This window comes from Electrophorus electricus, chromosome 26 (genome assembly GCF_041902795.1).
Source record: "Electrophorus electricus isolate QZ-2024a chromosome 26, ASM4190279v1, whole genome shotgun sequence".
NCBI classification, from domain to species: Eukaryota; Metazoa; Chordata; class Actinopteri; order Gymnotiformes; family Gymnotidae; genus Electrophorus; species Electrophorus electricus.
The window spans coordinates 10630451-10692500 of NC_137522.1; the positions used below are offsets into that span (position 1 = coordinate 10630451).

Below are 62050 nucleotides of genomic sequence, written 5' to 3' on the forward strand. Positions count from 1 at the left end.
TGTGTGCACACAGTATGTGTAATATAATCTTTAAAAAATGATTCAGAATCTCATTGGTTTTCCTGAATGTGTTTGTTACAGATAAACCTACTTTCAGTTTTACCAAAAATGTCAGCAGCGTATTCTATTGGACAAATAGAAATCAAACATGCGCTGGAGATGTTACATTCAGCTGCGACTCCAGTGGTGAGCATTAGAACTGTTGTGCATAAAATGCATAGGAGGTGCTGCTTGTTTTGTTTGTTTCACAAATTGTTAAAATCATCTAACATAATAATATGTCAATTATATATTTTTTTTTCAGCAAGCACAAATAAAGGAAAAACTGTTATACTGGAACCTTACCATAATTACGCTTGTACTGCCACATATACTTTCTTTGCCCCTGAGACATTTCCAGTTTACTTTGAATGTGGTAAGTTGATAATTAGTATCAGACTCTAAAAAACAGTTTGACATTTTTGCTAGCACGCAGAATCCTAGACATGATGACACTTTTCCTCCTTATGTTTAAATTGATCTCAGGTGCTTTAAGCAAATTGTGATTTGTGATTTTAGATATTAACTGTCATTAGCACTGGTTCAAACCAGAAACTACCCCCAGCCCTGCTTCCAGTAACTTTACTGTATTACACTAGCATCTTGTAGAGAGGTACCTCCGAGTTGGAGGTCAGAGTATTAAATATCAGTTTGTGTTGCACAGAGCTAAAGACCCAATTAAACCTCACCTTCTACTTATTTATTGAATTAACAGTGATTTGATTCGCTTATTCTTATTACCATTCCTTGTCATAGTCAAAATGTAAGTAAACAGCTATTTATAAACCTTTCTTTTACATGTCTTACTTTATTTTGGGCACATAAACCATCATATTGTCCATTTTCAATTAACAGCGTATATATGCATAACACATGGATCCCCACACAATGTAAATATCGGCCTCTGCATTCGAAGTACTGATACAGTTGTTTTTAAAAATATATATATTTCATCCCGTTTTTGGAAAATATTCTGTGTTTATAATGTTCTAAATAATTACAAATCCATGTTTCATCCATTGGTCACATGACCTATCTTCCTCTTTCAGTTTGTGGTTTATTCCTCAAAGAGAATGTTATCAGAGAAGGTTCAGGACAAAACCAATTACAAAATTCAGTTTTTAAAAGCTTGTTATGTTACTTTTAGCCACAGTAACTGCAGCCATGCGGTTATTAATTATGCATTTAATGACATATTCAATGATGTTTTTACCCACATCTATATATAAACTCCATTGCAGCATGTACTGCTTACATTTAAAGAACTTAGCTGGCACTTTTATCCAAAGCAACTTACAATTATGACTGAGTACAACTTGAGGGTTAAGGGCCTTGCTCAGGGGCCCAACAGTGGCAGGGCTTGAACCATAAACCTTCTAATTACAAGTCAAATACCTTAACCACTGAGCACATTTGACTTATTTAGGGCTTATTTCAAATTGTGCCAAAATGTCTTTTTGGTGTTTAGTTTTAAAAGTTGAATAAGTCAGTTCAAAAATGCACATTTGTTGCATGATTCTGAGTCTAACTTTTGTATTTTAAGTCTTTATATTACTGTAGAGGACATTTGTCACACTATTTTAAAATCCCATCTTGCACCACAGAAAGGAACTGGGGCTATCAGTGGCCGTAATCAAAACACACATCAGCTCTTTCTTTTAATTACATATTCACTCTACATGTAGCAGTTTAATTTAATTCATGTTTAAAATGTGCTAGCTAATGTTTGGTAAGTTATTCAACACCTTTACCGTCATATGAGCATGTCATAACCTTTTAGTGTTTCAGTAGTATGTAATTTCTCCACATGCTTCATATTGGTGTACTTCAGGGATTATATAGAGTATATCATAGGATAGTATGCAATTTCAGATTTTAGATATCTTAGCTATCTGTGCATAAGCAAGAGCACTCATCAATCTATCTATCTATCTATCTATCTATCTATCTATCTATCTATCTATCTATCTATCTATCTATCTATCTATCTATCTATCTATCTATCTATCTATCTATCTATCTATCTATCTATCTATCTATCTATCTATCTATCTATCGCGCCACTATCATTACAGTATTCCTGTTACTTAACCAGCAGGCACTGATGAGTTCTAAAAAGATTGGAGGACACAACAATACCAAAATTTACCAGCACCAAAGAAGTTGACTCTGTGACCCATTTTTGGTTTATATCAAAAATCATCTTTTTTCTTTTAACCATGGACTGTTGTTCTGATAGCCAAAGTTAGACTGCACACACTTGAAAGTGGCCTAGTGGTTATACTGACTGCTCAAGCACTTCAACACTCTGACTAACAATCCAGACTGTCCCTTTAAAGAGGTTGAGTACACTATCAGATTCATTTGAAACAAATAAAAAGCCATTTCTGTCTGTCAGTACTGGAGCAAAAATATTTTTAGCCTTTTTTTCAGTACAGTACTGATGCTCTGTCGAAAGAATTAATAAAGCAATACTGCTCCAAAGAGATGTAATTCACCTGTCAAATCATTATATCTAAAAATTAGCTCATTTTGAATTAGTTTTGTGCAAATTGTCCTCAAAAATGCCATCAATAGTGAGAAAATGGAAATGTTCACATCACTTTACCTTATTATTTAATTTGGACATGGAGTGAAAATAAAACACTTAAATGTTCATCTGCTAAATTTATTTTCTTATAGAGTGGAAAAATAGTAGTGAACCTAAGCTCGAGGCAAGTACTAATAGCATTATGGCATCATGGAGTTTAACAAGCCCAAACTGTGATGAGCAAAAGGTTACCTATAATGTCACATGTGAGAGTAAACAAGGTAAGACATAATTCTTTTCTATAACATTCTTTCATATAAGAATCTTTTAAAACATTTCTCTTTTTACATCAGAATTTATTTTCAGTCATTTCTAGTTTCTATTATATATATATGGAATGGAAACTAAAACTTGAGAGAGTATTCTTTGCATTGTGTATTCTGCCCATATTCATTATTAAGAGTTTTGTCATCTTTTTGTGAGTTAAGATGCGAGTGCTCTTTGTTCTTTCAGGAAAAACACATTCATGCAATTGGAACCAAAATCCGAATTCCTGTAATGTGCCTGCATTGGAATTTGATAGCCATTATACATGTACAATTCGTGTTGACTATAACAACAGCAAAAATGTCCACAATATAACAATGGCTGTTGAAACACTGTCTGGAAGTAAGTATGACATGTAAAGAATTTGCAATGATTAAATGCTTTAGACCTTTAGAACAATATTTTTGGAAATTTGATACTATTATAATCCAGATCCTTCATGAAACACTCTCCATGCCACTATCCAGCAATGCTGACAGATGAATTTGAATGATTCTGCCTTAGTCTTGGCCTGATCATCTGGGCCAAGCTGTACACCTCACTGTATGTTTGTGCATCTGGTGAGAAGAGATGTAGACTAGATGAAGACCAGCAAGTAGCGATTTGCAGTAGTCTATCTTTGAGATCACAACAGACTACACAAGCACCTGGGTAGCTTCCTGCAAAAGAAAGGGTCGAATCCTTCGTATGTTACAAAGGAGGAATCTGCAAGACCGGGTTAGATTAGAAACATGAGCTGAGAACGACAACTGGTTGTCCAAAGTCATGCCCAGCTTCAGATGGTGATACCAGGGAATTCTCAAAGGAAACAGTGAGGTCATGGTAAGGGTTGTGAGTACCTGGGATGAACAGAAGTTTGGTTTTACTGGGATTGAGCTTCAAGCGGTGAGCTGTCATCCATGACACGATGTCAGTCAAGCATACCGAGATACATCTGGAGACCTGCGTGTCAGAGGGTGGAAAAGAAAGAAATAATTGAGTGTCATCGGCATAGGAGAAACCATGAGAAGATATTACATCACCAAGAGAATGAGTATACAAAGAGAAGAGAAGGTGGCTTAATACTGAGCCTTGTGGAACACCAGTGGAGAGTCTACATGGTTTGGATGTGGATCCTCTCTCCAGATAGGACTGAAACCATCTCCAAGCAGAGCCAGTCACACCAAACCTGGAAAAAACAGAGAAGAATGCTGTGGTTCACTGTGTCAAAGGCTGCTGAAAGGTCTAGAAGAATAAAAACAGATGACTGTTTGGCAGCTTTAGCAGAATGAAGTTTCTCAGTCACTGCTATGAGGGCCGTTTCTCTAGAATGTGCTGGTTTGTAGCCAGACTGATTGGGATCATGCAGCTGGTTCTGGGTGAGAAAGAGACAACTGATTATAAACTGCTCGTTCAAGGACTTTTGAGAGGAAAGAGAGAAGTGATACCGGTCTGTAGTTGGTAACGCTGGAGCTGTCAAGTGTGGCCTTCTTGAGGATTGGTACCACTCTGGCGGTTTTGAATGCATTAGGCACATATCCAGAAGATAAGGAGTTGTTGATGATGACAGAGATGAAAGGAAGCAGATCTCTTGCAATTGTCTGGAACAGAGCAGAAGGAATTGGATCCAGCGGACATGTAGTCGAATTGCTGGAAGTCAGGAATTGAACAATTTTATCTAAGGAGAGAGGAGAAAAAGAAGTCAGAGAGTTGGATGTTGGGGAATGCACATTGGTTGGAGGGGTGGGAACAGAGGACAAGGACTGGCAGATTGCTGTAACCTTCTCCTCAAAGAAGGTGATAAAATCCTCAGGAGTAAGAGATGAGGAAGGAGGGGGAGGGGGAGGACTAAGGAGAGAAGAAACAATAGTGAAGAGCTTGCGTGGATCAGATGATGATCTAAATTTCTCTCTGTAGTTGGATGATGTTAGTTCCAGTGAGAAGATGTTAGTTCCAGTTGCAGATGTTACTTCCAGTGAGAACTTGGAAAGGAGAGACTTGTATGAGCTGAGGTCTGAATCTATGCGAGATTTCCTCCACCGCCTCTCTGCAGTCCTTAGTTCTCTCCTGTTGTAGTGAAGTGTTTCTGTTAGCCAGGGGGCAGGTAGGGAGGACTTAGTAGGTCTAGAGGAGAGAGGGCACAGAAGATTCATTGATGAGGAGAGTGTAGAAATGAAAGTATTTGTAACTGTATCCAAAGAGAGAGAGGATAGAGAGTCAAGGTGAGGAAGGGTGGACAAAATGGTAGAAGTAAGGGAAGAGGGAGCTATGGAGTGCAGATTGTGACAGAGGGAGGAGGAACATGTTGGAGAGGACTGGATGGAAAGAAAAGGAAGGGAGAGAGAGGATAGAAAGTGATGGTCAGAGAGGTGGAGGGGGGTGACTGCGATATCCGATGTGGTGGTACGGGTGAAGATCAGGTCCAGAACATTGCCCGCTTTGTGAGTCGGAGGAGAGTGGTTGAGGGTGAGGTCACATGCTATCAACAGCGGAAGGATGCAGGAGGAATGCAGCTTGTCTGATGGAAGGCTGAACTCACCAAGGAGAATGAGTGGATTTCCTCTAATAGGGAATTGACTTAGAAGGATGTCAAGCTAATCAATGAAGTGATCTAGGGAACCTGGAGGGCGGTAGATGACAATGATAGTGGGGAAAGACACTGTAATGGCATGAAATTCAAAAGAGGAGATGGAAAGTGTAGAGAAGGAAAGTGGAGTGAAACGCCACTCTCGAGACATTAGTAAACCTGTGCCACCACCCCTGCCGAGACGTCTCGGAGAATGTGTGGATGAAAAGGCAGAGGACAGGGCAGCCGGAGTCGCCGCGTTCTCAGGGGTGATCCATGTTTCTGTCAGAGCCAGGAAGTGTAGGAAGTGGAGGGATGCTAATGCTGAGATGAAGTCAGCTTTCTGGACAGCAGATTGGCAGTTCCAGAGCCCTCCTGCCACCACGATATGTGATGGTGTGAAGCGTTGCGAGTCAGTGAGGTTGGTGAGATTGCGACGTCTATGATTGTGTCGAGGAGACCTGTGGGATATGTGGACAGGAATTGTGAAGCACATTTCAGATGCTTGATTTGTGGATGTATGAGATGAAGGATTGAGATAATATGAGAAGATACTTAGCTGAGTTTGTGAAGTCCTGTAGGTGAGATGTAGATGAACTGATTGAGAACACCAAACCTTCTCCAAATGTTGATTACTGCTACAGACACATGTGTCTGTAACGGAATCATCCTAATTTAACTCAGTTCAATAAGTGCTGAGCCCGCCCATCAATTCACACCTAAGGTCAGGGCGAAACTACACCTTTAGTGTGTAAATACTGCTAACAAGCAACTAACAACTAGGTTTAGACAACAAGCCTTGAATTTCACAGAATCTAAGACAAAAGTAAGTGAACTCAGAGCCTACCTTAACCAACCAGATGATAATCCAACGAGACAAACCAAAGCATACTGTACAAAATATTTCATAGCACTATTGCAATACAGGAAGAAGACACTAGATGGCGATTTAGGACAAAGAACAGAGAGGACACACTTTTCCCGAGCGTACCCGCTAGTCTACACAGAAATTGGCGGATATCTTTTAACTTTTTACAAGCCTGGCTGCTGGTTATGAGGAAACCTTAACCATCATACTGATCTGTACACGGTAAACTGGGATGATATGATGCTGTCACGTCACCCCTTTTTTGTCACTTGTAGGCTGTGAGTGGCGGAGTGCTGATGTTCCAGGGAGCTCTCGGGCCATTGCTTCCTTCTGGCTCTTTCCTTTTAGCTGCGCTGCCATAGCGAGATCTGCCAGAGTCCATCCTTGCGCATTACAGTTCGACCTAATCTTTACATCTTTGTACATACCAAATAATCAATTCTGTCTTTCTACCGAGGTACCTGTCTCAGCTGCCACGGCTCTTCTCACCACCCCTCCACCACAGCCAACTACTGCGTTGCCTCGGAAAGACGTTCTCATGGCAGATGAGTTTTGAACACACGTACTGTCATCTAACCCAGACTAGGATTTATAGAAAAGCAGAATAGACATTATTTTATTTTATTTTATTTTTTTTTGCTTTTTTTTGTTGTTGTTGCTTTTCCTTGTTTATATAGCTCAGTGGTTAAGATACTTGACTTGTAATTGGAAGTTTGCTGGTTTAAGTCCCACCACTGCCAAGTTGCCACTGTTGGGCCCCTGAGCAGCACCCTTAGCGCTCGAGTTGTACTCAGTCATAATTAATTGTAAGTCGCTTTGGATAAAAGCGTCAGGTAAATGCAAAAATATTGTTGCTATTTTGGTGTCTGTTGTTGGCCAGAGGCTGGGCCCCTCTTTGAGTCTTGGTTTCTTCCTCATGCCCTGAGGAGTTTTTCCTTGCCACTGTCGCCCTTGGCTCGCTCACTGGGGGCTTGGATTCAGATATGTGTAAAGCTGCTTTGTGACAATGGCTGTTATAAAAAACTATATAAATAAATTTTACTTTGACTGCATGATGGACAACAGCAGTCCAGCTGAAATAAAAACGGAAGGAAAATGTTTTCTGGTTTTTAGTGTTTATTTCCTTTTTAAAGACATTTTCTCTCAATTGTTTTATTTCTCGGAGAATGATACAGTTACATATAGTAACTGTAACGTGCCTATCTGTCCCATCAACTTGTGTTCCCAAATGTCGTTAGTTCACAGACGTCAAAATCCGCATACTGAAAGAAATCATTTGTTTACCCTTCAAAAATGCTTTAAGATTTCTGACGACACCATCTTTTGTATTGTTTAATGCCTCCTAATCCTGAAGGGAAAATTGACTCCTTTACCAGAAATAAAAAAATAATAATAAAATCAATCAAGCCTCAACTGTTTATGATACCATGTCAAAAAATAATGAACTTACACCAGTAACGCAGTTGGTAACCTTGATATCCTCGTTTACATTTTTCATGCACAATATTAAAAACACTCATTTTGACATGTGAGCTATGTGCCTCTAGGCTTTACAAGAAGCAAAACGTTTAGCTCATGAGTCTAGTGGCAGCTCCTATGACTGCTTTTCCATTGAAAGTAATGATGTGAATATCACAAATACATTATGCACTCACTGACAGCAGAAGCTTCAAACATAAACCAGAAGCATCTAATACTTTCTAGTACATTCAGCTCAATCCATACAAAGCTTTACGACTCTCGCGGTTTCAGAATCGGTACTTTAAGTATACACTGTACATCAAATGACAAAAATAAGGGCGATTCCCCTTTAATAAATGATTACTTTGTAGCTTCCAAAGGGCATTTGCATTCAGCTGCCACATGCAACCCCACCCAAGCATGCAATTATCATATCATCTTTCTCTGCAACCTTTGTGTCAAATAATGGCAGAGACTGCACGAATTGGCAGTAGGTGTGGCCCACGTTTACAGCTATAGCCACACATAAATAAGGACTAATATACAGCTACGTAAGGGAAGGCTCTAAATGTGTCTTTCCCTATATAATATATATGTGGTGTGTCTTGTCCACAGCGGGTCTATGTAATTATAGTTACTGCTTTGGGATGGGGGTAGTTACTGCGCACCTCCAGCTCCGTTGTAACTTTAGCAACTGAGAATTTGGGATTTTTCCTCCTTTTATTTTCTTTTGGCGTTCACGTTAAATTACTGACGTCATGACATCACAACTATGGGCCGGCGTCTTTGAAAGACCCTGGAAATAGCGCTTAAAAGCAGCAGATCTGAGTTTGCATCTGGTAAAAAGCTCTGCGCTAACAAACATTATACCGGCAGATATTTGAAGTGAGCGTGTTCACTCCCCGTGCACATGGGTGGGTGCTTTTAGCACAAACACACAGAACACGTGCGTAGCGGAACGTCCATGGAACAAACTGAAAATGTCCTTTCCAGTACAGTATTACAAGGAGAGACCACACAAAAGGAGTAGTATATTCCTAGGTATGCGAACCGTGCGCTGTACTCTCATTCCACATTATATGTGATGATCTCTAGCACATTCCTCCATACCACAGGGATTTTCCATGGACCTCAGATTAACTCTTTCCAAATGACTCTTCATAGCACTTTAAAAGCAGCTAATGGTTAGTCCAACCCTGGTTGTTTTCATGTTTAACTTCTTCTGACACAATCGTCACCTGCACATACATGAACCAGGGCAGCTCCTTTTCCTATGTGCCAATTTATAGTTTTCCAAATGAAGCTAATTATTAGGCACTTGAGTTAATGAAGCAACCAGCTGCTATCAGGTGCACAGGGAAAACCCTAAACTGAACAATGTGCAGGCACACCAGTACTAGAGTCACCCAAACCCCCCTCCCACGCCACCCCTGCCCCCTGCCCACACTGCACCCACATCCCACCGCAGCCATTTACTGCCTGCTCCAGAGAGAATTCCCATGCCTATATCCATAACATACCACACAGTTCTGAAAGCCTTTGTCTCGATAGAGACGTCCTCATTTGGTGTCTGGTTGGTGGGACAAGAGGGAGCAGGAGAGGCTCAGGTGAAGCCCGACAGAGATTTACACACCACGCTCGGTAATGCGAGGCATCTGATTGCAGGGACGACAGCCTGGCTTGGATTTACACGCACCCTCCCCCATCGTATTTCAAAGTCACACATTCCTGCGGGCCCTGCACCGAGAGGCTGGGGCGAGCGGTGCCAGGCGCCTCTTTTCAAAGCCCAGGATTTTAATGCCTGCGCAGAGGGAACTGGCCCAAGGAGGCCCTGACTGACGCCCCGTCATCAGTGGCAGAGAAAGCGGGGTCCAGTCCTGCTCTCCTTTTACATCTCCTCTACAAAATGAGTAACGTTTCACGTGACTCCCTGTGATGGCCCAGACGGAGTATTATCATGCAAAAAGAGGGTCCCCCTCCTCAGCCCCCACCTCCACCCCCCATACAAAGAGGGTACATATCTTATACAAAAGATGTCTTCAGCTGGGACAAAACCCACACAGTGCAGGGCCCGGCTTCATGCCCTGATACAGTCATGTTTTGTCTGTGCTGCTTCTCACAGCTGGCCAATCTGCATCACTCTCTCTCTTTCTTTCTCTCTCTCACTCACTCTTTCTTTTCCTCATTCTCTTTCACAACCACACACACACACACACACACACACACACACACACACACATCTAGCACTTTGGCTGTTTCTAAGCTCTACTTTCTTTGGAGGTGTGGTGCATGCATGGCCTACAATCTACAGTCCCGCTAAGTTTGATCACCTTGCAGAGCTTTAGATTCGTGCTGGGTAAACAAACCCCTTTGCAGCTCCTGTCTAGACTCCACATCATCCACTACTACTAATAGCATTCACTTCAACAGGCTATCATCTCCGGCGCAGAATTTTAGGATGACCTTCTGATACCGCTGCACACCCACATTCTCGCTGCGAGCTTCATAGCATCAAACATACTTTCAAATCAGGCCAAATTCTATTGACTTTCTACAAAGGATTATTTTAATATGGCAACAAATAATGAAACATGCCAAATTGATTAAAAACAAATAAAATGATTATTTGCTTATTCAAAGCCACAATAGTTCTTGTATACAATGGGTTTGTGCTTCAGCTGTAGTGAATGCTATGTGGTACTAGACTAATTCATGATTGTATGTATGGTGAATGGGTGTGCCTGGCAGACCGACTGTCCTAAATAACTGTGACGCTCTATTGCATGCCTCATTGTTGCATGATAACACAGCGCCGGGACAACTGCTGCCTCCGCCCCCTAAAACACCAATCAGATTCCACCTAGCCAGAATATAATTCCCCATGTAGGGTCCATTTATGAGGCATTATGGGAGCACTTTAAAATCTCATTAGACGGTACAGCTGCACTTCGATACTGCATGCTGATTTTAACGTTTTTTATTAATTCTGCTGGGTAGCGCACAACTCCCTTCACCACAAGACAAGCCTCATTTTGGGTGTTTTAATAGAGCTAAACAGAGTTCAAAGTGTAGATAACTCCAGATTGCACAATACACTATATGAAGAACAGCCTACCATGAATACATGTGGTGTTCTGAAATACATCAGAAGAATGCTCCTCCCCCCTTAAACTGAGCCAAAGCTAAATATGTAGGGTGAAAATGTTGACAAAAATGATTTTATTACCTACATTTAAATGTTTCATGTCCCCAAAATGCCCCACACTTTTATTTTACCAACTTATTTTAATAGGCTATGCTGAAAGTTCTGTGATTCAGTTTGCACCTTCTCATGACAGGTTCATGTCACACCTTGATCAGGTGCAGAGTCATTTAATAAACGTCCTTAAAGATGTGCAACTTGAAACAAACAATAAAAACTAGACAAAAAACATTTTGGACTAAGTATTTTACCTGTTACTACAAAAAATGGAATTATGGATTCTTTTTAATTTTTTTTTTTTAACATAGATTCTGTTATATATTTGTGCTTTCTCCTGGGGCTTAGTGTTTAGGGCTCTCTTTGCAGCTACTCAGTGGACTGTCTCTCTATACTGAGTGTGATTACTAATTAAGTGAGAGGAATGAAAACTGCTGGTAAGCTGTTCACTGAAGAGGGAGGCACACAGAGGAACACTTTGTTCACACCTGATATTTTTGGAGGTCTCTTGTTCCAGCTTGAGGAGGGAAAAAGAGAAGAAGTTTAAAAAAAAAACTGTCCATGTTTATGTGGAAACCTCGTTGTGGAAATTCGCCTGCCGTCTGAAGCCAGTGCGAGTGAAGAATGTGGCGGTGGGTATTTTTAAACCCCAGAGAAACCTCAGAGCCGGTACTTAGAGTGGGGTCATGCGAGGCAAGATGGAGACACGCCAGCCATAAGGTCCCTCCCACGCAATGGGGCCTGGCGGAGTGCTTCGTCTCTCCACCCCTGACTCCAACCCCAACCTCTGACACCTGAGGAGACTTCCCTGTCCCCTCCTTGCCAGGGTCTTGACCCTTTACTGCTGACCTTTCACAGCAGTCCCACCCTCTGCCTCGACCATCACACAAACACGTCTCATCTGTTAAACACCAATGAATGCGTCAGTGTAGGTTCCTTGATGTTCGAAAAATGTAACGAGGGTTGTGGAATATGACAGTTTTTCATTCTTTCATTCCTGCTTCCTATCTTTTATGGTTGCTTTCTAACACGTGCAACTAGTGTCATGGCAGAGAGCCTCTCCATGTGAAGAGATGCTCAGTGATAGGCGCTGAGGTGACAGCCGCGTGCAGGATATCGGAGTAGACACTTCCTTCTTCTCACTGTGCCACCGATAATCACTCTTGCTAATTTATGGTCATGAAAGAGATGAAGAGATCTTGCTACTAGGAAGCAAGCGTGATGAGAGAAGCAGCAGTCCATCATAGTTTCAGTGCCATGAGCTTTCTGAGCTTTAGAACATCGCCCTGCTGAACAGAAAGACACAAATAAATTATAACACTGAGAGAATTACTAAAACTACCCATAGCAAAGAAAGACAAATACTTCTGGTCTAGAATGTCCCTAGAACAGAATATGTTGGGAGGATCACTTTAAAGACAAAGTGTGAAATTTAATGTGATAGTAATGTGTATTTTAAATGGTTTACATTTAGAAAAACTTGCAAATTAAAACTCTTTACTATGTGTACGAAGTGACCTGATTAAAATGCAAATACTGCGTCTATATGGGTGTCACATTCCAGTGCATTTTAACAAGCATGTTGCTTACATACTTTAATGAGCACTGACCTGTAAAGATGTGAACCATATTGGCAGGTGACATCCTTAAACATGTCATGTTGGACATGCTAACTGAAGATGGAAAAACCCAAACATGCTAACAGAAAACGAAGTGAAATGCCTAAGTTCATACTGCCATACATGCATGGTCCACTGGCTTCCCGCTCATGCTTAAACTCCATTATGAGTTTGATGATTCCATATGCAGGATGGGATTAAAATTGGCCGTGTCACAGACGTGTGCTTATTGTATAAATGTTTTCCCCTGAAAGATGTGAGTGAGAAAGGACTAATGGTTTAAATTTGCACACTCCATTGATGGGGTCCTCTAAGGATTTAGCTCCATTTACCTGCTCGCGTGTGGAATATTTTGAATAAAAAGGCGGTAATGTGTGTGTTGGGAAATATCCAAGAAATTATGTCAAATAACTCAAGTGCTCTGTGCCTGCAATTCAGTCAAATGAAGTGCTTTTTGAACATAATGAAAGCAGCAGTTACATTAACTCAGTCACACAGTTTAAAGTCTAGGAAAAGCCAGTTGAATCAATGAGAGACATGTGGTAGTTTTTGCAGAGTAGAACTGTCCATTCACTGACCATTAATTGTAGTGTAGTCTCACCATGGCATATCAAGGTTAACGACAAATAATAAGGTGTGAATGTCTTTGGGGCACACCCAAAGCCGGATTAGTGAAAGTAGAGAGATGATCCACATAGCTGCCTGAATCTTACTTGACTGGAAACTTCCTGCATGTCATATTAAATGACTTACAATCAAAAGGAAAAGGAGATTAATGGATGACACAGAAAGTGAGGTCCAAATAAAATGCTTTTTATCTCGAGAGGTTTTCCTCAGGATAGAACACACTTTGTCTCGACCACAGTCTGCCTCGACGTTCCATGAAATCACATCCAAACTGAAGAACCTTACTGAGTAAAGGGAACACTATTTCAGTGTTGTTGCATTATAGGCCACAGTTCACTGAATGGACTGTTGCCTTATACTGCACATTTTGACCCAGCTCGCAAAATTACAATTTTACATTTACATTTCCTTTACATTTCATTTACATTTACGGCATTTAGCAGACGCTCTTATCCAGAGTGACTCATTTACTCGTAGAACACATCCCAGTACAGTACAGTAGGTTAGTCCAACATACCAATGAACTAGAACACTGTAGAAATACAGGGATCAACGCTGATACCTAGAAGTATAAAATACAAAATATGTAAGGTCTATCTTAAACAATGATAGGTTCCATAAACAATAAGTGCTAGAGTTTGTTAAACAACATAATAAAAAATACCCTGCAATAAGTACTTATTTAGTCAGTCAATATGGGAGCAGTGTCAGTTGTCCTTTAAATATTCTGTAAATAGATGGGTCTTCAGTCTGCGTTTGAAGACTGCAAGGGACTCTGCTGTCTGGACAGCAAGTGGGAGTTCATTCCACCATCTTTGAGCCAGGACAGAAAATAGGACAGAAAATTTTAAGAGAATAAATGAGGAACAATTGCTTACCAATATGTAATGACAGATAATTACAACTTATAGTAGACATAGATGAATGCCAGCATAATAATGTAGCTCATCACTCAACACTTCTAATGCTTTAGGCGTACAGGCATAAGTGTATCAGGGTGCCATTGGTAAACTGCAAAGAAAGTTCCTATTCTTCTCGAGAAATAATGAGATAATGATTCAGACACTCATCTGTTTCGTGCACTGGAGGGAAAAAAAATTGCCACAAGGATCTTGGTCCATGAGCACATTAAGAAATGTAGCTTTCCATACTATGCGTAACCCACTGCCAATATCGCCGTGTTGTCTGCCACGACTGTTAGAAAACTTGGACGACATTAATTGGATGAAAATCTATCCCTGATCTTTTTAAAGAGTGCGCCATTTAATCGGTGGACAAACAGATGCAAATCCACCTGAGCTTTATTGAGCTATAGCAAACAGAGTGAATAAACAATCATGTTTTCGCACGTCGCGCCGTGATACAGCGCCTTGGGAGCGAGCATGAACCCACTGGCTGGTGCTTAGAATGTTCGTGAGACAAGTATTAACAAGTACCCACAGGTTTCTAAATGGATGCTGGTTGGGAAACGTATTTTTGCTTCTCTCCCCTAGGAGCAAACACAAGACACAGCAGGCCTGTTACCAAAAGCGAATAACCAGCAGACCCGAACGAAAAAGCGAAGACGATGTACGAGGTGGCGTGAGTTTAGCCGCGCCCCGGTTCTTGGACACTGACGTCTCACGCTCAGGGCGCTGCTGCTTCTGGAAAAGTGGTATAAAAATGTTTTTACAAGTAATAAATATCTATAGAAAAGAACATTCATACATTAGTTATTTGGATGCTGTGGTCATTTTGCCTGACACATTAAATTCTCATGGGTGAGGGACCACTAGTTCTATTGTAGGGTAGGTTTATTGTAATTTTTGCATCCTACAAGTTAACAATAAATTATTTATTATAATTACACAATAAATATATACATATAATCTAATTATCTATAAATATAATATAATAAATCAAATTACTGAATTATGCTGTATGTACAGGCATCCATGGGTCTCTAATTGTACATTTTTTCAATGCATAATCCAAACATTGTGCTGTGCATGCATATGCACATCATTGAAAAAGCATCAAATAACAAAAGGGATTTATTCACTGGGAGTTTTTTCTTTCTCACCGTAAATCCCTGAAGCGTGTTCTCTAACCACCCGGATATGTTTCCTGTACGAAGAGTCATTTTCCCGCATTGGTGGAAAACTGTCTCCACTTCTTATGGCAACCTAAAGAGCCTGTTTCTCAACATTTAACCTCTTCAAAGGCACTTTCTAGATATGAGGGCAGAGAAACCTGTGGGCCACACTGCTCGCCTGACAACTACAGAGCAGAAAACCCTCAGACGAGCAAGCTGATTACTTAATGTCTCCATGAACTAGCATAAGGTGACCCACTGAGTGGCTGCAGGATTTTTGGCCAAACCCTGCCCAAGATAGATGATGTTGCTTTCAAGCTCATGAGATCAAACTGAATGAACTATAAGATGGTTTGGAGTTTTTAAGAAGGTCACAGTTTGATGGCCAGCCCATTATAAGTGCATTTTCTGGGTTGCTGCAAGTGGTTGGTTCCTGTACTGATGAAAAAAAGTTCATTTTGAATATTAAAATATGTTTCCTAGGGTTTTCTTTTTTAAATAATAAATGGTTTGACAATAGGAAATACACTGTGTATGCTTCAGGGTCCTCTAGAGACCCATTCAGTTATTTACAATTCAGGGAATTAATCACACTTAGCACAGGCAGGAGTCTCCTGAAGACAATCTCCTTAAAAAAGCACTGGATGGGGTGTAGGGGGTGGTTGTGTGTACTGAGGGTGGGGGTGGTGGAGTGTACAGGGGGTGGAGGTGGTGGGTGTACTGAGGGTGGGGGTGGTGGAGTGTACAGGGGTGGAGGTGGTGGGTGTACTGAGGGTGGGGGTGGTGGAGTGTACAGGGGGTGGAGATGGGGTGTACAGAAGGTGGGGGTGGTGGAGTATACAGGGGGTGGGGTGGTGGGTGTACTGAGGGTGGGGGGGGGTGTCTGCACAATTCAAGACTTATTTAAATCCCCCTCGTAGATTAGAAACCGGTTTGACAAGCCTTTCACCACTTGTGATATCTGAGGGCTTTTTATGCCATACAGAAGTAGGTAATCCATTAGGACTTTACAAATGATTTGAAGCAGGCCTACAGACACACTGCTGGGTGTTTCCAAGAAAATATTTCCATATTGTAGATAATTTGTGAACTGAAATGCAAATGAGGGCAGCATTTGAGCCATTGTGTGGCCCATTGCCAAATTTTACCATTGTTGGGGCTGAATTACCCAAGGCATCTCTGCCTGAGGCTCATCAACATTTCAAGTGCAGATATTGTTATTTATGGCTGGGTAAATATCACGGAAACATTATGGAAATAAGTGGTGATGTGTATTGTTGTGTTTTGGATATTGCAGAAAGAAAATATACATGTATGGCAGGTAAGATCAGTGTTTTTATTGTACCATGTATGTGTCTGTTGCTGTTTGTTGAGAAATAAAACAAAACAACAATGCTGACCCATATAGTGGAGTACTGCAGCGGCATCTGTTATGTTTACTCGACATTAAATAAACTAGATTAATTTTTGTCATTTTTGTAATTAAATCAAAAGTGTTGGGCAAATATATAAAAAAGGCTCATAGGCCGTCTTTTCATACAATCACTGATGTTGAAATGTCAGCGTGTATTAGTCACTTTAACTGCCTTAAATTCATTAGACATTTCCTGAGGAAAATGAATGAAATCATTATCAGGCACAATTCTCTATTTTTTTTATTCTTACCAATTAATCTGGGACTGGACCATCGGCACATTGGAATTTGATGTTTTTTCTAATTATTCTGACCATCATGGTGAGGGCCCAGATTAGCTAACACAAACGCTGCGAGGACATTTTGACAGTTCAGTAATGTCTAGCTGGGTCTGAGTGGGGCTGCCCAGCCTTCAGTACCCGATGCCTGGAAGTTTCCAGCCATTCACACTACATCCACATGCCCCAAATACGCAAATCTTTCTTGTCCACTGCAAGTTGCTTGTGTAAAGTGAATTAGTTTATGTTCATGTTTAAATGTTACTTTCATCAAATTGCTCTTTTGGGTAACTGGTGGATATCAGAGTTTCAAGAATACTGAGAAATTCACGTTTTTAAAATATAGTGATGTCATTACTCCGTGTTACTCTACTAGTGTATAAAAAACGTACAGTTGTTCAGAAGATTCAAAAGCAACAATTAAAGGTGCAAGCATTCATAAAACATTTTTATGTGGTCAGTGTGTGTGTTTACTATGCGGGACGGCAGAACATCACACTGACCTAGCAAGCATGCTGTAAGCACGTGGGTCTTGAGCTCATCTCCACTCAGTGTCCTTCCCTCTGCGTACCATCTCCTTCTACCCATCCCCCCTTCTTTATGCGCCTCTCTGTGATTTGCCTTCCTCAGTCGGCCCATAAGTCTCTCTCTCTCTCTCTCTCTCTCTCTCTCTGTCCCTTCATGCTGCCATTCCCCTACTGGTTAAGGGCTAACTTCCTCTAACACCAATTACATGTCTGGGGATCTGGGGCTGCCCCACCGCACTAGAATGGCCCTAAATGTCTGCCTTATGTAATGGGCAACTGTCTCCAGTCATTAGGGGCAGCCTTTAAAAAATACACGCTTCTGCCGACAGCAGCACACTCTTGACTTCACTTGCCTTTCACATCGGATTTGCTTAGAGACTCTGTTTGGTTAGATTTAACCCAGAGCAAAATGCTCACTCCAGCAGCCAGGACCTCGCGCAGAGTTTTAACCGCCACACAGCTCTAAGGGTGAAAGGAAATCCAGCACTCCAGACCGTGCTTTAGAAAAACAGAGAATGGTATTTCATATTTCATTTGGTCTAGTATGTGTGGGCATCGATGAAAGCAAGTATAATAAAGTAGCTTTCAGCAAGGGTCAGAGAATCGGTTTCAAGTGAGGGTGTAGAATAAAATGTTCAGTGTTTGTGATATTAAATAATAAACAATTAATATTTTTATAATTTGTTGCTATTAACTTTAATGATCATTTTTGTGTTGTGTTTGTGTATTTACTGTAGCAGGATGAAAAAGGCTAAATAACTGTAGGCTTTAATTATCTTTCCAACCTTGCTGGTTCTAGATTGTTATATGATCACACACATATTACGACATTGAATTAAAAGCAATAAGACATTTTCATGCTCACGCACAAGACAAAATCCTGTGGGCTCTGTAGTGTATGAGTGATGAACATACACACTGACAGGCATGTCACATCCTGTAAGAATGGGGACAGCTCCAACACAGCTACCCTCCAGACACCCTCAGACATGCCAACATACCCACACAAACACACATCTGTGTGCATTTACAGCAGAGTCCAACACAATGCAGATATAAACATTCTGCTTCATCATTAATACACAAAACATTTCTTCAGCATTTTATTTCTTCAGCCAAAATTATTATTAATATCTCATATGTGATGTTTTTGGTATCTAAATTGTCATATCACAAAGTCAAATTTTACATATCCAGGAAAACACAGCGTTTTTTTGCCTAACAAAACAAACAGTATTATGACAAACTAAGAAAAGACCTGTAAATTGCTGTGTATTTAATGTAAAATATTTAGCAAGAAATTCTAGTGATATTTAGTCATCTGTATTTAAGGATTAGACGTAAACCCATTTAATTATATTGATTTAGAATATATAAACTTTCTTGACGTGAGTTTTCCTATGATTTTCAAAACTCTCTCAAAAATAATACATTAAAATAATTTATTTTTATATCTATAAACAAACTCTTAATTCAAAGGTGTTCTTTATAAAAATAAAATATAAATGTATACCCCTTGATACAGAGGTGCTCTTCATATAAATACAATGATCTTACCGAGTACTAAGCTCTGTGAAAAGAGGTGAAAAGCATTGCTCAGTCAGAATCAGAGGTCAGACTCCAGGGGCCTCCCATTCCCAGGGTCACATAATATCATCAGGCCCAGACAAAGAGGAGGTGTTGGCCAGGTGTTGACCTTAGAGCCCTCTGTGTCATCTCCATTCATCACAGTGGACGATGTTGCTGTGAGAATGTGGGGAAGCTGAAGGCTGCAGGCCCTGAGACTCTGAGGGGGCCATTAGTGGCCCCTCAAAGATTAGTCACATGTACTTACCAGTTCTGCAGCATGGGGAGCAAAGATTGTACATGTATGTTTGTGTCTTTCCTCAGATACAAAGCTGAGGCAACACCAACAATAACAACCCAGGAACAATAATAATGATACCTATGTTTCCTGTTTATATCATATGCAGATTTTACCCAAACACACATACATACACAGGCAGGATGTCTACATAGTCAAGGAGAAATGACATGAAATAATGAGTTAATTTCCTGTAAAAAACAAAACAAAAACAAACCAATGACATGAAACTAAGTCAAATGGAATGTTACCTTAGTGCTCAGGGTTAGTGTACACACACAGACACACAGACACACACACACACACACACACACACACACACACACATGCATGTACACTATTACTATTTTTAATAACATGCTTTAACAAATTACTTGACTTTTACTTTAGTTTAGCATTCAGCTCTTGTTAATTTTAAATTAAAAGAACTATTTAAAGTTAAAAGGAAACGGCAACATTGCACTTTGTTTACACTTGACATATGTGGTGTTTACTGAGGATTGGTGTCTTTAATTATGCTTGGGCAAGAAAGCAAATATTTGCTCTTATGCTCAGTGCTGTGGAGCTACCAGAACTTGCTCAAGCCGCCGTGCAGCTGTGATGTTTGTGCACCTAGCACGCTAATGCCAGAGATTCCAGCCACAGCGAGCATGATTCTTATGCTAAAGAGGCCTGCGTGCACGAGAGTGGTGTCTAATTACGGCCGCGGGGTCTCAATGGCAGAATAATTAGAGGACAACTCCCTGGTGCAAAAAGCTTGTTGGTCTGTCGCTTGTAGGGAGTTTTTACGGCGACAGGGTCATACCACGATTACCCCGATGAGCAACAATAGAGCAATCGACAATGGAGGACCTATTATTTAGTTTGTATGCGTGAGTAGGCCGCCGAGCCCTCGCTCTCCCCGGCTCTCTCAGAGTGGAAGTGAGGCATACCTCGTACAGGCTCCGGGCCTGTTGGGGATAAAGGGCTTGGCTTCTTAATCACTGGCCTTAAACTACAGGAAGTTGCCTATTCTTGGAACCCCTCAGGCAGTGGAGCAAACCTTTAATCAGTGCAGGGATGAGCTCAGTCTGGTGCCAAGAGATGGAACGAAAGGCACTTGATTATCAGCGAAAAGACAAAACTTAAACGAAGACCCCGTCTGAGTGTATTGTGCCTGTAATCTAGAGTGTTAACTGCTGTTAAGGCATAAGGGTTTGCTAGTTTCATTATTGGGTTGACTGCAAAGAACATTCATTTTCATATATAAATACAACATACATCAACATCACGCATAGAACAGACATACATGTTGTAGATGTACAGTGTATAGTGGCAACACAGACAACACTAGTTTCTAGTCTTGTTTTCCTTGATGTGCTTTAACTCATCCAGCACGGTGAGCTCACCTTCTCCTATCCGTGCATGTACCTCACTTCGACTGTCAGTCACTTAGTCTTACTAATTATGACTGTGTGTGACTCAGACACAAGCACTGCTCAACCCACGGAAATAGATAAAAACAACTGTCATTTATTCTAAAGAACGCTGTACTGCTGTCATACAGAAAAAAAAAGAGGAATGAGCAGGAAACAACTGTGCACTGGGTGGATGGAAAGGTTTCATTCTCTTGTAAACTGTGAAAAAAAAAGGGGTAGCATTGCCATTCCCTGCAACACACATTTCTAAAACTTTATTTTTCTTTAACTGGATAAATATTCCTTGTATAAGCACCTTTTCTTCCCATTTGCTGAGATAAACAATTTAATTCTTTCTTTGAAATATTATGAGCCACCATGGCGCTCAGCTTCAACCCTTTCTAGCTTTTCTAGAAAGGCTATAAATACATTCCATATGTGTTCTGGGGCTAACATACAAAGACCTATAATTCCACATAAGCTTATGTGGCATATGAGCTGAACCAGAGTCAGCTTTTTGATTGTATTCTTCATGGTTATGAATTCGAAGCTCATGTAACAAAGGCAAAGTTCGTTTTATGCAAAATTGCATTATTATTTTTCCTTGTTTATCCTTTTGACGTTACCATACAAGGCCCACAGTCAACATCTTGTTCTGTCAAAAGAAGAAAAATGCTTAAGCATGAGGATGTAGTCCTTTAGATTAAAGCGCAGTCATTAAATGCTAGCCCATTGTAAGACTGGCAGATAAAATGATAGAAATCCGACAAAAAGCAGTAGCATGGTTTCTTAAACTAACACATTCCAAACAGTCCTACCGTTGTCTGTTGCCACAAAACTCTTACCAATATATTGGACATCTACACAGAGAGAATTCTGTTACATTTTCGGCGTTAGAGCCACTGCAGGATCATCCGATTTTCATTATTGTAAGGATGGCATTGACTGCTCTGTGGGTCTATTGCACTGCATAGAACTGCATAGAGCTGTTTATGTGAGCCTCGGGATGACAGAGGCTTTGTACTCACATTATATTCAGTGTGCCGTCTAGCCAGATGTGTCTTAACAGATAAAGATGGAGTTTGATGGGATTATGATTAGGCATGCAACTTGTCTTAAAGTGATATTTCAAAATTTCAGAATATGTTACCCTACATCAGGTACACGTGCTTAGCTGACAACTGAACACTCTGTGAGTCCTTAGCAGTAAATTAACAAAACAAACAAAAAACTCAGATGAGGTGATATTTTAGGTATTTACTGGATTGCATTCCTCACAACAGATGTTTTTTTTTTTACAATAACAATACTACAAATTAATATTAAATTATAATAGGCCAAACTATACCCCATGATGAAAACAAGTTGAGGTCAAAATTAACTGTGCTATAAGAAACGGGAAAAAGCAGCCACCTGCAGTTCCTTTAACAAATGATAGCCTAGAACCTGCAAACCAACAGCTAGTTGTTAGTAGGCCTGCATAAATTGAGTGAAGTGAGTAGCATGTGGTAACACTAGTAATTAAGCCAGACACAACCGTTATGGCTCTTTTTGCATAATTACAGCATTTTGAAAGTGAATTATGATGTAGTGCAGAAATATCAACTAAGGGGTGGAAGGTGCCAGTGAGTCATTTAGTATCAGATGACTGTGGATAAGACGCTTTACTATGAAAATCTGCACTCATTTGTTAACACAATGAAATTGCCGTTGATGCGTGCTAATGTATACTCTTTCCGGGAACGTTTGACTTTTGCCATTATGTTGACTCATCGCTGCAATCCATCATAATAATTGGCAGTACCAATTATTTCCTGATTTATACATTCAAATCTTGTCTAGTCAGATGAAATTAATTGGTAAAGCACTATTAAAAATAATTAAATCACAAGCTTGTCATACTCAGGGCAAGGCAGTCTTGAATGAGCAGAATTTGTTCAGTTATCCTTTCATCCATTTGTACTTCGCAAGCTGTGCTGGGCTACAGGCCTAGCAGCATTATCTGAAGACAACATCGCTATTGCTCTTATGAACTGCTGGTAAACATTAATGAAAACACAGCTTGGAGTTATAGGAACAGATGTAACATAATCTATTTTGCACGTATCATACTGTCACGTCTCCCATCACGAGTCTTTCCTTCTTAAATAGCCATTTATCTTGCGTAATTCTTAACTCTGCATGTTAAAGTCTGATCTTTCTTAACCTCCATCGTTATTTCTATAGTAGTTCCAATTGGTAATCTGTTTAGGCACCATTTCCTCAAGACTAAACATCGCGCTTACACAAATATAACAAACAGACAGAACGTGTCGAGCGGCGAACGCTGCCAGAGACGTGGACAGCCGCGCGGACAAGTCGCGTGGAGGCGCGGGCGCGCTCGAGTGAGCATGTAGGCCAAAACGCACCGACGCGCCACGCGGCCCCGGGGAACGCGCCGGAGCGTAAGGCACGCGCGCGATCACGTGACGCTCCCCGTCTGAGCGACAGACATGGCAGCACACTGGGCGAGAACCAGCAACAAAAGGACTGATCTTTCTTTTTCTAACAATGTCCATCTTCATGCTAATCCAGATGAAGTGTAAAAGATGAGTGGGTAAAATACTTTTCGCTTATCAATCGGTGGTGAATTTATTTCATTAAACAATTTTAAATAAATATCATTAGGTAATTTAGGTCAATGGAAGTTCATCCATAATTTGGATAAAACATGTAACTGATATTCTTTGTAGGCTGTATGTAAATCAATGTGATACCTCTTTTAGTAACAGATGAAAGATGAAATCATTGTTCCAACAATGATCTTGAAAGTGATGGTGACAGTTAATGAGCACAGTGTGATTAGTCTAAATCACAAAGGCCAATTACACCCCCCCACCCCCCACAGCTTCCACACCCCCACCCATGGTACAATGCGCAGAATAGTGGTAGCTTTGAATACAAGGAAGCACAAAACAAATTACAGAGTGTGATGTTCTCGAATTGTCAGTGCCAAATGACATCCCGAGGACTCCAAAGCGGTGGAGGAGTCACGAAGCGGCCCAGCCTCCAGTTTAAGAGCTCTCTGTTTTCAGAGAACAAGGTTCTCAAGGTTCTACTTTTAATGATCTTTATGCAAATGGAATTTAAATAAACAGCCTATGTTCTGAGTCTGCCAATGATTAAAATACACTTATTTCAACACCTTAGTTATTCCAGAACTTTCTCACATGCAAATGTTGAGGGTGGGGGAGGTGAAGGTAATGATGTTCACTGAAACATATTCTGTAATCTCATATGTCGCTTGTTCTTACTATTATCTATGATTCAGTGTACTCTCAGTTTCCCTTCTATGGTGTAAGTTAACTTGAGAACCACTGTACACATCTTTATATTGTGTCGCCATTTATATAAGATTGAAGGATAAAAGATAATTCAGTGAGTAGAAGCCAGACATAGAGTACAATTCTGTAAATAGACGTAATAAACATTATCGCAATCATTTATTTATTCTTTTTTAATTTTTGTTATTGGTGAAAAATTCATGCATTATACCCTTTACGGCTGATTAAGTTCTTGCCAGTAACAGCTGACAAAGAAAATGTAAAAAAAAATAAAAAAAATCACCATTTCACATCTTCCTCTGTGCCTCTTCTCGCCTTCTGTTGTGAACTAAGCTGTGACTCTTTCCTCCATTTAACGACTGTTTCCCATCACTGGCCACACGGTGTTACCTCTTCAACCACGTCTTTAACGGTTTTTAACCACTTCCACCTCCTCTGCGCCAACGCACTCCCCCCACCCCCCACCGCGCGCGCACTCTGTCTGCGCTGGATGCTGCCTGCTAGCACCCTGCAGCTGCCAGACTCGATAGCATCGCACCGCGCTCAGCACACTCACTGCCAGGGCCTTTGCTGTGCTGTGAGGGTGACGGCTTCAAGCTTCACATGTGAGCCCAGAGATAAGGACAAATGCAGCAGGAGAAGACCGCTGATGGGTGTTTACTCAGGGGCTGGAACCTTTCCAATACTACTTTTTTAAAATGGTAACTATATAAATAAGCTAAAGATGCAAATATTTTTTTGATTTTTAAAATATTGCATAGAATTCAGTGTAACGATCGTGTTCCCTAAATAGATTCGCTGCAATATTAGTCACAACAGTTTTGAGGTACAGAAGCATAGAAAAGCATTCCAATATTATCTTTGAGGACATAGTCATGCTGAAGTGGATTAGCTGCTTAAATGCCGAAAAAATTATAACCGCTAAAATATTAAAAATAGAAATAAAAGTAAAAATGTATATAACATGAGGCAATATACTTGCATTTTGAATTCAAAGCAATCATTTTCCAAAAATAAAGGAAGACCCCTAGCTCTAAGCAGATACATGCAAATTCCAAAAAAAATGTGCAGTTGTGAGATAAGATATTTGAGGAACCTTTGGTTTTATATTTTGTTACTTCACAGCTGAACTATGTACATAATTAGAAGAAAAGATTGGCCATTAAGAAATGCTATAAACCATGTAAATCTTTATGGCATGCAAGTATTTTATAACTTGCATGTTAAACTGCAGATACCTGGACCAAAGAGAAGTGCCCATTTTGACCCACAGTAAGAAGAGCGAAGAAGGCAGTGCCTTCATCATTCATTCATAGATGTTTGGCAATCAACCTAGTTTTCTCCTCCCAGGATGTATGACTGTTCAGGAAGGAACAAGTACAGAGTTTCCACCAAAAATTGTCAACAACCTCCTCAGGAAGTTACGGGCTAGATCCAGGTAAGATAGCAGTGGAAAGTAACAATGAATTATTCAATAATTGCTTTTATGAAGCTGTTGTGAGCATGCAATGTCTTCGCTCTGCTTTGGGTGAAGCAGAGAAATATGATTCCTTTCCAATTTATTTATTTACTGGATCTTTTGTTTTTGAGCCTCTCATAGGTAATTACATCATTATATAATTACATCATTATCAAATTCATACCAAGTCAAATCAGCCTGGCGTTTATGATATGGAACAAGATATTAGGATGTGATACGTTACATGTTAAGTGAGAATGGAATGGTGCATATCTTTTTTTTTTTAAATTAAACACGTTAGCCTGTGTTGTAGTATCAGTTTTCTTCAACCATGAATCATCTCACTCACAGGACTGAATTGTGAACATCTGGTTTGAAATCTTCATGGTGAATTACATGTTTGTATCCAATGAAATTAAGACAGAAAAACTGAACATGCTAGTCATGACATGCTAGTCTAAAATAGTCTTGTCTTGTGACCCCACCTGCTAACTAAAGAATTTTAAACAAAGTGTAACTTAGAAATGCTTGAACTCTATGCAATCTCTTTCTCTCTCTTCTCTTTCTGACTCTGTTCCTGTCTCACTTTCAAAGCCTCATAGTCCTTTCTGTGCATCTGGTGTTTCCTGCGGATCACAGATTCTATTTTGGACCTCCTGTTTACTTTGATATATTTCAAATATACGCGACCACAGCTCCTCTCTGTAAAAGACCAACCCTGCTGGCCACAGCACAGTACCCTCATTCTTAAGCAGACCAGTGTGTGCGTGTGTGTGCGCATATGTGTGTGTGTGTGTGTGTGTGTGTGTGAGGCTGTGTGTGTTACTAAACAACACCACGACCCCTCCCTAAACCCCAAACAACACACAAGCATGGACTCCACTCTCATGAAGGTTCCCTGTCATTTCCTGTTTCAGGATATTGTATATTCAATTGTTTATATTCAACACTCTTTTGAAGATTTTAAATCTGAGATAGATTTAGAATCTTATGACTTCTCTATTATCTAGATTTTAGTGTATTATTAGTTAAAAAAAACAACAGGGATCATTTTATCAAACGCAGTGTTTTGGCTATATATATGATGGCTATGAAAATAGTTGAAAAAATTGTTTAAAAAAACCCAAAAAACATCAACAAGCAACAAGCTGTGCTGAACCAGCCTAGAAGAGTTAATGATTTGCCCCTATTGACAGAAAGGAGGACTGGAAGAGAAGAAAACAGTTAGATAACTATGGGAACTATGAACTCCAGAGTCACCAAGTTCTCAAAACTACAATTAGATGCCACCTCTATTCAGACTTTTTGGAATGCCTGCCCCCCCACCAAATTTTTTTTTTATTTTGCCTTTAAACTCCCTGGCCTGGTGTTCCTTAGGCCTGGTGTTCCTTACATATCTCTGGGACTTCTTTGGTTTGGTGTAAAAGGAGTCAAAATAAAAAAAGAACCCAATCCCCAACTGTGAACTATGGTGGTAGAGCCTTGATGTTGTTGGAATCTTTGAAATCTTACCTTACAAGTTTTCTTACAATGGTGCCTCATGGACACCATTAAATACCAGGAGATTTTGGATCAAAATAAGGCTGTTACCTATGATGTAACATAAGATTGGGACATCATAATATCTTCATGCAGAACAATGATCCAGTGCATACATCCAAAATCACATAAATTCACAAAAAATGTACAGATCATAGTTTTTTTTGTACTGGTCATCCCAGGCCCCTGACCTAGGCATCATTGGAAACCTGTGGAGTGAACTGAATAGAAGATCTGGGAAGATGGAAGACTGATCTCAGAACTCATTTAATGTGTCTCATCTGGCTAGCATCATGGTGTAATTTTGGCAAAGGAAAGTGTGCATAGTACTTGCTAAATTCAGGGGTGCTAGTAACTGTGACAGATTTTTAAGAAAGATAGTTTTCTGAAATAATTTAAAATTTTACCTCGCTGAAAGATTTTTCTCATATTTCTCATATTATGCATAGTAAACACATTGACACTGAAAAAAATTGCTCATAGGCACATATGCCATACACTGATGTTTTGATGATTGAAGGCATCTGGATGCATGTGGCTGGTTGCTAGGAACATTGTATGGTTTCTATAGGAATTATGTGCTCTGTGCTCAATAGCTGGGAAATCCAGTCTCCTCTGCAAAAAGCCAGTCCAGCTGCAGGTTTGTAGTCCAGCCAAGGTAGTGGATATACCGATGCCACTCATCAAGTGTTTTTAACTAGTGAAATTAGGAGTATCTCTGCTTGGTTGAAATGAAAACATTCAGCCTCCCCTGTCCTTGATTGGTTAATCCTGAGTCTATCGCCATGACATACTGATTCTGGGCATGCTCAGTGAGTGTGCATGTGCTCTATATGAAGTCCAAACTGTGGTGAGAACATACAGCTTTTAGGTGTTATTGAATGTGCAGTTCTAGTGTGAAAACAGATTCCTGATTTTGTGGCATGGCAGAAGGACCAATAACAATTGGATACAAATACTAAGGCCTAGAAGATCAGTGTGAAAATCATTGTGTTGGCGAAGCAAAAATATTTGCAAAAAGAAATTGCTGCTACAGTCTGCAGTGAGAATACAGGAGAGGATAGGAAGCCATTCCATTTGATCCTTAAAACAAGCTCATGAAACAAGCTGAAGCAGTGAAACGTAGCCATCAAGAGAAGGGGCCTAAAAAAGTTGATAAACATTCTGCTTCCTTTGTTTTATTGCAACATTTACTGTTCATCCGTGATGAGGCAGGAAACATTTGAGCGATTCTGTTTGACTGATAGTGTAGTTTGTTTATAATTTGTTTGTAGTCTCACCTTTAACCGGGGTGCCAGTCATTCATTCTGAATTGCAATGTACTTTTATGTAATATTTTTTACCAGCTTTCTGTGGCTTAAATGCTACAAATTTTCATGTTAAGGTCATCTAAAAAATGAGAGAGAGAGAGAGAGAGAGAGAGAGAGACAGAGAGCATTAAAAGTAATGCCACCTGTACCATCCAAGGAAGATTTTTGTCCTGATTATTAATTTAGTCACCAACTGGCTAAGGTATTCTGCAAATGTATAATATTCCATCTTCATAAAAAAGATGTTTTATAGTTTCTAAATACAGTGTAAACTAGAAAGCCATTTTCACCTTTACAAAGAGCCCTATAATAATGTTCATAAGTGTTTTGGAATGGTGAACATGCAACAGTAGTGCATTGGTATGGTGCCTCAAATCCATAACCACATGATCATAGGTTCCTAACCCCTTATCTCTACTGTCTCACTGCATTCCACCGCACTCTTGAATAAGGCATATCCACAGAGGTTTTGGATTTAAAGAGCCCATTCTTGCCTGGTACAATTCAGGGATGGTTCTTTACACAAACTCAGTGAAAGAGTTTTCATTGATAGCAAAAACATTAGCCTAAGTAAGTCCAAAATACTTCTACTTGGATTTTTTCTTTCCAAAGTATAGTGTAGAGCAAGGTAGTATAGTTCCTGCCATCTCACTTTTACATATGTTGTGCAATACTATCTTTATGCAGACGTTTCATTAAATTGTGGGTAATTGTAACTATCGCTGAGTCTACTTAATCTAAACTTATCTAAACTTAACCTTAAACTCACATTTGTGGGTTGTTTAGAAAGATTTTGGTTACTATCCAAACAAGCAAAGAAACAAAGTTGAATATGGAGACCACCCAAAATATACCTAACAGAACATTTGCATTAGCTGTCCATTTATAAAGGTCTGGAACAGTTAAGCTTAAGACTTATCTGGCTACAGAGGCATGTATGCGTTTTCTTACAACATCTTTTGTATGGAATCCACTAGAATTACTCTAGTGAAATTGTGTCAAGAATAATGTTTTCAACTACATAGGGACATTTGGCACCCCAAGTCGAGATTGGTTCAGCCGCGATGAACTAAACTACTCCATGTTACCCTTTTAAAAAGTCTTTATGAGAGAATAAGTCCTTTCCTGAGCCGGAGTGCATGAATTAGATTTTCCCGCTTTTGACAGGAAACCCTCTCGCTCTGCATAAGGGTTAGCAAATGGCAGTACCCGAGTGTAGTTTCCTAGAGTCGGGCAGACAGAGAGTGCTGCAAAGCTTTCGCTGGGGGAAGGCAATTCTGAAATGCACACAGCTTGCGATAAAATCAATTAAAACACACGCTGTTTATTACCAATTGACTGAAATTAACTCTTTTTGTAGTCAGAATGCTAGGCAATCCAATTTTTGGGAATGAAGATGTGAAATGAGGCATCACTTTTACAACTGTTTCACGAGACAGAAGAGAATCAGCGGGAGAAGCCCCACTGCGACAGCATCGCTATTTGCATTCTTTCAATTCTGCCACATACATTATGGTAATATCTGAATTCCATAGCGCCGCGCGCACTCCGGGGGTAAATCCTTGGGGCAGAATGTATAGCGTCTTTATTTATTTATTTATTTATTTTCAAGTCAGCGCTTGTTCGCGGATGTATAGATTTGCTTTGAGGTCCTTATCGCGCTCTCCCAGTTCGTTCTATAATGCGCGGGGGGGGGGGGGGGGGGGGGGAATGACACTCGACGTAGCAGTCAGCAACGAACGGGAGTTCGCCACCCTGAGCTGTATCCGCTACCGCCTGCGAGGCAGAGATATTAGACCTCGGCACCGGACAGCCGTGCAGAGCACTGCGAACGGTGGGCCTGCCACGATATGCTTTCAGAGTGAACGGAAATGTTCCGTGCAGGCCTCACTTTGATTTTAACGGAACAGGAAAGATCATGAGTGGTCTAGCCGACGATTCGGATGATGGCTGCTGCTCTCTGGTGATCGGTTTTAAGATGGTTGCTGACAATGATAATTCTAAAGTTTTTAAAACATTTATATGTTTTGCTAAGCTCAGTACAGTAGGCCTAATTGTCCCACAAGTAGTTCATAGAAAATTGCAAAATATTGATATGGCTTTATCTGCTATGTGTAGAGAAATATTAGAAGACTTTGAATGCCTCTGTGTAAAGGAAAGTTAATTTCTAAACATTTTGGGGTATGTTTGTTTGTCTGAACTAAAATGAACCTGTGACGGCGGCACAGAAGAAGCGAAAGGCAATGTCGAGTTGATATGCTCTTTATTTTCCATGGCAATGAAAGCAAACGGGGGAAGGGGGAAAAAAAGAAGCTTTGGTATGAGTAGCGTCGCACCGATGGGCACTCGTAGTTACGGCCGTTAATGCACAGCGTTCTCTTGTAGCAGCTGTAGGAATGTATATAGGGAGACATATAATAAGGGTTCAGGTGTCTCCTATTAAAACACAGGTGACTGACAGCGGGGCAGGTAGGTGGTACGGTCCCTGTCTGGAATGGGCGTGTCCCTCCCGGTCTGTGACCGGCCTACCGTGACAGTACCGCAACAAAATCATGTTTGAGCTAAAAGTCGTGTCAAAAATACGCGAAGACATTGCAGTTCCTTTTGTTATCTGAAAATATTCTTTATCAGATCCACCGTCAGCGTGGTGTCATTATGGCTTTGGCAGGTGGATTCTATAAGGAGACTCTGACCTGATCTTTTATGCACTTTCATGTGGCTTGGCATTTAATTATACATCAGTTTAAGGCCTCCGAACGAGACCCCATCACTCCACAGGTACAAACAGCTGAATTATTGAACACCATACAGGAAGGATTGGCTGCACAGTAAGTGCAGCAAATGTAGAGTTATTAGATGGTCCCTCCTTTGTCTGTGTCTGTTCTTACCCTATTTTCACAGGATATTCTCTTTACCTGGGTTGGTAAAAGATTCAGTGGTGAACTGTGCAATTACTATTGAGTTATATCGAAACGGCCAAGTCAAATATGCTCTTTAGTTTGAGGACTCTGTATTTACTGTACAAAAAGGCCTCTGATAATTTTAACCATTATCAGAGAATCAAACAGATATTAGTGCAAACATTTATTATTACAAATGCAAAAAAAAAAAGATTTTACTGTCTTATTCTTAGCCCCAAAGACTGTGCTGTCTATCAGCCATATGCTAACCCTAGGCTGTGCTTGCAAGGCCAACAGTGTGAACTGCGATGGGGGGGCTAACGTTCAGATATGTAAAGTCGCCTGCTAATGGAGTGAATTGCATGCCGTTTCCTGCCTCACCAGAGGAAGCAGCCTCCTTCGGGGGCAGCAACACCCGTGCGTCGCGTGTGCTCACGCTGTGGAGTGGTCCCAGGCAGTGTCTCAGATGAACACGGGTGTGTCTGGGCGCTGGGTTGGTGCCAAGCGGGACCACGTCCAATCCGCCGATGCCAGGGCTCTGCGTTCCAATCATCTTTCCTTCATTTGCACCTTCCGTGCCATGTGCCCGGGAGCTCCAACTGAAGAGGCTGTCGCGGCCTGACCCCTGCACGCAGGTGGATGTGGGAGGAAGCAAAAGAGCAGGAATGGAGCTATTCATGTTCTGTTTTGTCGGAGGACACGCGCCTGGGAGGGCGGGGGGTGGGGGTGGGGGTGGGGGCAGACTGTTGTCAGCTGGACTTCTCCAGCAAGGGGCTCGTCTGTTCTGGGAGGGTGGGCAGGGGTGAGGGGGGAGGGCCCCTCGGTGATGACAAGTGAAGCCTCTCGATCCAGCTGGGGCCCTCGCAGACAGCTGACCCGGATCCACGCTCACCCCAGTGGACAGCACATGCTTACATGCTCCGCCCTCCACATTACTGCGTCACAGAGGCGCCTGGCAGAGCTGCGTCAGAGAGCGCACAAAACATAGAGATAAAAAATCCCCAAACACATTCTGATCGAAAGTGAAACTAGTGCTACCTTTCTCCTTTGCCACTTTTAAGCCTAAAAGCAAATAAAAAGCGAATATCATCTCCGTAAGCTTCTGTCTAAAGGGCGAAAAACAGATCTGGGAAAGAGCACCTGCTTACACTTTCAGCTGGCGGTCATGCTCGGAAACGCTATGACATCTATGAGCCGATGCGCATTCATTTTTTTTTATCATTGCTGGGAGTGCGTTCAAGCTCTAATCCTGCTCTCTCACGTCTTAAGACTCAGCTCACTTTAAACAGCTTAAAGCTCCTCAGAAATCTCCGTCTCTCTCCACGGCGAATCCGTCGACACCGCAGCTTGTTTTACAAAGCACCGAAGTATTAGAGCCTCTGTAGCGTTTTGCAAAACTGCAAAAATAGATAGATGCTGGAGGGGAAAAAAAAAAAAAAATTCTAGCATTGTGTTCTAACATCACGAATGCACCGTACACCTTGCTAGTAATCTCTACTTAGCATAGGTGCCTCAGACGGGTCTGGTGACCACAGACCCTGTGAAGCTGAACTGGGTTCTCTAGCTTTTTAGAGCATTTGTCCATTCCTACTGCTACATCACATATGCAGCCAAGGCTCATCAGAGCCTTGAACTAATCTCAAGGGTCCTGAGCTGCATTCGTACACTGCTCATCTGAATCATCTCAAAGGTTTATATACAAACCCCCAGTTGACCAAACAGGACAGTGAAATGCTCTGGTCACTGGAGTCACCCATAAGTCTCAGGGAAAACATTAATGGCCCCTGCCTCGGAGACCCGCGCGAGACGGTGAATCTAATAACTCCCACTACCCCCTGTTATATACAGCTGGTGAGCTCTAATGTTGTTATTTCTTGTTCTGTAACGGATTATACTTTTGGCTGTAGGCATACTGTGCTTTTTTACAGGCCCATCGTCAGTGGCCAGGCATCTCTTCCGGAGAAACAGCATCCTTTGAAGGTGTCCATTGGCAGGCCCATGTGGATATATTATCAGCAGTCCTCAGCTGATCCACAAGGTCTGGCAGGCCGCTGAGCGCTGTCGCCTGGCAGGTCGCCGCTCCAAGCTGCAGGGCTCTGTTTCCTCCTGTTTTGGCACAAATTTTAGGGCAGATGCCATGCGAGTCTCTTGGGCATGTGTCTCGGTGTGGGTGTGTATGGCGGCGTGTTTGTGGCTATGTAGGTGTGGGGTATGTACATTTCCATATGTGTGTTTATGAGTGTGCATGTGTTGGATGAAACCTGTAGCTTGCACAGTTTTATGGAGGAAGGGAACAGCATTAAATACACTGCGTCACCAGAGTATCAGATAGTGAGGCATGGACATATGAATATGGGATATGGACTATGTTCAGGGAAATTAGCACACATGTGCACAATTTAGTTATATAATGGAAACAAAAAGAGTTTCCAGTTTCTTTTTTAATCTTGAACAACTCCTGCCACAAAAATGTCTTCGCTAATAAGCAGACACATCTTTAATGCACACTGGAAAACAAAGAAATACCCAAAGCATCAATCAGTAAAGTAGCAAGGCACATAGCATACATTTAAATAATATTTGAATGTATATAATTTTACTCTTACATAAGAGAATGGCTATTATCTGCGTTTAACACAAGCTAGAAAATTAGGATATCATCTGTCACCGTGTCATGTTTCCATAGAAATCCCTGTGGGAATGATATTTGCGAGGCAGAATTTTCTCTCTTCCTAATGAAACCAGAACACACCACAAAACACAGTCCTCATTTGGCACCTACTTCTTCCAGAGCACATGACTCCAACTGTATTATAATGTACAGTATTACAACCATCGAGCTATTTGTTGATGGCTGGAACTGAGTAATGCATATGCTAAAACTGCTACCAGCTTGACACACACATCCGTCCACTCACCGTCTCGCTCCCACACACAAACTGATCGGAAATCAATATTCATAAAAATGTAGAAAGAATTCATTCAAAGATGGTAATTACCCATCAGCTGGGGTGAGAAATTGCTTTCATTGGTTCCAGAATTTTTTTTAAGTCCTTACTGGGGTTCAGGCACTTTTTTCTGTTTTTATGTCACTACTGACACTAAATTCAGACCTAAAATATTTTTGCATTAACTGCAAAATGTCAGTCTAAATATAGGAATGGAACAAAGATAAGATTCTGCCCATTTGTGCTCGAGAACTAAGCACCTTGCCAGTGATCTTCTCCTACTTTTGTATTCTACTTCCTCACCCCAACCCCAACTCGCATGCACCTGCAGTAGGATATTGTGACACCAAACTGACAGGACCTAATTCTGAACATACAAAGGAAATGATGAGACAGGCATTGAAGCTTTGGCACATTAAGGCACTGAGATGACTGCTATAATCTTTCTGAAGTGCAAATTCCATAAATGATGATATTTGATTGTAAAATCCATTCCCTTTTCAGTAGGCAAGTTCGTTATATTTGAGTAAAATGGCATAGCTGAGCATTTACCTCAGGTATTTATAAAAAGCAAAACCAACCAGGAAGGAAATATTGCCAAATGCCTAGCACCTTTCTTTATAAACGAAGCCATTCTACTGATGCAGGACCTTTCCGATTCACAGGGGCTGGGCCTGAGTCTCGATCCTTTTTTTGTGCATGCTTATAGGCTGATGCAATGTGCCACATAGTAGACTTAGATCTACAAAGGAAATGCAAAAGTTACTTCTGGTAAATGCATCTAAAGTAGGAGTGCTTTTACACCATGTTAGGGACTCTATCCTGAGCTGAGCAAACAAAATGTGAACCACGTAATTCTGAGAGTGAAAAATACCTTATAGTGAGAAGCATAAAGTTCTGTTCAGATATCTGTAAAAGCAAACCTGGGGTAGTCAGCTGTCGGATGAAATGTAATGACAAAGAAAGAATCATAAGCCAAAAAAGGTTTTGTTTCTTCTTTGCTATCAAAGCAAAGGGGGTGAATTCTGAACATATAATGCTGCAAGCAATCCAAATTAGGGCATGGAGGAATAATTATATATATATATTTATATATATATATATATATATATATATATATTTATATATATATATATATATATTTATATATATATATATATATATATATATAGAGAGAGAGAGAGAGAGAGAGAGAGAGAGAGAGATAGATAGATAGATAGATAGATAGATAGATAGATAGATAGATAGATAGATAGATAGATAGATAGATAGTCACAAAAAGCACATAACAAGTGCACAACCTACATGGTGCATCACAACAGCAGTCAAGTGAATAACACGAGAGAAAGCTTTGGAGAATATTGATTTAATGTTGCTTTCAAGCAGTGTAAGATACACAGCCCTGTATTAAACATGCTCTATTTCCCACATACCTCAGGCCTTTGCTTTCATGCCACACTCAGAGCAAAGGAGAGTGAACTGTTCTTTAACAGAAGTGTCTAACATGAGGCTCTCCATCTCACATTGCAACCATTAACCGAATCTATCCACGCACTAATAACAATCAGAAGAGACATCTTCATGGTACAGTGTCTATGTTTATTATTACTCTTCACTCACCAGTGTGAAACTGGACTGACATGATCCTTGTATGCACACTCTTTGTTAGCATTAGGTACTAGTAAAGGCAGCATTGCTGTGCCATATTCTCATGCAAATATGCAAGGCATATTGCCTGCACTGTGTTAAAACAAACCGTATGCAAGCAGAAGATAGAATGGCTTTGCCAGACAACACAAGCCTATCAAAATTCTTTGAACTGAGATTTTATTCTCCCTGTTACTATAATTTAAAACAGATGCTGGTGCATGCATGGTATTGTGTTCTAATATCCAAATAGTCATTTTTAAGAATTAGAATGATTACAGTAATAAACTTTTCTTCTTCTTAATTTGATATTCTGTGAAACCAATACTCTCTCTATATGTATCCCAAACCCTATGAATGACAGGTAGTGGCCTCTTTATGTAGTCTATGTAGATCACAACAATAACTTCCAGAACACTTTGAAAAAAATACAGTCACATGAAATGCATAATTAAGAATTCTGTGCCTTTTTTTTTTTTTCTGCAGAACAAACACCAATTCCCATATGTGGCACTTTACATTCCCATCGAAGCCCATTTAACCCCGGTCCTCTCAAAATCTTTAACATTCTTCCTCTCTGAAAAAGTAGACATTTTTTTTCTCACACATTCTTGCACACAAGTCAGCTTGCCCGCGAGGAGGAGCGTCGTTTCCATCCGCGCCCTTAATCCAATGGAACAAAGACAAGCCTTATCAATGCGTGCGTGCTTGGCCAATGGCGCGGGGTCTCCACTGCTCACGTGACGCCGCCTCGCGCTTCTTCCCACTGCGTTCAATCGGCAGACGCAGGAAATGTTGAAGTGTCAGAGCCCAGCCGTGGGACATCTATCGGCGTCCGAGACGGCCAGCATCTCTCGCAACTTTTACGAAATAAAATGCTGCGACCACTTCGCCGGTTTTACTATGACCAAACGGACTTTCCAGAGCGCCGCAGTAGCACAGGACTCGCCCAAATGACGCTGTGGCGTGCATAAAGAATGGTTAGTATCGATATTACTTTTTAATTCTGTGAACATTTTTATTGTTTCCTGATCTACCGTGGTTGGTTAACTGCCACTCTGTTCCACTCACTCATTATTGCATTTGAGAGAAGCATTTAATCGTGGTAAATAATCACCTATTTAATAACCCGTTTTAAACTGAGCTGTGGCGTGAAACTGTGACCAGTTCTATACACTCTCGCTTAGGTTTAGCTCAGTTTGATCTGCTTTATTTCTGACCGTTTCCTCCTGGCGCGTAGAAGGACGCACACGGGCGTTAGAAGTGCGCAATTCAGACGTTTTCTTTTTAGTGTAGAGCGCCATAAACCCGTTGACCCTTTCTGAAGGTGCGAAGATCTGCGAGGTTGCGGAATTACCCTCCCGGTCTGCACGGCTCAGTTACTGCAATTAGCCGAACAAGCGGACTGAATATTTCAAGTTCATGTCGTTATTTTTAGGTACGTTTTTAGCAGTTTGCCTGTACAGTTGTTTTACCTTCACCTCGTAAAACTCGTACATATTAATTTTTTTTTTTTTTTTTTTTTTTTTTTTTTTTTTACAGTTCTAGGCGCGGGACAGTCAGCCCTGACATCGTGGCCCGCGCCAGGCTGAGGGTTACTTTACCCCTTTCCCTCAAAACATTTTCGCAGTGCTTCATAAGTGAATACTGCACAGTTTATTATACGTTAATATACATTTTCACACTGTCTGTTCATATTCTTTATAGGCAGGAGAAAGGTAGAAAAAGAAAAGAAAAAAACCCCGTTTATATTAAAGATGCCATTAACTACCAGACCTTAAGAGGACTGTTTGATGTTCGAGAGCCTTCAGATGTTTTTAATTAGGCACTGCCAAAGGGGGAAAAAAAAAAAACAGTCTGGCCCATTCTCCGGGGCGATGTTCTGGGGCAAAGAAGACCATATAAAGTCACTTCATTAGAGGATTTTCTAATCAGTTTTTTTAAAAAAATAGAATTCTATTTTCTTTTCTCTCTCTTTCTCAGTTATCTTTCTCCACCTCTGTTTCTCCCTGCCTGTGTACACCGGTGCGCTGTGCCGCCTTTGTCTGCCCTCCTTTGCTAACCACACCTCCCCCAAAAAGCAGCCAGCTCAGACACCTGAAGGCTAGACATAATGATCAGCGGAGTTGCAGGCGCTCTGCCCCCCGCCCCCCGTGTTCCCCTCCTCCTGCTCTTCTTCTATTCCCTCATTTTTCCTCTCCTTTTTGCTTCCTGCATCTCTTCCACTGTACGATCAAGGAGCAGTGCGCAGTGTTTGGTTGGGCCAAGTTTACCGGTATGTTAAAACCAGGGGGAAAGAAATCAATCTCTCTCTCTCCCTCTCCCTCACACACACACACACCCAAACATAGAAGGAGAGCAAGAAACATGGACAACACTGTCTCCTTGTGTGTCTGCGTGTGTGACTTTGGGAGAGGTTCTTTTTTTTTTTTTTTCTTTCCTCCCTATATTCACACCACACATATGCACCATGGAAACATGAAAGGAAACACTGTCTCCGTGTGTGTGAGTGAGTGAAGGAGAGGACCTTTTAATTTTTTTCCCTGTTGTGCAAATTTTAGCATGCACCTACAAAATTGCTGAGCTGCATATACAGTTTCTCACAAGCAGTGGGATTTGCACACAGCACATGCTTCCATTAGTCGTGGTGGAAGGCTCGCAGTTGGCCTAAAGCAAGGTGGAACCATCTTCACAGCATGCTTCATAGCTTCTACGCTTTGATCAGTGGCCCCGGCACCTGCGTTCTACTACAGCTCCTTTCGTGAGGTCTTTATATTTGTTACAGTTCATTTTCCAGTTCCTTTCTGTCTTTCTTCTTATTAGTGGGGGTGTTAGAGATGTAGTCACCTGCTGCTGTGTCGCTGCTGACTGTTTTTTCAGCTATGACGCAGAGAGATGGAGAAAAAAAGAGATTCATGGTAAAGCTAAGGGTGTGTGGTATGACATGAAGTGGCTGGGGTAACAGCTGAGAAAGAGGCCCTCTTTCTGCTCCCAGCAGCCCACAGTATTCGCATAATCCCTCTCCTGCTTTTTGCCCTTCCTTTGTGTTACTGGTCTTTCTCAAACGTATAATAGTCTTTTGTATGGAGGGCAGTAAAGCTGAATATGTAGCTGAATGGTCTTCAATCCGCTTGTGTCCACCTTTGGCTGTTTCCACGCTTTCATTCAGATGTTTTCTCAAAACTGTTTGCCTAGCGTTACGTTTCACCATCCAAATTTTTTGTTTGTTTCTGTTTTTAAAATAAACATCGGGCTGCCTAGATGCGTTGCTGTGCCCGAATGTGTGGGTGCAGCGCCGTGGTCCGCAATGGCTCTGCGAGGAAGCTGGGAGTAGACGTTCAGGAGTGCGGTCGCTCCAGCAGGATGACAGATCCCACTTTGATTTCCCCCTCCTTTCACCTCCTCTTCCATCAGCCTTTGAAGGAGCCTAATAAAAGGTCCAGCGGAAGCAACAAGCTGTTTTTCTCTCCCCAACCTTCCTGCGCTCGCGTGTTCTTTGAGGTGTTTCTATCTGCCTGTGAATTAGAAGGTCCACGGAAGGCTCGGCTCACGCCACAAATGTTTACTGAGGTCTGAAGAGCCAGAGAAGGCAAGCGGTCACATACGCACGCACACACGCACGGCTGGGCTGCATTACTGACCTGAAGTCAAGTGCCTGTGGAATAGTGATGTCCCCAATGCGCACCAGTCCCGCCTTTTAGAGTGTCTACCCTGGGGAAGGCCAAATGATTTTGAAATGTGGGAGAAAAAAGAAAATGCATGCATGCACACGCATGCAAAAATATTATGAGATACTATTTGAAACACAAAATGACATCACATTACTTATGTATGCATATGCTGAATTGAAAGTTATATAGACTAGTCCTTGCATTAGTTAAGGGAACACCTCAGTGGGTGTGCAGGTTACTATTGTGAAACAAATGTATGTCTTCATGTGTGGTGCAGGTGCTATTGTAACAGACCGAGTCAGCTGGTGAGAGAGAAAACGGAAACGGAATCACCAAGCCTTGGGACTCTTCCTAGAAAATTGCCATTTGTTATTAAAAATATCATGATATTTTATTCATGATGACATGATATATTGGTTCAGTGTGTCAGCTAAATATCTACAATATATACAGTATGTCAGCTAAATATATACAATTTTAGACTGGGAGGAATTAATCAAACATTAGGACAAAAACACCATTTGCAGCTTAAGTTGCAGTGTGGAATTTTGAATGGAAGGTTGCTTGATTACTCAGTTGTTCCCTTAAAAGAAATCTGGTGGAAACACGGTTAATTGTTTTCGAATCTTTATCTGGCAAGAGAAAATGGCGGAAGGGGAACATAATTGAGCTGCTGGCCATGTGACTGGTTATTAGAAAAAGAAAGGAAAGAGAAAGACAAGCAGAAAGGCCCATGTTGTGCACGGTCACTGCAGGGGCTGGCGGGACCTTCCAGGCAGAGGAGAGCAGACCTGTATAGTTAGTGGCCCATGTGAGCCGTGAACTTTGACCTGTACTGCCCCACCCTGCTCCAGGTGCAAGTCACTACCAAATTCAGCACGCGCACACATACATGCGCGCACACACACACACTCACACTCACACTCTCACTAACTAAGGAGTGCTTAGGTTAAAGTGGTGTACCGCCACAAAGCATTCCCACATTTCACTTAATGTGCTATTGTGGTGGTATATTGGCAGGTGCATATTTGGGCATGAACATGTTAAAGGGGGGAGAAAGCATGTTTTTCTCGACTGCCCCTGAAGGTTGGATATATTTCTAAAAGCAGCCTTCATGTTCTTGACATAAAAAAAGTTGCAGTATTCATGAATGTAATAATCAGGAGGATGTCGTGTATAATTATTGCAGTATTTGATAGTGCCAGAGCAAACCACCTCAGGCAGTGGGGACTGCTGTCTGATGCTATTAATGTGCTTTAATATAAATGTCCGTGTGGGCCACAGCATGCACGCAACCCAGTAGTTAAGTGCTGTAAGGTTAATAAGGCAATTTGCATTTGTCCTACCACCATCTGGAGGCGGTGAGTAGCATGAGCAATGAGATGGTTTGCAGAAGCACAGGTAAACTTTCTCTTTCTGTGGTGGACGCAAGATCACACTGCTTGAACAGATTGTGATTTACTGTGCAAGGTTAGTCATGGTAACTATTAATTATTCTTACGGTTCAGTGTAGTCCTGCCCCACCCCCACAAATTCTGGATTGTTTGTTTATTTATTTATTTATTACAATTTGCATAGCCATACACTACACTCTGAAAATCTGAATATTTGTTTTGTTAATTGGTTTAGATTTGGTTGTTTTATTAAACAATTCACATCTTGAAATTACCTTGGGAGGTTAGAATGGTGATGTTTCGTGTTACAATTTGGCATAAAACCTATAGTGGGAGGATGAGGGTTCCAAAGGTGGTCTCCCCCGATACCATTTTGGGTGCTTTGGCATGTCGTATTTCACTGCAGCTCTCAGGATATTATTAGTGGCAGCCCAGGGGTAGCAGCCAGGCTCCAAATGGCTCTCAGCCAGTGTGGAACACCCAGCACCTTCAGCAAGGGTTGTCTTTCCAGGGCCTGTCCGCCCTCAGCTGCGAAAATCAGTGTAGACCACAACAGAAAGGAAAGGATTACCTGTGCCCCTGCCCCATGTGACTCCTGTCATCTCATCACACATTACAAATCACAGGTTTCTTCCGGCTCCTAGTCGGCGATGGCCAAAGGATTGGCAGCAGGACCTGCAAGGCAGCGATCATGCATCATTAAGGCGATGCAGTAAAAAGTCAAAGAGACAGGCCATGACCAGGGACCTTTCCCACAGCTGGGAAGAGATACATTGATAAGCCTATATATAAAGGCCTCACCTACCTGAAGAAGGACCTTTTAATCGGCTCGATGTCCGCCCCGCCAGGGGACACCCAAAGCAGGTCCGAGGGGCTCTGAAGAGGCACGTGGGTGTGGTGGCTCAGCGCATTGGGAAGAGGGGCAGAAGCCTGAGCGCATCTGCTGACAGCATGAGTGGACGGGTGGGATTAATTTGCTGTCGCTTCCTCTCGCCGCGTGAAGGCTCAATTTGCCTCACCTTCCTCACTTTCCATGATTTAAGAATGATCCTGCTCAAATCTGACGTGTCCGATCCGGCACGAGTGTCAGTTCCAGATTAGTTTACCGTGCCATAAGTAGACGGCAGAAGGGGAGGACAGCAGTCTGACGCCAGCACAGCATGCACAATCCGCGATGAAAGAAATGAAATGCCTGATTTAAAAAATAAAAAATAAAAATGTGTGTTTTTATACAACTTCAGCATTCATCCACCCGGGTCACTCTATCATAGTAGAGCAACTGTTAAACTTTATTTATTTGTGGGCGCAATCCATGCAAGATGCTCAGCCGGTTTTCAGCCCTCAGTACAGTAATGCTGGCAATCTCTCAACCCGTTGCATAACAGTTAGTGAACTTGTGGTTGTCATGCCTTCTTTTAGCAATCTATCCATATTTATATTAGGAAAAAGCAAGTAAGAGAAGCTCTTGAAGACACCTCTGTGCTGTCCCAATTGCGCTGAAGTCAGAGCTCCCATATCCATAGCAACCAAAGAGAAATTTAGGATTTTTTGAGAGTAGCAAAAATAAAAGTGTAAATGACAAAGTATTTTGACACCTTTTTTTAAACACCTGGTCAAATTGTCGTGCCTCTTCTATAAACTGAATCATTGGGCTTTTGGTCCCTAAAATACTGGCAGCAAGACTGGTTTGAATGGACAGCGTGCAATGTTGGAGGTTGGAGGCTGGAATGGAGCTCCCACCCGGGGCGGCACTGCTCGCTTTCCCAGTCTCTGCAGCATGTGTTGTCTTGGCTTTGGAGATGCAGTCTGTGTGATTGTGCTGCCCCCACCAGAAGCCCAGCCCAAACCTCCTCCCTCCAAGCTTGGCACCTCTCCCACTGACTTCCCTCAAGCATCCAGTTCATTACAAGAATAAAATCCATTTCATTTGTGTTTTTTTTGTTTGTTTGTTTGTTGGTTTGTTTTTTTAATATGAATTTCTTCTTGATGGATAGTTGTACTCTTGCTGACATGAGAACATTGGCAAGGCTGATCTGTTGTTTCCATTTACACGTGCACATTTGTTGGACCAAAAGTTTAGGAGCCTGTATAATTTAAACGAGGTGAACAATAACCCCCCCACCCCATCTCCCAAGGGGCCACTTTATTTGTGGAGCAACCCTCATGAAACCTCTTGGTGTCATGAATGTAGAGGGGGCTGCTGGTTAATCTCCAGAGGTTTTCTTGCCCTGTTTTACAAGTGCATCCCAACTCCCTCTGGCCTTGCCCTGGTCACCTCCTAATTTGAGTTAAATAGTCCTACTTAGAATACATTCACTGCAGGAGCTGTCATGAGTAAGCATTGCCATGCTCTGCCACAGGCCTGTGTAACTCTTCATTGACACCCGTTGGAGTGGCATCCTGACTTCACGTGGCTTATGATTCCTAATTCACTTCAGCATTTATCTTCTTAAAGTGGTTGACTCTTTTTTTTCTTTGCAAGAGATTGCTTTGCATACCCATGCTTTCCAAATAATTGTGCTCAAAATTAGATGGTTGAAATGGAGGGTTTGGGGTTTTTTATTTTTTTTTGAGACTGTTTTTCTTCTTTTCTTTGGTTTCAGTATCAGTTCATGTGCTTTGGCCTTCATTCATTTGAAACACTATCAGGGGAACAGCACATTTTATTTGTTATTCTGTTTCCCTGACTCAAGTAATTGTCGCACACTTATCCTTTATTTTCCAAATGTCATGATTCTACTGCCCTGCTAGTTAAGATACACACTCAAGGTCTTTGTTGAATGATCTTCAGATGCAGATATGAAGACCAGCACTTCTGTTGACGATGTAGCTTACACTTGAGTTATGTAGGTAAAGGGAATCTTTCTATGTCATTTAAAGTGTTTAGGAACATTTCTGACTGCAGCTTTTAAAGTGGAAAATCATCAGTGGCATCAGTGCAAAACCAATTACTAAAGCCTATTTTAAATTGAATCTTTATTTAAAAGTCTTTTATTTTGTAATATTTGCAACAGACCCAGATTGTCCATATTCTGGTAATGGGTTTTTTCATAATTTTGAAAAAGCAAAAAACCCCAAAACAAAACAGTGTGTGTCACACCCATTTTTTTATTCACACACTCTTGCATTTAAGAGATGGACACTCACCATCTTGATTTGATTTAAATTAACAACAACAAAACAAACAAAAAGGACCTGCAAAACCACATGATTAGAGCATTTTTAAGAAACTATTTTTAGGTTGTATAATAATTCTTACAACTTTCTAAAATTCAGGTATAATAACTTTAAATATATTCTATGTAGATTGTTCTAAAGGCTATAGTCATGTTAAAATTAATGCTTGTTTAGTGGATTTTAATGGTACTTGTTTAATAGCTTTAGTTTTAGGTAAAACTGACTTTAGTCAGTAAACGCAGTATTCAGCGTTGTCTAGTACTGTGTTGGAAAATGCCATTCTTGTTCAGTTATAAATAATTTAATTAGTGTTTTAGCTGTTCATTCCAAATTCGTGTCATTGTAAAAGAGGCTAAGCATGTCATGTAGCTACATAGCTCTGGGCTTTGGGTTAGCGTGCACTGAATATTAAACACAAATTTGTATATTTGTGGCATATCAAATTGTTTTATGCTATGTATTTTTCTCTACTAATATCAGTATTTATGGGTAAATGCATTTCTGAAAGGAACTGATAGCTGATGGAAAACAGATTTTCAGATGTATTATTGTGTGTTGTTAGTGTTTCAAAATAGAGTTTAAGGGTACACCGAGTTAAAAATGTTTTTCAGTACAATGTATTTCTATATTCACAGGCCTGACTAAAGATTTACTGACATTTTAGGACAAATAAAGGTATGAACATGTAAACACTGAACATAGTGCAAAGAGATTTCCTCTGGGAATGCTAAAATGAACATCTGCTTTTAATGTGCAGTGCACTAGGAAGTAATAGATGAGTGTTGCATGCTAGACAGTGGATGTCATGTAGATATCATAGACTGGTTTGAGCATCTTGGGAGATTTACAAAATATCGAACAGGCTTTATGTTGGTATAATCTGGAATAGAAAAGCCTTCTGTCTTCTGACTGATGTGCTGGAAAGACAGTGACAGACAGAGTGGGGAGAAAATATTTCAGCATAAAACCTGAGACTTTTAATGTATTTTATTTTTTGCCCCTGGCAAATATATTCAAACTTATGACTATGTAGTCAAGCACTTACCGAAATTTTGGAAATAAACTACAATAGAAACTAAGGTCTCCTCAGAACTCTTATCAAAACTAAATTGGAGCTTCACATTAAAGCTCTTACCAGAATGAAGCATTCCTTTGCGTTCCTGCAAGGTGTCTGGGAAAGGTTTTCATTTACTTGCTGACTGACTGTCACTTTCAGCTTTTTTTTCCCACTAGCAATATTCCAGAAATCCTTTTTTTTTTTTTCTTTCTCAGTACAAGAGTAGGGAAAATGTGAAGTGATACACAGATAACATCCTTTTGTGACTGCAATTTTATCATTACTATTACACCAGCAAGCCTGATGAATAAGTAGGAAATATTGGACATGTGGTTCAACAAACGTTACCTCCATTATTGAGAACACAGGAAGAAATGCGCCTCATAAAGGCACTTTGTGGCACTAGCGTTTTCAGGCATGCTTGAAGGTTGATGTCTGCACTGAGGTCAGATGTTCCTGTTTTTTGTCCCCCACCCCCACCCCACTTTAAGGCAACGCCCTTTGTAATTCTTGTGTGTATATAAGGAAAAACTCAAATGAAAGGCCAGTGTGAGGGATTTAATTGCTGGAACGTTGTAGGCTCTCTGGCCTGGGATATTTTTTTAAGGCCTTGAATGCAGCTGCATTGAAGTCTTTTTCATAACCCCCCCCCCCCCCCCCCCCCCCCCACAAGACCCAAAATTTGGAGAGGGCCTGTAATCTAGCAGTTGTATTTCTCGGTTAGAATTGCATGTCTCTTCCACTACCGCCCCCTTTTTGAAGCCCCCTCTGGTACTGCTGAGTTGACAGAAAAGTGCTGGAGTGGTAGGGCCCAAAAAATGAGTCCTAGAGTGTCCCCCCCCCCCCCCCCCCCGCCTTTGTGTGTGTCTCTCTCTCCCTCTCTCTCTCTCTTTGAGACTCCTCTCTTTCCTCTCTGTGCTCCCCAAGCCTGTCAAGGCATGTCTCCCAGCCGACGGGCGGAGGGGCGAAGGCCAGGGGTGGGGGTTCCGAGAGGCCGGGTGGGGGCGAACAAAGGAGCCCAGTCACTGCTTTTCAGGGTTTCTGAACCATGGGGGGAGGGAGGGGGGGGGGCACTGCTGGGAGCGGTCGACGGGAAAGGGTGGCAAGAATGGCAATTAAATATGGAAGAGGGAGCACGGAGACACAGCGAGGGAAAGGGAGCGGTCCCAGCAGCGCAGACTCCCATCCAGCATGTGTGTCTCTCTCTCTCTCTCTCTCTCCCTCTCCCTCTCTCTCTCTCTCTCTCTCTCTCTCTCTCTCTCTCTCTCTCTCTCTCTCTCTCCCCCCCTCTCCCCCTGAGCCATGCTTCTGGAAGCTCTCTGTTTGCTGTTCACTGTGCAATATTTGTTTAACTCTCTCCTTTATCCATGCAGCTGTTCCAAAAAACAAAACAAAACAAAACAAAAAAAAAAACCAAAGGCAGCGAGTGTAAGAGGGAAGGCCAAGGGTACTCCGTCTGTGCCCAGTTGCTTGTAATTTCATGAGCCTCTATTCCTGCTAAAGGATTCAGGTTGGAGCCACCTCCTCCACATTGTGTGATATATAATAGCACTTTACTGAGCCTGCTGGGGACAAATGTTTGATATGGCTAGCATAAAAAAAAAAAATAATAATAATAATAATAATAATAATTTTTATATATATATATATATATATATATATATATATATATATATATATATATATATATAAAATATTTTGTTTAAGCATTCCTTGTTAAGACATTTCTTTCCTCTTGCCCAGGCTTCCTGATTAAGCTTACTTGGTCACCCACAGTCTTATTGTATCCTGTCAAGTTGATGTTTCGTCTTAATGAACTCTGGGTTGCAGTCCGCTCTAGGCACTCGGGTCAGCTGAAATGGTTCCTGTCTCATTTGTTCCTCCGCCTTGGCCCCTCCTTCCTTTCTTTGTTTCAAAGGTTGAGGAGACAGGAACAGCATGGTGCCATTTCTCAAGTCCACCGAAGGTGTGGCCTTGTGACAGCATGTATTCCAGTCAATGTATTCGAGGCATTCACCTTCTGGCATTCAGTGGATACTGTATGCAAAAGGAAAGGATTTAAACTAAGGCTTCAAAAGGAATATTTTAATGATCAATTATTACATCTGCTTTGATAAATTTGTTTTCTATAAAAAAAAATCTTTGTGTTTCATCTTATGCAAATGTGGGTTTTTCAGTGGTCGATGCTGAGCAGAGAGGCTGATTGGCGGATTTATAATGCCCGTATCGTTTTTTTGCATCTTATGAAATGTAATAACAATACTAACAAATGCACAAAATTAGAAAATTAAAATAGACATCTAACGTTGTCTGCATTGTCTGTTTGCTTAAATAGATCTGCATTCTCTCTGCTCTCTGCACTTAAATAAAAAAGTGCATCAACTAAATTAAAAATGTTCTAACTAAATGCCCTCAGGTTAATAAATATATATATATATATATATATATATATATATATATATATATATATATATATATATATATATATATATATATATATATATCTCCATCCATCCATCTATATATATATATATCTTTGGTTAGCGTTCATTTTCTAACAATAGTTAGAAACCGCCAATGTTCTGGATCTTCTTCCTTAGCAAGGGACTTCAGGGTGTTGTTTAGCCCCCAGCGCTGCGTCTTCTGTTTGGCCGGCACTAGACCAGAGGGTTTCACTGCACTGCTCCCAAAAAGCTGAAGGAGCAATTTGACTTCAGAGAAGCTGTGACAAAAAAAAAATCTTTACATCTGGATGTGAACTTCTCTTATCATGCTCATGGAATTTCAAAGAAAGACCCTTGGCTCTCACTGCGAGCTTTCAGGCTGAGTTGGTTTCAAAGTATTCCAAAGGTCCAGCACCCAGGGTTCCACGGCAGTTGTGCTGACAGTTTTCAGCTGCTTTGGAAATGAGAAGCCTAGAAAACTGCTGCCTGTTTTGCAAGTGTCTTTCACTTCACCTGGTTATAAACCACCGTCATGCTTCTGGGCACATCCCATCAGTCTGGCTTCCTAAATAACTTCTAAAAGTTATCGGCAGGTACACAGAACCTAGCTGTTTTTATTAACATTATCAGTGCATTGTTGAAACCTTAGTTTAGTGTTCTTGGGCAGCTCTCCTCCCTGTGTGTGTGCGTGCGTGTGCGTGTACACCTTGGGGAGCCTTTATGAGACAGAAAAGTGGGTATGCTTATGTGTTTGCCATTTTGCCATTTGACTCAGGGGAGGACCAGTCTCTCTCTCTCTCTCTCTCTCTCTGTGTGCGTGCGTGTGTGTGCGTGTGTGCGTGCGTGTGCGTGCGCGTGTGCGTGCGCGTGCGCGTTGGCTATAACTCTATTACTCCTACCATGCTGCCCTCTAGACTTCCCGCATATCTTACCTTGTAATTACCTATTCAACAGACTGCAATAATGAGCAAACAACTGTAAATTGGAAATTCTAGTACTGTACATGTGTTAAAATGAAGGCACAGCAAGTAGGACACTTGTGTTTTTATTTTTAACATATGTTTTCTTAAAAATCCAGTGTATATAACAATAGAGAGTCTAGGATTTTGTGGGTCAGGTGAAGTTTTTTTTGGAATTTCATCCAAATATAGTTTCCCATTAACAATAATCCCTAATAATTAATCCCTATGGTAGAATTGGCAACTGTGTATTTTATATAAAATTTTACCAAAAATGTGCATGTATGAAAAATATGAAATACATTTTAAATCAAGCAAACAAAAGATACAATTTAAATCTATGCAGTTTATCAGGGAGCTTTTGTTTTGGGTGAGAAAAATATTGTATTGCACTTCCCCTTAGTATTCCCAAGATGGACTCTGGGCCACTTAGACTAAGAGCATTCTTTATCTGCACTAAAAGGACAAGTAAATCATCTTCACTCTGTCAAGTGGTCAGACAGTCTGGGGCTGCCGGATTATAGGTAACACGCACACAAAATGTGGCCATCCAGAAGGCTATAATTCCTCCCCCCGCCATTCCATTGTAAAAGTCAGCTCAGACAGCATGGGGAGGCTAGTCACAGACACTACTGCTTGGAAATCATCTTTCTGCCATAATCACTACCTGCAACCTCTGCCTTAAGAGCAAAGATCACGCCTCTTCTGCTTCTTCATCATCATCTTAGTCTTCCTCTCCCTCTTTAGCCCCCATCCACCCAAAGGATTGAGGAGCGTTCGAGAGCTACTTCCTCCAGGTCGTTTGCACACGCTCCTGCCTCCTTAGCCTCAATGCTTCTTCACCCGTGGGTCGGTAACACGCGCATCAGGCAAATCCAGCTGTCCTTCTCGAGAGCTTGGCCTCCCACAGCTGCCTCAGAGTGTCCGAGCTGCTGAGGGGGCTCCACACTGCCTCTTTACAGCTGCCAAAGATGGACGATGTTTTCCAACAAAATCCTCCAGCTGAAAGGACTCCCTGTAAAACCGCTCCCTCATTTTGTTGAATCCTGATGAAGTGCTTTCTCCATTATGGCGCCACAACCCAGGCGCTGCAGATCCAAGCACTATTCACTACACCCTGGTCACTTGCATGCTAGCTTCTTTGGGGAGACCAGCAGCAGAAAGGAGCCAGGGGCCCCAATGGGGTTTAGGCAACAAGCCGCAAGGTGACGGTTTCTTGAGTCCTTCTTTTTGAGTCCATGGCTACCTAGTTCCCTGGGATTTGGGAGCGCAGAGGAGAAGCCCTAGCTTGGTTGGAAGTGATGTGGCAGACTGCTGACGGATGTGCATTCTCAGAGCCCAGTCTTAGCCAGCTATAGAGCTAACTTCTCTGGAGCTGGCTGACAGAAGGCTCAGAGAAAAACCTTAAATATAGTCAAACCGATTTTTGGTTGGCGTTTGGACGATCTTGTGTGGGTGTATTTAGTGTTTTGTTTTAAGTGGGGTTCAAGGTGGCTTTGTGACAAAAATTGGTGGTTTGTAATCAGAAGGATACTAATGGCCGGATGTCTGGACTAAAGCCTGCTCTCGGTTCTGTCTGCTCCAGTGACTCAGTGCCACAGTCACAGACTCTACGCCAGAGAAAGATTACTGAGGACTCCCCTCTCACCCCACTGTCAAAACGGCCATAACCACCCAGCTCTCTGGATTGGGAGGGGGAAATAAAGAGCATAAATAACACACTAAAGAGTGCCAATTCCCCACCAATATCATTTATTGTTTTTGAGCAATATCTTTTAAATCAGCAAACATCTTCCAGCCACTGTTTTTTAAACACCCAATCAAAATTGGTTTGACTGTATTTAATGTTTTTGTCTGAGCTGTAGCTGTAGATGGGTATTTAGAGTGGTGTTACAGTGATCGAGTTCACGAATTGCTTTGAATGCACTGATAAGTGCTCGTTTGTTCAGAAACACAATGCTGGTCTGTACTTTCCTTCTTCTCTTTCTCTTGATGTGCTGGACCTTCGGCACGACTGAAAGCTCTTTAGAGCTCAGGGTTTGGGAGGGACAAAAGACTCTTTTCTGGTTGCCCTGTGTTGATAAAAAGAACTGGAAAGCCTCCTGGAAGCACTTCCTCTCTCTGCAGGAATGGTAGGGGTCAGAAAATGAATCCCCCTCTCTCTGTGTTTCTCTCACACACACTCACTCATATGAGTACACATACACATACACACACGTTCATATACATATACACACACATCCTTAAATACAGTCTCTAACAGTTCGTACTTACAAATGGCTTAAGGAACAGCTTCGTGTTTTTGAAGCGGATGTTTCTGTGAATTAAGCCATTGCTGTGGGCGGTTCAGATAGTCAAAACCAGCAAGGCAGCTGATCCAGGAACAGCATTATCAGTGCCACAGTGCCGGATCCATCATTGTGGTCTGCATGGTTATGCTTTTATAGGGATAAATAGCCAGGGAAGTTAACTTGAGCAGGCGATTCCTGCACCGCACACAATTTGCCTGGCAAATTTGCCCCCACTGATACTTGGGTGAGAACCCATTTTGATTCGGCCCCCTCCTGCTTGCGTGCAGACGCTCGTGCGGGTTCAGGGTCATTACCCTCCCTGCCTCTGACAAATGGTGCTTGATAGCATCTGTGTTTGGTCACAATAGCGAGGGATTACGGCATGGGGCTGAGGGTTTGCGTGTGATGGATGGGACGCTCACTCTCTGCCCCAGGCTCCTGCTGTCGTTGGCCTCCGAGTCAGGGTAGCCCGGTGTAACGAGGACTTTAAGCATTTAAAATGAAAGCAATTTGTTTGGTTAGGCCAAGGATCAAAAGGGTTGGATGAGTCATTTTAAAACAAACAAAAAAACAAACAAAAAAAACAAAACCCAAACCTGCCAGAGAAGGAAAGCCGCGTTGAGCCGGCGTGCCTGGCCGTCTCCTGTTCCGTGACCGGCCCTGATATTGTCACTGTAAATTACAGACCTCCTCTGGCTGCGCTGGAGGCTCAGTCAGGCGACAGTCTTTTATTACGGTGTCTGCCACTTTACTACGGCCTTTCATCCTCACGCCTGCCTCTGGATGTGGCTGAGAGCTTGCGTACCTTACTGCTGGTGCCCTGCGGTGTGCTCAGCATCGCCTGTCGGTTTACTGGCTTTGTTGGGAGTATCGGCGGACTTTTACGTGCGTATTCAGCCAAACCCAGGGTGGCTCTGTGTGACGGGTTGACCGCCTGATCCGTATCGGACACCCATGTTCCCCGTTAGTCTTTGTGCATCCATCTCTAAGGAGAAACATGGTTGCAATTTAACCTGGGGAAATTTAATAGTCATACTATTATTGTGTTTGCAGTAGAGTGAGGAATCCCCATCTGAGTGTAATGGCTGGGTTCATCTGTGGTGTGTTTTGTTCTAAGTATAAAGCCTTAAAGAGCAGTGTGGAGCAAGTCGGGGAGCTGCTGTTATTTCGGAGACGTTTCAAGTTGATGGCACGCCCAGAGGATGGAGACAATTAAAACATCTAAGGCCTTGTTTAGACGTCTGATCTGGGTGGTCCAGAACTAGGCAGACAAGTCTCAACTGGCTAATGCCATGCCGAAACGCTACCCAAAGCACATCAGGCTTTTATGTTGCATGCAGGGGCGTCAGTACTAGGGGTTAGCAGTAAGCTATTCTTGGCAGGCATTATGTCGTGTCAACCCATAGTCTCACCTAACAAGAGTGTTTAGCGAAATAATTCTGAGATAAAATCGGACTCTGCATCCGTTCAGAGTGTGCATAATTTAGTCATTTGGGTTATAGATTGTAAAATCTAATAGGTTTGTTAATAACAGTTTAGGCAGTTGTGTTCAGTCCATATGCGATGCATACAGTAATGACATTTTTGTCAGGGTAGAGTGACTGAGCAAATGTGTGGGTGGTCCCCATCTAGCTCCCTGGCATGTGCATATACTTATATGTGAAAGAATAAATCACTGCGTCTTCAAATGAGAAATGTCCAAGAAGATTTCAGAGAATGTTCAGTGCAGTACACTGCCATACATGTTTTACAAGTTTAGTTGTGTTTTATATTCATCAATAGTGTCTTTATTTTGAAACAAAGAATAATATAATTGAAATTTAGTTTGTTTGCTTGTTTGTGCTTCTTTTTTAATCTTCTGTTTGGAATAGCGCTTAATGTACATTTATGTAATTCCTATTTTGCTCGCAGGCCCTGGGTGTTTCATCAGAATGGCTTAGAGTTTCTCACCCTGCATCTGCAGTGAGGGGTGTGAAATCGTCTGTAGAAACGGTTGCTGTGTGATGATGGGCATAAATTTGGCAAAAATGCGTTACCGCACTGTTGTGCAAATGCAGCTGCCATTTGCGCTCACTGAAACACTCCCATTTCGATGGCAGTTTGGTAAAAGTCTGCAAGCTCTAAGAAAACTGCACAGAAGAGTCACACATTCTTTCTTTCATGAAAAATTTGCGATCTGAATATTTGTTTGTTTTGGGAGAATTTAAAACAATGCTGGTAATGTGTGTAGTACCAGTATGAAAATGTACATTTATTATCCCAAATACATACACCTATTTATTCTTGTCACACACAGAGTAGTGGTTGATCACGCAGATTGAAACTTTGACGGTTGGAGGTGGCCCAGGGTCTACAGGTGGATGCCTCACACTATCGCTCCACCCAGCACATGGCCAGCCGGGTTCCCTTGTCTGCCTCCTTCAGCTGTGGCAGGCTGTGGCTGTTGCGGTAAGCTGTGAAAAGCCTGGGAGGGTTCCATTAAGCAGCTCACTTTGCCTCAGAGCCTGCAGTTTGAAGAGCATCTAAAACTTGAATTTTAATGAGAGACTTTTCATCTCAGAGATGACTGAGTAAGTACTTTGATAAGGACAGATTGTTTCTGCGTAACCATATTTTGCATGTCGTAAACAGAGGCGCCCTGTTTCCATTTCACCATTTTAAAGCAAGCCATATGAAAGCCATGCTCCAAAGGGCAGTATCCAGGAAACATCCAAATGAAGACAAGCTCTGCTTAACAGATGGACATTACATGTGGAGTCTTTCCACAGTGTGGCAACTCAACCCCAGCATCTCAGCAGTGCCGCACAGCGCCACATTCTCAGAGACTTTGCATTCTGAAGTCGTTCTGCGTGGGACGTTGGCTGCTGTACCAACCAGCAGTAGAGCAGGAAGATTAATGGGCCTGTCCGTGACTGAGCCTTGACCTTCAGGATGCTTCAGAATGAATTTGAGCCCTGGCCGGGAGGTGGACACTGCGGACTGGGTTTACCGTGACCTCCTGACTCCAGCGTACGCCTAGAAAGGGCAGAAGATTTCCAGCTCCATGCTGAAGAGCTTGGCAGAGCATTTCCATGGCTCCTGTACATCCAAAAGAGCAAAGGCCCCCACTTATGCAGGGTCCTGAAAGTGTGGATCTGGGACCGACTGAGCAAGTGGAAGGTGCTGAGGAAATAAACTACAGTAAATCAGGAGGATGTTCCAGATGAGTCTGCCCTCAACTAAAGCCTTCTGACATTTAAAACAAAAAACATCTCAGCAGCTAGGTCAGTGTAACAAGTCACACAGCAATAATTATTATGATTCAGTTCTGGTTAATATGGTTAAAAACAGATCAGAGTGATGTGTGCAGTTTGATGAAAATTTCAAATGCTGATTCATTTTATTAAGCCCAAAAATGCAGCCGTTAGACAGAATGTGCCTCCTGCCTAGTAGAAGACGAGACAGCAGTGTCCTCTGGGCTACGAATGATCCCAACACAGTATAATTCAATACAAACCTCAGTGTTGCCATTTAAAAGTTCACAAAAATGTGAGACATTAATCAGTCTGACTATAATAGACACATGTCTGAAGTCTGCAGCAGTGTTTGTGTATGCTGTCATAATGTCACAGGAAATTATGGGATTTTTCTTGTCATCTCATCCCTTTTTTTTTTTAATTTTTTTTTTTTTTTATCAAACTGCACTTAACAAAATTCCTGCCCCCTACCTATCCCCCCCAGGTCCATAATTAGTTTATTTTTGTAATACCTGTGCTGTCGCACCATGAGAGGGGCTTTCAGTTTGCCGCTATGGAGCAGCTGTCACTGCAGGTGAGATTAGTTTATTATAATAATTATATTATAATTATGTGCTATGTCGAAGAATAGGAAAAGATGCTTATCTGAGCTAACTCATGCTGCATCTCAAAGGCGACTCAGTTTAACTTGGTTTGACTGGCTATTACCAAGGCTGTTTCAAGATGCATTATTCCTACAACACCGTACCGTCTCACAAGAGGTGACGACAAATCTATTGTTGCCACTGACGAACATATTGACCATATTTGGGGTCAGTGATTGGACTGTTCTAGCTCAAAGCTAATGAGTCTCACTCATTTTTTCAATTTTTTTTTAAAAAAAGTTGTTTTTTAAAATACGCTAGAAGTCAGTTGACAAGCAACTCCCCCGACCCCTTTAGTCAAGGGGCACCAAGTTTGGTTCAGCATGCCTTTAGGCTAGCTTTGACACCTCGAGTTTTGACACTAAGGTTTGACACCTCGATGGCCATTTAACCAAGTGCAGTTTTTTTTAACCCTTTACACGGTTATTCAATCAGTTCTCTGCAGTCCCTTTAAACAGCAGATTCAATCCCCTGATGCATATGGCCTGTGCTCTATGCCACAATTGAACACAATGGAAAACGATCCTGCTTTGCCCCCTAACAACAGCCCCGCTGAACTGACAGGATTAGCACATGCCCGCCCCCAGATGATGGTTGCCATGGGAAAGCTCCTCCTTCCGCCGGGGTGTGGAGCCTGCTCCTTATTCACCCCCCTGCTTGGGGAGCTTTTGTTTCATATGCTCACGCTATCTGTGTCGGGGCCCGTTAATTCATATCTGCAATTATAATAGCCAATTAGAGAGCTGCCGTCTGGCTTGCGTGCTCCTGAGGTCTGGCGAGCCTGCCCCTCTTCCGCCCTGAAAGGGCTCCGCATGGGATATGGGTCAAGCTTTGGGCTTGTTCTCTGCCTGCAGAGTGTGATGCTCTTCCAGGGGGAAAGGGGGCAGCGAAGAGTGTTGGGCTCCAGGAAGAGCAGGAGCAAGATGGAGACGCAGGCGCCATCCATGCAAGAGTAATAACACCTATTCCATGATGTCATTCTCAAGGTATTATGGGAATGGAACCCTCTGCCCTCTCTCCTGTCTAGGGCTCTCAGTCAGGATAGCTGGTAACAGCTGTACTTGGCATTCATAACAGACACGCGGTCCTGAAAACAAGCTTTACAAGAATCTTAAAAAAGGTGTATAAAGCTAAATAGTGAGGTGTAAGTATTTAAGTAACAAGAAATTGAAAACAATCAATACAATGTACAGAAATGTAAGGCTGTCATCAGTACTAGCTGAGATTCTGAGATACAAGATGTTATGTGATGCATTTCAGATTTTTGTGTTGGAGTAGTTTTTGTAATATTTATATAATTTATTTAATAGTAGTTTTATATTACTCAATCTTTGGTTTGCTTAGGCTCATGATTTTTTTTTTCAGTTTATGTACTACATATTTATATAATCTCTAAAATCTTCATGTAAGATTGAAATTTTATGATACTACCAATTAAATTGACCTCAAAAGTTAAAATCATATCAAACTTAAAAGACCGTGCATCATTTAACCCTTGCTAAACAAACTCATGGCATCAGCTCAGGTAAAACCGTTTTTTTAAATTATTGACTGGAGATGGGGATCTTTAAGGACTTAGTCTGGAGGTGAAGGTTTGTGAAGGTGGCAGCAGAGGCAGAAGCCAGGAGAACCTTCAGCGTTTACGGCCGACCATCGATGCTATCATTTGGCACCCAGCGGTAAATAACTGGATGGGGGATAATGAGCCCTGCTATTATTCAGCTGACCTTCTCTGCACAGGGTCCTTCTCCTTTGGTGGGGGTCGGGGGCTTTGTAAGCGGCACAGAGAGATCAGCCTTCCCTGGTGCTCGTTCATCAACTGTGCGGAGGTGATCTGGGCTCAGACGGCGTGCGCTTGGGTCCTGATGCACTACATTGGGACATGACGGCATGTCCTGTATAGCAGCAGAAAGGCCCTGAGCGATTATTCAGCAAAAGGTCGAGTCATGGTGTCGGTGTGCATTCCCCGTTACGTAATCGTCGTCATATATCATTCCTAACTTACTGGCTGCGGGTGGTCATTGTGTAGGGTTCCATTTATGGATTTGCACTAGCACTGAAGGACTTAGTGCTTTAATAAAATTATCCAATGTAATGATTATGATTAGAAATATAATAATATTCACATTCATGAATGGAACTCTGTCATGATACTGAATGGGAAATGTATCCCCAGCAAAACATTCATTAAAAAAAAAAAACACCAATTAGTAACTTTGGTCTTTGCCAAAGTATGCATTTTTCAGAAATAAATACCAGTCATCCTCACCAAAAAGAAGACATTACAGTTTTTCTACGTGTTTATATAATTGGAGAAGCAAGTCTCAGACTGTGATGTGATGCTGGAGGTCGGTGTGTAATGGGAGCGGTCGAGGGGTTCTCTGTGGCTCCAGGGAAGCCGTCCCTGCAGGACGGGCATGACGTTCTCTCCCCCCTGCACCCATAGCCTGTCCGTGTGGATCCTGCAGTGCACATTAGCTGGGCTTTGCATTCATGCTCTGGCACCCATGTACACGTGATGTGTGTACACACATATCCTTCTGTGTGGCCATTTTAAGCTACACGTGTCTGTCCATGCTTGTGTGAGAAATGTGTGCTCTTCACACATGCATGCATGTATAAGAAATTGCTAGCTGGTAAGCAGCAGGGTAGAGGTTATTGTCTCCCTGAGTACAAAGAAACTATATTTTTCTCTATCACTGAAGTCTACAATTAGAGGTGTGTGCGTGCGCATGTGTGCGTGTGTGCGCGCGCGCGCGTGTGTTTCTCTTCATGTGTGAGCGTGTGATGTCCTCCCCTCTCATCCTCATAGAAACCTCTAGTGTGAGGATCTTACAGACCCAATTACTGTAATCACAAGATCAAAGAGCGGGTGTTGCAGGGAAGAGGGCATCAGTTGAGTGGAGAGGAGGTGTGTGTGTGTGTGTGTGTGTGTGAGGAAAGGGCAGTAGGCCTTTATTCAGGGTGCACTTCAGATTAATTCTAGCCCTTTTGTCTTCTCACACTCTTCGTCTGTGTGTGTTAGCGCAATGCACAGACAAAATGCCATATTATGATTATATTTCTGCATATTGTGATTGTAATGTGCTTTGCACCATATTTAAAAACACAATGCTGAAGCCTTGATGTGACACGAAGGGTGACCTGAGGTCAGAATGCACACAATGGAAGAATTGTTAGCAGGCTCATTTGCATATTGCAACCCTGTGTGATATCAGTATTCCAGTATTGTGATAACATTTGACAAATGACGTGTATTGTGTGGCACTAACGTGTGTGTGTTTGTGTGTGTGTTTGTGTGTGTGTGTGTGTGTGTGTGTGTGTGTGTGTGTGTGTGCGCGCACGTGCGCGTGCGCGTTTGGATCTGGTGCGGGATGAAAGAATGGCTACTGCTCTTTGACAGCGGTGCAGGCCTGGTCCCTCAGGGGAAGAGGAGTGCTCCGCTAACCTCCAGCACAGCGGTGAGCTGAGGCTCCTCCGCCCAGTTAATCAGGTGAGCCTCCTTTCAGCATGACCGAGTCGTTAATGTTTCACACACACTCACACTGTGCTCCGCAACATCTTGTATATTTATCAGTATGACAATACATGTGGTACTGGGCGTGTCTCTTGTAAAGTGTTGTTTAAAAGTTTTCTGTGTAATGTTCTTTTCTAGAGGTGAAGGGTGCTGCTGTTTTTCATGTTGCAGCATATGTAGTGATTATTTAAATATGCAATGCTCTGATTTGACAACCACAGTTTTAAAATCCTGGTGTACATACATCTAAGTCATTGTGAAACAAAGATTATTTTTCTCATTTCCTGATCTCTCTCTCTCTCTCTCTCTCTCTCTCTCTCTCTCTCTCTCTCTCTCTCTCTCTCTCTCTGTCTATCTCCCTCAGCACAGTAATTGCTATCTCTTGGATTAAGACCACATCTTTACATCTTCCGCCAGCTATATAGCTCTAAGACACAAATACATAGGCCACTGCTTGTCATCGCTCTAGCGTGTGTGTGTTCGCATGCACATGTTTTACTAACCTGTGTTTAATGTGACCTGACATGAATAGAATATTTATTTGACTGGATGAGCACCCTTTCCATAGCCCTACAATATGCCTGATTTTCTCAAATCGTTTTTCATGCCAAAACAAAAGCTATTGTTTCACACCTGTTTGGAATGCTTTCAGATATTGTTTTCCGGTAGTAGCAGAATAATAAAGCACTTCCACGAGCACACTGGGAGGTTTTAGGGGTGGACTGCCTGTTGTGGATCCTTCTAGCAGACACCAGGGCCACTCCCCTGGGCTCCTTCCCTTGAGAAGACTGTCACATGGCCTCACCGTCATGGCTTAGGTTCACCTCGGGGAACATTCAACGCTGTCGGTGAGTTTGAACTAAATTTAAAAAATAAACCATCGACCGTTGATTGTACCCTGCGGACCAGCCCTGTCAGCCCGACGACCTAGCCACCCGTGTACACACGACCTCGCCGGACCGCTGCCGGTCCATCTCCGGGCAGTACCTTCGTCCTCAAATGATGCCCAAGAACACCCAGCTCGGTTTGAGGGTGGGGGGTGCGGTCTCCAGCAAAGGTCACAATCAACATTCATTGCTGTCGGTGGGTTGGACTGTGAGGGAAAGCTCACTGAACAATGAATGCAACTGTGTCCCAGTCTTCATCACAGAACCGCAACGGAATAAAATCTTAACCAACACAGTGCTGAGCACAGATCTCATGTGACACTCACGCCTAGTTCGTTTATACTTCCACATAATGCACACTCATGTGGACAACATTCCAGACACCCTCATCAAACACATACCACCAGAGATGTGTTTTGTTAAGAAATGTGAATAAGGAAAATTTAAAGATGCATCTTTGTAAGCTAAGCAACACCCTGTTTTATTAATTTACCAAAGATATATAATGTATAACGTACGTCAGAGTCTGTGTGGTATGTAATGTCTGCATTTTGATGGTGGAGAATAAAGGTACGTTCATGTTTCAAAGATTCATTAAGTCTGTTGTGGACTCTTTCAAGCACCTCGCTGAACCCCTTTCATCTAGGAATTAGGGTTTTCTCTCTAGTATCTGGGAAGAAAAGAGGAAACACATGTTCATTTATTTTTCTTTCATGCCCAAAGCTCACTTTTGCAAGCAAAATATAAAGCATGGTTTTGATGTAAATGATCTTGGTTGAATTCTGCACCAGGTCTCTATCCTACGTATCCATCCACTAACTTTAACTAATAATAAAACTTGTGAGATCCGGTGCCGTGAAGCTAAACTGAGTGGATCAGAGAGAGATCAGAGGAGGGCTGGCAGTCGGTATTTAACATCTGCATCTTAATTGGAAACTAACGGTTTTACTGTCCGTTTCTAGGCCAATCCAAGATTATGGCTCATCGCTGGTGGTTTATGAAAAATTAATCCAAATTAAAACGGTCAAGTTGCTGAAGTGGCTTATCATGTCAGCGTGGTTGACAGCCCAGAGGTACCTTCTCAACAGCAGTGACAGAAACTGTCTCTTCATTATCTAGCATAGTGGGGTTTTTTGGGTTTTTTGTTGTTGTTGTTGTTGTTGTTGTTTTTTTAAAGTAAATCCACAAGAATAATAAACATTGGATTACAGTTTAATCTAAAAACTGCCATGGTGGCCTTCATTAATGGTATAAGGTCAGCGCGTGCGCGCGCGCACACACACACACACACACACACACACACACATATATATACATATGTGTGTGTGTGTGTGTGTGTGTGTATATATATATATATATATATATATATATATATAATGTGTGTTTTACAGTAATGCTATGAAATAAATCACATAAAACATTGACTTGGAATATAAATCTAAATGACTATTTATTAAGACTACGTTCAGAAGGTGGTCGATTGTGAAAGCCGAGTAGTCAACAGACGATCCAAAGGAGAGCGATCAAAGCCCATATGAATGCGTCAGCCTTTTTATTGTGAAAACTATGGAATTGTGCTTTTGCAAAGTCCTTTGATGTTTCTTGTTTTCTCTTTGTATGGGCATCTGTAATGAGAAATTGTGGGTTGCTTTGCTGTTTTAAGGAGGCTTTTCAAAGGCACGGCGCTCCGCTGTGTTTGAAGAGAACCTCTTGGTGTTCTCCCATGTAATCGCTTTGGTTACAAAGTTAAACCAGTGAAATTTGTGGATGGGTATCTTTCTGCAGAATGATGTATGCAGCGCAAAGAAAGAGGAAAAAAAATGCAGCAAAGTGTTTTTTTGCTGTTCTTGTTTCTGTCTTTCTTTTTAACAAATCAACACTAGCTTTATCTATAATGATGGAAAAAGGCCTTTGTTGTCAAGCACAGGTAAGGAAGTTCCTAACGTTTGCCAATACTGTCATACATTTGAAAACGCTTTCAAACATTGCAACAGTAGTGATGCTTCAGATAACAGAGCATAACCAAACCACATTCAAATGATCTGCATAAGAAATCCAATACTGTAACATTATCACATTTCTTTTTTTGCTTGATTGTGTGACTTAGAATTGCAAAGCCTGTTCATCAAGGTCTGCCACATTATAGCAGCACTGATCTTACCATAGGAGGGTAATACAGTAAAGAGGACTGAATTGTCCAAAACTGCAAACAAATACACTGATTGAAAAAACTGTATGACAGAAACAAAGAAGTCTGCCTGGGATAACCCCAAAAAAGTGAACATTTTCAAATACTTAATGCATGTTAAGTTCCCAAATATTTGAAAATATTGAGCATCCCCCCCAAAAAAACCCTAAGTTTGCTCATTAACCCCTAGAGAGGACAACCTTGCCAATAGCTTTAGTGTGGAGATACTATATGTTTACTATGTTTTCAAAAAAGAAAATGTATCAGGGTTTTAATGTTTCTCCTACTAGACAAAGTCCAGTGCGCAGCTGTGGAGAAGCAGTGTTTCTCCCTGCTAAAGCTAGCAAAGTGTTAACATTATACCTGAAGGGAAACAATTATAACATCATAATGCAACAATTTTGATTTAGATTCATTATATATTATCACTTAATTCTCATGTTGATGGCTTTACATTGGGTCTTTGAAATATATTAATTCACTGAATAGCAGTTAACATTTTTACTTGATTATCAGTCACAGATAATACTAATTTACAGAGGACCAACCTTATTTGCCACAAAAATGCCATAAATGTTCATTGTCTGTGCTGAACATGCTGATGTCAGGAGTAAAGAAGAACACAGTCAAGTCTGGACTTTTAACTTTTCAAACACTGAAGTAGAAATGGCGCCCCCTGTCTAACTTTTT

At 41.6% G+C, this 62050-nt stretch overlaps 1 protein-coding gene and 1 long non-coding RNA gene across 4 annotated transcripts in view; both read left to right on the forward strand.

Moving 5' to 3' along the window:
* The window catches only part of LOC113568602 (uncharacterized), a 4888-nt gene extending 1442 nt beyond the window's left edge, over positions 1-3446 (forward strand). Inside the window, exons 5-8 of the mRNA XM_035523081.2 lie at positions 82-186; positions 305-415; positions 2722-2850; positions 3083-3446. Of these exons, the coding sequence (XP_035378974.2) occupies positions 82-186; positions 305-415; positions 2722-2850; positions 3083-3255 (518 nt within the window). The 3' untranslated portion in view covers positions 3256-3446. The remainder of the gene's footprint in view (positions 1-81; positions 187-304; positions 416-2721; positions 2851-3082) is intronic.
* A 32199-nt stretch (positions 3447-35645) lies between these two features.
* On the forward strand, positions 35646-59766 carry LOC113586097 (uncharacterized). 3 transcript variants are annotated; one of them, XR_014120159.1, is made up of 3 exons: positions 35646-36875; positions 58150-58261; positions 58650-59766. It is a non-coding gene; the product is annotated as an uncharacterized LOC113586097 (long non-coding RNA). The 3 variants fall into 3 exon arrangements; XR_003411579.3 differs by lacking the exons at positions 58150-58261; positions 58650-59766 and adding exons at positions 37223-37333; positions 37438-37676; XR_014120158.1 differs by lacking the exons at positions 58150-58261; positions 58650-59766 and adding an exon at positions 39157-39350.
* Positions 59767-62050: the final 2284 nt, after the last annotated feature.